This window comes from Galendromus occidentalis, unplaced genomic scaffold, assembly GCF_000255335.2.
Source record: "Galendromus occidentalis unplaced genomic scaffold, Mocc_1.1 scf7180000077483, whole genome shotgun sequence".
NCBI lineage: Eukaryota > Metazoa > Arthropoda > Arachnida > Mesostigmata > Phytoseiidae > Galendromus > Galendromus occidentalis.
The window spans coordinates 265,037-330,837 of record NW_003805471.1 but is presented as its reverse complement, the minus strand read 5'-3'; the positions used below and the strand labels follow the sequence as shown (position 1 = coordinate 330,837).

General features: G+C 51.0%; 9 protein-coding genes across 9 annotated transcripts in view; 8 read left to right on the top strand and 1 right to left on the bottom strand.

Annotated features, from left to right (window-relative positions):
• Positions 1 to 8,059: 8,059 nt before the first annotated feature.
• On the top strand, positions 8,060 to 8,443 carry LOC108864520 (uncharacterized). The gene has a single exon (XM_018640341.1). The coding sequence runs from the start codon at positions 8,060 to 8,062 to the stop codon at positions 8,441 to 8,443; it is 384 nt and encodes a 127-aa protein (XP_018495857.1).
• Positions 8,444 to 9,271: 828 nt separating this feature from the next.
• LOC100908234 (2-acylglycerol O-acyltransferase 2) lies at positions 9,272 to 11,330 on the top strand. The gene is made up of 5 exons (XM_003745381.1): positions 9,272 to 9,408; positions 9,649 to 10,066; positions 10,250 to 10,502; positions 10,629 to 10,828; positions 11,016 to 11,330. Exons 1-5 carry the CDS (start codon positions 9,361 to 9,363, stop codon positions 11,165 to 11,167), a joined length of 1,071 nt encoding a protein of 356 aa, XP_003745429.1. The 5' UTR covers positions 9,272 to 9,360; the 3' UTR covers positions 11,168 to 11,330.
• A 12,104-nt stretch (positions 11,331 to 23,434) lies between these two features.
• Cul2 (cullin 2) lies at positions 23,435 to 27,446 on the top strand. Its single transcript, XM_029112076.1, has 13 exons — positions 23,435 to 23,513; positions 23,622 to 23,785; positions 23,871 to 24,140; positions 24,268 to 24,471; positions 24,574 to 24,702; positions 24,794 to 24,895; positions 24,970 to 25,061; positions 25,141 to 25,265; positions 25,370 to 25,599; positions 25,694 to 25,942; positions 26,143 to 26,373; positions 26,453 to 26,609; positions 26,695 to 27,446. Exons 1-13 carry the CDS (start codon positions 23,435 to 23,437, stop codon positions 26,949 to 26,951), a joined length of 2,289 nt encoding a protein of 762 aa, XP_028967909.1. The 3' UTR covers positions 26,952 to 27,446.
• Positions 27,447 to 29,901: 2,455 nt separating this feature from the next.
• On the top strand, positions 29,902 to 34,290 carry LOC100902504 (methionine synthase reductase). Its single transcript, XM_003745425.3, has 2 exons — positions 29,902 to 30,080; positions 32,935 to 34,290. Exon 2 carries the CDS (start codon positions 32,935 to 32,937, stop codon positions 34,288 to 34,290), a length of 1,356 nt encoding a protein of 451 aa, XP_003745473.2. The 5' UTR covers positions 29,902 to 30,080.
• Positions 30,737 to 32,852, top strand: LOC100907954 (autophagy related protein 14). Its single transcript, XM_029112067.1, has 3 exons — positions 30,737 to 30,775; positions 31,122 to 31,156; positions 31,248 to 32,852. The coding sequence occupies exons 1-3, from the start codon at positions 30,737 to 30,739 to the stop codon at positions 32,482 to 32,484; spliced, it is 1,311 nt and encodes a 436-aa protein (XP_028967900.1). The 3' UTR covers positions 32,485 to 32,852.
• On the bottom strand, positions 34,285 to 35,326 carry Trs33 (trafficking protein particle complex subunit Trs33). Its single transcript, XM_003745379.1, has 4 exons — positions 35,165 to 35,326; positions 34,876 to 35,028; positions 34,630 to 34,740; positions 34,285 to 34,508 (listed from the first exon to the last, which is right to left on the bottom strand). The coding sequence occupies exons 1-4, from the start codon at positions 35,270 to 35,272 to the stop codon at positions 34,383 to 34,385; spliced, it is 498 nt and encodes a 165-aa protein (XP_003745427.1). The 5' UTR covers positions 35,273 to 35,326; the 3' UTR covers positions 34,285 to 34,382.
• A 3,992-nt stretch (positions 35,327 to 39,318) lies between these two features.
• Positions 39,319 to 47,812, top strand: ple (tyrosine hydroxylase ple). Its single transcript, XM_029112066.1, has 13 exons — positions 39,319 to 39,372; positions 43,932 to 44,079; positions 44,188 to 44,276; positions 44,354 to 44,537; positions 45,728 to 45,816; positions 45,909 to 45,976; positions 46,094 to 46,144; positions 46,324 to 46,469; positions 46,555 to 46,640; positions 46,865 to 47,041; positions 47,146 to 47,375; positions 47,498 to 47,588; positions 47,705 to 47,812. Exons 1-13 carry the CDS (start codon positions 39,319 to 39,321, stop codon positions 47,810 to 47,812), a joined length of 1,521 nt encoding a protein of 506 aa, XP_028967899.1.
• Positions 47,813 to 52,959: 5,147 nt separating this feature from the next.
• Positions 52,960 to 56,991, top strand: LOC100902219 (E3 ubiquitin-protein ligase ZNF598). Its single transcript, XM_029112065.1, has 15 exons — positions 52,960 to 53,083; positions 53,250 to 53,379; positions 53,469 to 53,589; positions 53,703 to 53,775; positions 53,858 to 54,056; positions 54,168 to 54,377; positions 54,480 to 54,614; positions 54,811 to 54,939; positions 55,034 to 55,385; positions 55,471 to 55,716; positions 55,896 to 56,066; positions 56,153 to 56,269; positions 56,379 to 56,463; positions 56,552 to 56,700; positions 56,803 to 56,991. The coding sequence occupies exons 1-15, from the start codon at positions 52,960 to 52,962 to the stop codon at positions 56,989 to 56,991; spliced, it is 2,430 nt and encodes an 809-aa protein (XP_028967898.1).
• Positions 56,992 to 65,202: 8,211 nt separating this feature from the next.
• Positions 65,203 to 65,801, top strand: part of LOC100901924 (zinc finger protein 710) — a 1,187-nt gene continuing 588 nt past the window's right edge. The window contains exons 1-2 of the mRNA XM_018640351.1: positions 65,203 to 65,437; positions 65,583 to 65,782. Coding sequence (XP_018495867.1) covers positions 65,249 to 65,437; positions 65,583 to 65,782 — 389 coding nt within the window. The 5' untranslated portion in view covers positions 65,203 to 65,248. The remainder of the gene's footprint in view (positions 65,438 to 65,582; positions 65,783 to 65,801) is intronic.

The following is a 65,801-nucleotide window of genomic DNA, read 5'->3' as shown; positions in this document are numbered from 1 at the left end:
GAACCTGTAACTGAATTACTTAGTCAAGACTCTAGAGTCTTGACTCTTTCTAGTCGAGGAAATTGGCTGCAGTGGTACCACCCTTGTGCCCTTCGACGACCATTGATCCCTTGGTATGTACTGCCACAGAATATCAGCCATTCATTCCGGACGAGTCGAAATTCATTTCGCGGGAGAAATTCTCCTCCAGGCTCCTCCAACGATCGCGAAAGCTCGCATAGAGACATATGGGACGAGAACACTCGTCATCAGTCGATCAGGTCATAGGTATATATTGTCCCCCCATTCTATTGAATACCAAGTTGCATATTTTTGACGCTGCAGTCATCGGATAGTCTCCTCGAACAACTTTCTGAGCAACCCCGATGCGAGTAACGACCATACGAAATGTAACGAAATGTAAATAAACGAAAAGATCGACGAACTTCAAATGTGTACTTCCGAGATGCTTCAAGAGGGGGGTCACAGGAAATATTCTAAAACAGGATTGGATAGCTTGCCGGCGAGAGCTCCATGTTTTTCGGCACGAGGATTGGCCGGAATTCAGCACGAGTCGACGGTCGCATTCGAGTTCGAGCAGAGAGCTCGGTAGCTCTACTACAAATCGTAGAGCGAGAGGTAGAGACTTCTGAGACCAGATAACCTTCGACTTTATGCGCGACGGTCTAGCATTTCTCCGAAGACTTCAGACTGGTCGCGAGTAGTAGAAGAGACTGCGACCCCAACTCGTATTCAACTTTTTGTTCCAGCTAACTCTTGAAATTCTCTCCGAACGAGCTCTTCCGTTCGGGGCCGCCCACTGAGTACTTACGTGAGGATACTTGTATGTCCAGAGCTGAGCTCTAGTCCGTAGCTTGCGTAGGACTGCTGCTGTTGCATGGGGTCTCCGCGGATGCTTCATGAAGTGAAAAGAGCCGTGCCGCTGGACTCGGCGTGACGATCTCCCGGGAGCAGCTACAGTACCCGCTGCGTTCCCCAAGGGTACTGAGTTATCAGTACTCCCTGAAAAAAGTATCAATCAACCTTCCGAGCTCGAACATCGGAAGATCGCCAAGTTCTATATGCTTCAAGTGAACCGTCTGCCGTCAATTCGCCCAGACGGAACCCACCATCGTTCGAAGATGAAGTCAGCGAGGTTGGTCTCTCGGTAATTTGCCCTCGTGCGTCGGTTGTTTTTTCGCCTGATCCGAATGTCTTCCGCGGGGTCTTCGCGGTTGCTCGTCGTTGACGGCCTCTCATTGGAGACCAATCATCCCTGGGCATATTAATCATTTTCTCTCCTTATCTGGTGGTTTCACGCAGAATCAGAAGTCAGATCACCAGCAATCGAAACGGGGTCGTGCATGCTCCTTGAGTGTGGCGGCATCCTGGGAAGGAGGAATTCATTGCTTATAGCCTCGACACCTCGGTGCCCATGTGACGTATGTACACACACATTGCAACTCAGTCCGATAACCCAGGTGGTCCGATTAAGCGTCCAGTGATTTTAAGGTCTCCGCGGTAATCGGTTCGCGGGGGAACGGTCCGGTGAGTCAGGTGGTTTCACTGTATTTAGCATTTCCTGCGTTTCCCCGCTCGATCGCCATCGCACCATAGCCGCAAGACAGCCCCAAGGAGCAGCAGCATTCCACTGACTGAGGCTGCTCGCGTAAGTCTCCATTCGCGAGGCCAATCGTCCCATGACTCATGACGAGAGAGATCATCAGACGTCCCTCCAGAGTTTCTCTGGGGAGCCTCTATAGCGGATCCCAGAAGCACCCTCTCCGGGGAACCGGATGCGGCAGGGATGTCGTGCTCAGCTGTCTGCAAGCCATCGCTGCTGCCGACACTTCCCTCCACACAGAACATGGAGCCATCGAGCCCACCCGATGGTGCGAGCATGCATACATATAAATGTTACGCCCTCACTTGGCGGATTGTTCGAGGACGCCGATAATTATCTCAGTCCTTGCGCTCGTCTTCCTTACGTTAGGGCTTCAATCTTACGGAACATTCTCCTTTGCGAGAACCGGAGACGGGGCCGGCGGACTTTCCGGCGTATCCCGGACAAGGAACCGGACGCAGTGGAAAATTCCTGTTCACTTCGGGGGTTCGCAGATTACAAAAATTCCTCGGACAGCAGATCCGCGTTCAATCGTATGGGTAGGCATCTTTCCACATTGAGCTCCGCAAGTTAATGACGACGATCGCGGTGTTTTCGTAGAAGGAGAACGGGCATTCAACATCAGTGGTCGGACGGAGAGCATCCCTGAGAATCACTCCCCCACGCAGTCAGGTCCGACTAGCGGAAAATCGGGATTTTTTCGAATTTCTGGCATTTTGATCGAGAATCCATCAGTCCAGGCTGATCGGAGTCTGAGAATCCAACTGTCTTCTCAAGGAGAGGCAGAATCCAAAGAACTCATGTCTGATGTTCTCCCGTCGATCTTGGAAACAACTGGCTCAATTTCATCAGGGATCGCTTCTTGTGGTTCCTCGCACCGAAACTTCTGTCACCTCGCGTCCGCCGTATCGAGAGCGATCCAAACCGGAATCCTGAGAACATGACGTATCCTCCGGATGAGCGGTGGTTTATATGACGATGAGAGAGAAAATTCGTGGATTCGATGTTGGACATTTTGTGGATTCGACCGGAAAGCGGACGGAACGGGACGCGCGCGGTGGAGTCGAAGCTCTATCCTTGATCCATTACGTCTAGATGTATCCAAGGTGATTAGTCAAATCTCGATGCCGCTTGACTTCCCTACGCCGAGCTCGACTTCTGCCAACGGATGCACCGCTATCGCAGCCCGCAAAGTTAACGCAGTCCCGAATAGGATGCTTACAGCCTCGCCCGAGCCGTCCATGACTCGCATGAGGCTATACATAGATCCCCCGCGACCGGAGACGCAGTCTCTCGCAGCCTCGTTCTGTTGCGAGACTCAACACAGAGATAACGCACGCAAGAGCGGGGAATGTATACCCCGAAGGATGCTCCAATCAATTCTTTGCTGCTCGATGTGACAGCTTACCCGAATCCACCGTCCGAGCCAACCGGGCGGATCCCTTCATCGTTGGTCTCATTCGACGATTGGGATGCGGATTCTGCGAGCTGATAGGGAAAACGTTAACGAGAAGGTGAAGAAACAGGATGACAGTTTAGACACTGTCATCCGAGCCACCTGGAAAAGACCTCCCAGGAAAGTCGGAACGTTCACTGTAATCTACTCAGTCGACTTGCATCATGCTCTTTTCACTGACCATTCAATCGGGGACTTGAAACCCCAACACAGCGGAGTCGAGATCACTTCCGGCGTCAGTCTTGAGTGTTTTCCGATGGTGATTGACTCCGGCCCGAGACAACCCGTTGGTGAGATCTTACGGATGCACGTTGCGAGCGTCTCAACGAGCCAGTCAGGAGCGTTTCGCGAGGTAAACCAAGGCGCTGATTCGAATCAGGTGAGCGGGATCAATGACACATTCGAGCTCCTTCCAACAAATTCCAACAATTGATTCGCGATCGCAGGCGTCAACGATGGCATGGCGGAGATCCTTGGTAGGCACTATGAGGAGCGCGACAAGCGCCGACAGAATGAGCTTAGACTCGACACCGAGCTCCTCTTCCTCCTCGTCTTCCTCAATCATCAGCCGGGTGGGATCGGCTAGAAGTTCCCGATCAAGAGTTCCGAAGACGATCCGAGATGCATTCCGGAAGATCTTGACTGGGTCCAAAGAAAAAGTCCAAGGTAGCGAAGACGAGGTGCACATGGAAACTTCCCTCAGGACGCACTGTCGTGCCTACTACTGGGAGCGGCAGCAGGGAGGATTCTCTGATGACTCAGTCTTCGCCTCCGGTCACTCGCAGCGAAGCTGTCTCTGCACATTGCGATAATATTCCAGACGAATCTCACGAGCGATGGGAACAGCTTTTGGATCAGCTCCAAAGGGGAACGGAAGACGGCATCGATTTTCTGAGGGACTACCCTCACGTTGTGGACGGCTTTTCCCTCAGTCCTCGGGGGAGTTACTTCTCCGCTCCAGCGTGACTTAGTTTTCTGACGGATTCGACCTGGGGAGAGCCCGGTGAATGCAGCGTCGGTAGAAAACGTGGAGAAGGAACCGGCGGGGGCGTCGGTCGGTGACGGCGGCCTTAAACCTCGCCTATCCTCTTACCGAGGGAAGGAAGCTTTGCTGGGAGAGAGTCCGAGCATCTGCAGATAGCACGACTTAATTTGGGAACAGCACGGTGTAGCAGTCGGGACGTGGTATGTACCCGAATGCAGTCGTTCGCCATGCACTATTTTCCCGCGGAAGGAAGTCCTCCGGATAACAATTCATTCGCTCGTCTCCCTCGGGCAGCTTATACCAGCCATAGAGATTTAGCCATCTCCGAGGACAGACTGGAAGAGAGCTCGAACAAGAGGGAAATCCAATCAGACGATACTCTCTTTTTGCCGAGAGGCCTCAATATATCAATATAGCTTCTCAATCCGCGTAAGATAAAGGAGTCTTTGCGGGCATAAATTCAGGGATTCGAGCAGTTCGGAATCGTCTGTGTATGGTTAAAACTGTCGTAACCGCCGTTCGAGCAGTATAATTATAGTAAGAGTTCATTATGCATAGCGAGAATTATGAGCCAGGTCGAGCTGCCTCTGCTTCCTCTGACCGGTGCTTTGTTTCCGCAGGCGCGATTCGATGGTATAACCGTTTAAAATGTGATGTTCTTTTTGCAACGGCGCTGCCCGACTTGGCCCGGGCCCCGATCGAGCTGTGGTCAGGCATTCCCATTCTCCATTCTGGAGCTGACGACGAGCGAGGAACGCTGTCTAATGGGACCCGACGTCGGACCATACATTATGCCTCGAGCTAAGAGATATTCCAGCTGGTGAGTTAGTGTTGCGATGCTCGACCCGGTTGAGATACCTGCGGGAAAAAAATCGTAGGATCCTCACCATGGCGCGATGCGTCTCCCTCTCGGCCGAATGGATTTCCGGGTATTCAGATATTTGAGACAAGCGATCGTTGTGAATTTGTGCACATTAGACGATTTCTGCACATCTGAAGAGCGACTTCCCCCGTGGAGGTTCCCAGAAGAGGCTTGCATTAATGAATAGCTTGTGAGGAACGGAAAGAGGTGCGTGAGCTGAAACCTTGTTCATCAACCGACTTCAGGGAATTCCGAAGAAATCCCCGCAGGGACGCTCATATAACTCCAAGTCATAGCTGCCTTCACGAACTGGTTCCCCTCCCGAAAAGGCCCTCTTCAGCCGCATCTTCGACTGGGCCAATTTGACGGCTCGTCTAATGTAAAATCTCTGACAGCGGCTCCTATCTCAGAGTGGGTTTCCCCGCATGAATCGTCGATAGGAATCCCGAATCCGCCAGAGTCACGCTGCAGTCGTACACTTGACGAACCCTTTCTCGGAACGTCGAATTTCTCGTGGACAAGCGTCAGAAGGACCGCATCCCCGAAAGAACGTCTCTACCCTAGCAGCGTCGGGTTTTCCCGGCGAAGTCGAATGGGTGGTCGATGTCACATGACCAGCGCGCCGCAGTGGTCGATGCGATAAGGATCCGACCCAAAGCCATTCGACGGAGGACCAATCTCTGGAAGTGAAGTCCCTCAGAGAATCTGAATCCTTCTGTCCCCAGCTCTCGATTATGACGTAATTTATTTCTCATGTCGAACGGTGATGGAAACGTTCAACTGGAAGACATAATGCTCTCACGGGGCTTTAATGGGTCCGCGGGACGCCCATGCACCTATTCCGCGGCGGATCAAGCCGCGCTCATGCTCCGTAATCTGCATCAAGAGTGAGACCCTCGATACGAAGATAAGGAGAGATGCCGATCCCATCGAGGAACAAATCTTCGGCTAATGAAACGCCGCGGAGTCCCGGGGAGAGCCTCACGGAAGTTCAAAAGGCGCATCGCGAAACCCCGGGGGGAGCCTCACGGAACCTCGAAAGGGGCATCGCGCTATCCAGCTTGAGAAGCGCTGACTCGGATTACGCCAATACATCCTTCACTGTATTGGAGTCTGTCCTGATGCGGATGTTTAGATTTATCGAAAACCAAATATGACTTTCGGTAGCGGGCGCCGCTAGGAGACGGGTAGCGGAGTGGTGCGGGCACGGGGCACGGCGGACTGCTCTGCGAGTACTTGCGACTGCAGAACTATTGAGAGAGTCCCCAGCTACAGGTATCTCGGTTTGCACATTGATGAGGAGCTCAAATTCGGATTGCACATTGCAGAAACAGCCGCCAAAGTCCGAAGCGGAATCACAATCTTGGCCAGAACCCGCGCTCTCGGCTCAAAGACGATGCGCAGATCGATATACTTCGCCCGTATAGAGTCGCATCTGAGATACATGCTGCCAATTAACGAATTTTTTGTGAGTTTGTAACATAAATACCACCTCCTTCCTCACGAACTTCTAGAGTAAGAGCTCACCGGAATCCCCCCCGTGATAGAGTCAGTTTTTTTTCTTTTCTCCAATACGCGTTTGTATTCTCGGCGTGACTGTACCACAGACCTCGGTCTCTTTCAGACGCCTCCTGACCAAAAAAGTTGGGAGAATAAATCTTGCTCATATAAAAAAAAAACTTCGTTCAGCTCTTTTCAGTTCCCGGACCGCAATTCTACTTTTTGGGTAAGATTTCCAGCGCTTTGGAGCTTCAAGCATTCCTTGAGACTGAAATCGAGCTTCTTGGTGAGTTTTCGCTCTCTATATTCAAGGTCTTTTGGAGATTCCTGAGTGATATTCGCGCTTCATTTCTTTCGGGGATTGTGAGATATTAGCAGCACCTTCCATGCCCTCTGATTTCTCATCTCCTCATCTGATCCGAGCTGCTTCGTGATACTTCATGTATCCTCCTCATGTATCCCACTTCCGAATCTTTGAATGGTGGAAGCAAATCTCCTCGCAATTCTGTCGACCCACTTTTCACTCGAGAAAATATCCTCGGGTTTCACAGCAGAATCATTCTCCGGAGCGCTGTAAGAGTCAATGGTGCCAAGAGCCATAATGGCAGAGAGTTCTGAGAGCTTCGTCTGACGTTCTAATTCTTACAATACTTTGAGCCACATCAGCTGCGGCATCCTCGGGTAGCATGCTCCCGTGAAGATCAATCTGGAACGTTGTGTTCGAGGGCTCTGAAATCGTTCGATTCGTAACCTACTTCGATAATTCTCAAGCTTCGATCAAGTATCATACGAATCCTTCTCAAAGAAAGCCTCCTGGATTCTACACTCGAAGGAAATGGCTTCGTCCTCCGGTACGGTAGTTCCGCAACGCGGTAGACTGAAGAGGGTCCACGACCCACAACGGCGATTCGTACATCAGAGAGAAGTTGATTAAAGACGGTTCTTTCCGAATCTGGCGCTGCAACCAAGTCGGCGCTTGCAATAGCGCGGCTGCACCCTTCTGTCGATACGGATGAAGTTATCAAAATGATAGGCGTTCACAGCAATGAACCGGATCCAGCATGCGGTGTAGTTTGAAACGTCGTGGAGTGGAGAGTAAAGGCGCGCCACTCCAGTTGATTGAGACTGCGTTCGGGAGATCCTCCACAGCTGCAAAACTCTCCGCTCGACGTCTGGAGTCCATCTGTTCTCGATTGGAGAATCGAGCCCGGAAATCAGCATTGAGACCCCAAGCGACATCATTGAGTCGAAAAGCGATCGTGATACCCCCTGAGTTTACCGTATACGAAAGTGATCCAGGCGTTTTCGAGTCCTTCCTCCTCGGCGACTCAGGTAACTTTCTCACGACAAATTATTTGATCCTCTTCACTTCTCGATTCGAGTCCAGAGATTTATGCGGTCACAACTCAGCTCCAAGGCGCTCATTTTTCTCCGATGGGTCAGGACGACGCGCAACGGATACTCTTGTTTGGACGAGAATCTTTTTCCGAATGGATCCGGCAGGTGCTTAAAATATAAGTGGATGGTACATTCAGCCTATCCTCTGGTCTCTTCCACCAAATTGTTGCGGTCCTCGTCTAGCGGGATGGCTTCGTTCTACCGGTCTGTTATGCTCTGTCACCCAACAAGACCAAGAAAGAAACGTACCGTCGCATGATACGACTCCTCCGAGATGCATGGCCTTTTTTGAGCCCTGAAGCGATATCGACAGACTTCGGAAAGGGACTCATCAACGCGCTTAGTGAAGCCTTCCCTCTCGCCGAAATCCACGCTTGTGTCATCCACCTAGTGAAGAACATGAAGAAGATCAAGGATCAGCACTCGATGAGCCGGTATCAAAACGACGGGAATTTATCGCTGTCCGCTCGCATGATCATCGGACTCGCCTTTGTCCCTCCCGACGACATCGACAATGTTATCGCAGAATTGACGGTTTTCTTGTCTGAAGACTTGATGCCGGTGCTGAAGTACTTCGAGGACACACACGTAGGCTCACTGCAGCATCTCCTCCCTGACGGGAGCGTAATCCGGCGATAACCAATGTTTCCGGTCAGCTTGTAGTCCGTGTGTGAGCGTAATCTTAACCAGGATTCTCGAACAAACAACTGCGCCGAGGCGGCCCACAGACGGTCACAGACGGAGTTTGGAGTTGATCATCCGTCGTTGTGCAGGTTCGTCGATGGCTTGAGAAGAATTCAGCATTATCGCGATGTCCTCCCGGCTTGATACATCAACGGCCACCGGCCGACTGCAAAACGCGCCAAGTATCTCAAGACTGATGCGAGATTGTTCGAGCTCGTGAACACATCCGAGTCTCGGACACCATTCGAGTTTATCCACGGCGTAGCGAGCGATTTCCTTATGGAGGCTTGATAACCCGTGAAAATTACGGATTGCTCTGCATGTCTCCCCTAGACTTTCTCATCCCACGATCATGTCTATCGGCGTGCTCTCTCGAAGCACAGGACGACCAATATGATAATCGAATCCGAACTCTCGCGAACGATGACGGTGACGTGAATGTCATGAAACTCCCTGCATGTTCCTGGTCAAGGTTCGCCGAGATGACTCTCCGTGATAGCGAGGATCTACAAGAGAAAGTCATGGCCGCCAAGCGATCGAAGTTTGGCTCCCGCCGAGAACATTTCGGTTTAGATCTCCGAGCTCGAGCCGTGAGGCAGCTTATCCGAATCAGACAGCTTTTGCGAGGCACGCCCCTGCGAGTCCCCTCGTTCTGGCCACGAATCATGAATCGGCATTCGGCGACGAGTGGATCAATGCAATCTTTGGTGCGTTTCTAGGCCACGCACTCGAGCCACCGCGCTATCAGAGCGTGAGTCGCCTGGCCATAGACGAGCCGGTAAGGAGTACTTGGCGCTGGACTGTCACTCGGCTGAAAACAATACGCTCCCACTGCTCGAGTTGTGCATGGTGGCAAACGAACAGTTTCCGAAATGACGTCCGAGGAAATGACAAAATCGCGGATTCTGCCTCGAAGAAAAGTGAGTAGAACTCAAGAGACACGCAGTTTCCATTCGATGATAAAATCATCGGTGGTGCGATTGTAGTACATATTATGATCGAAAGGTCAGAGGCTAAAGCTGCATCGTCTCCCGAGTGGATGGGGGGCTACTCGGAATCGGCACACGGGAGTCGGGTGGTCGGAAGTCGCGGCAGACATTGAATTCATCCCACACATTTCGAGTTTCGAGAAGACATTCATTGTAGTGCTCTTCTCTCAGCTGACGCGGATTATGGGGGTCGACTTCGCTCCGATGAACACTCCATGGGAACGTCGGCTCCAAACCTTCTCGGCTGCCTCCATGAGTTTCTCGTTCCTGTTCGCCGGTCTCGGGGGAATCATCCTGAGCATGTTTTTATTTTTCTTCACGAATCATTACTGGATACCGCTGATATACATGGTGTGGTACATATACGATTTAGAAACATGTGAACGAGGCGGCAGACGATGGCAGCGACTTCGGGAGCTCCGTGTCTGGAGATATATGAGAGACTACTTCCCGGTTCATCTCGTCAAAACCGCCGATCTCCCGGCGGACAGGAACTATATAATTGGTTACCACCCCCACGGAATCATGAGCTTCGGTGCCATGATCAACTTTGCGACGGAAGGGACCAAGTTCAGCGATTTCTTCCCGGGTGAGCTGAGGCACTGTGACATCGGGAACTCTTCCCTCCGCTTCGAATTTAAGCTTGATGATCACCATCCCGCTAGGCTTCCTCCCCTGTAGAGGGTCTTGCTCGTCGTCGCCAACGATCTACCTCTTGCAGAAGTCCGGCGGAGGACCAATTCAAGAAACTACAATGAATGTATCGTTGCAGGGATCTTCACGCATGTACTGACGCTGCGCCTAAATTTCCTCTTCCCTTTCTATCGAGAACTGCCGCTCCTGTACGGGTGCTGCAGTGCCTCCAAGGAATCGATCGAGTGGATCCTTAATCGGAAAGGCAAGGGTCAAGCGGCGGTGATTGTAATTGGTGGGGCTCAAGAAGCCTTGGACGCTCATCGTGCCGATGATTATCACCTTACGTTGAAGCACCGCAAAGGATTCGCGCGACTGGCGTTGCAGTACGGGTGCGTACCCTTATACAATTACGACTTCACGATAACTGCTGCCATCGTAGCTCTTCCTCAGGAATCAGATCCTGTTCCCGGGGATCACGTCTCTCGTCATACTCATCGGCCGGAAATTCCTTTCAGAGCTGACCTGGTGCCTGTTTTTTCTTTCGGGGAGAACGACATTTTCGACCAGGTGGAAAACCCCCGCGGCTCGAAATTGCGTTCCTTCCAGGAGTTCGTTAAGAAAATTGTCGGCTTCTCACCGGCTTTCTTCCATGGACGAGGCGTATTCCAGTACACCTGGGGTTACGTGCCCTTCAGATCGCCAATCACCACCGTGGGTGAGCTGATACGTTCAATATTGTTCGGGTGTACGACCAGTAGGAGGAAAGAATATTCAATCAGGTGTGAGGGTATACATCAACTGGAACGATTCTGCCGAGTTGGCCCCGGTGCTCGATTCAAACGAATAGGGGGACTTTCCTGTACTCTGAGTTGTGAATTGAGTTGCTCCCATATCTCTTACAGTTGGAGCGCCGATCCGTGTGGAACGTGTGGCGAATCCAACGCGCGAACAAGTAGAAGAGCTCCACGGGAAATACGTTGAACAACTGCGCGGGATCTTCGAAACGCACAAGCATCGATGCGGGGAATCTCACAAGAAGCTAATGATTGATTGAACCCTATTGGACTGTCTAGTTCCGGAATGGCCTCGCGGCCGTGCCGATTTCATCATGAAGCGGCGAGTCGTACCTCTGCCCACAGATCAATGACTGAATAATCAGCGACTGCTTATAAGGAGGCTTCTGGATGTCCTTGCCTGGAGCGGTGTGAATCTGTCCTGTACATATATAAAAATACTGCCCACCGGAACCGGAAAAGCCCATGGCCGCCCTTTAGTAAACGTGTGTAGGCTTGGCGTACACTCTTGAATCCCTCGACTTGGGAAGATAAAAGGTGAAATCTGCCAATCCTGATAAGGGACAAGTGTTCGTCGAGGTCTCGAGCTCCGAAGGAAAGGCGGTCAGCGCTTCTGAACCGCGAACCGTGAAAAGCGAGGAGAAGGAATTGATTGATAAGACCAGGATTTTTTCTTCAGACAATTGTTCTCTCTTCCCCATCCCCTCTGATCTAGAAGACTGCTTATCTCGGAAGCCCGTACCATGTGATTACACGTGAGGAGAGGAACCATACACACGTCGATTGTCGGTGGATCCACATTTGTGAATTAGAGCGAGCCCGAACCATGACTTCTTTATTAACTTCGGCATAGTCAGTATACGAGGCGAGAACTTGGTGACAAACTGAGATAGCATCCACGAAGCGCTTACCCCTCAGGTAATTGAAAGCCAGCTTGTAACCTGAAAAAGTACGGACGCGGACACTATTCTCCATCAACCTCTCTATTTTTAGCACGACGATGATTTCGCCCCGAGTTCTCACCGATCGTAGGTTTATGGGTGAGTTCCGCGCAGATTCGTAGCAGTTAGCCGCGTCTCGATGGCTCTGCTCTTTCTCCATTATGTAGCCCATATATTCGTAGGCTCGGGTGCGACTCTGAAATTTGAGACCAGTCCAGTGGGCGGATTGCGTCACCTTACGTTCGGAGGAACCGAAATCTATGACGGCGGACACTGCTGATATTGCTCGCTCATACCCGATTGTATTGGAGGAGCCTTTTGATAAGGTCGCTCGCGTAGTCGTACTTCCCTGAGTGGATGTACACGTCAGCCAAGAGAAGCCACGCTTCCTCGAGGTACTCCGCATCTCCGAAATTCCACACGGATTTTATGACTCGTTTCAAGTGGCTGCGAGCTTCCGGTACTTGTTTCAGTATCATATGAGCGGTGGAGAGCCCCAGGATGGCTCCGACATGCTCACGCTGCGATGCGGGTTCAAGTTCCTATTGAACGAGAGGCGGTCGACGTCTTTTCGCCTTCGGACAGGACATCGGAGCGAACTGAAACTCACGTCTTTCTCGTCGGATGTTATTTGCAAGAAATCGTTGAGAGCGATTTCCGCATCTTGCTTGATCTTCTGTGCAACACGAAGTTGGACATGATCTGTAGGTCAAGGTCCGACGAGGAAACCTTCGTTAGTAGTTCGGCGAGAAGAGTTTCCGCGGTCTCAATGATGCTTTGGATCTCTGTGGAAATAGATTGTCCCCCTTGAACGACTACGTCTGCTCCTGCGAGGGGCGGGCAAAGAGGAAAAATTCAGCCCTGTGTCCACTGAATCAGGGGACGAAAAGCTGGTCTCCGAGCCCAGCGTGTTATTGTCCGGATTGCGGCGTATGATCGATCATATGATAAGTTGCAATAACTCCCCACTCAGGATCTCCACGAGCTTGGTTGGATTCTTCATCGCCGCTTGTGCGTTTTGTGGAAGAATGGTCGTCTTTAGAGGGCTCGCTCTCGAATTCCAGGCCCCGGTGGAAGGTTTGTGGTGGACCACTCCGTGGAGACACCGTCAGGGGACTAATTTTGATGCGACTCAGCATGCAGCCCTGCGCTTCACCTGACCATAGTGACAATTCGTGATTCCGGAAGCGAAATCACTATATTCAAACTTCTCACCGGTGTACCAGTCGTACAGGCCTCTGCAGTAGCAGAATCCAGCAGCAGGAACTGATGGAGAAATATCGAGGAATGTTCTGCTCTCGAAACCTCCTACGTCGGTCGGTCGATTCCGGAACCCTGAAGTTCACTATCCGATGTCGGCGACAATCGCTATCCGGGAAATTCTGCCATCCAAAGCTCACCTGCACGCCTCGATTAGCCTGGCCAAAGCGGGATAGCACTTCAGCTTCCTCAAAAGCAGCTTCTCGAAGTGGATGAGCGAGTTCTCCAGATTACGCCTGGAACTACTAGGGGAACCCGAAATCTTTCAAACGGGGGACTTGGAGTTCCGAAGCATCGTCTCGAACCAGCAGGATGATGTTTCCTACAATCTCCGATTCTTTCTAAGACTTCCAGACACCGAAAAACGGAGCTTCCATTCGCGCGTCGGCCTGTCTTCGGTAATGCCGTATTTTACCGATTTCCATCCCTGAATCCTAGCATCTGCGCGTCGATTTCATGTGCCGCGGATTGAGATGCCCTCAACCTCGAGCCTTCAGAGCATCCACTGATTTTCAGATCCGAAGTGAAGCTCGCGGCTCACGTCGAGCCGAACGAAGCATCTGCTTCGTGTGCTTCGTGAAGAATTTTCGTGTTTTTTAGACTGCCCATGGGGCTAAAAGCTGAAAATTTCTTCGAATCACCGCTACCGGGGTATCATTGTGACGCATTGGTTAGTGCTGAGCAATGGACTGAGGATACGGTTGTGGGAGTCGCGATTGTCCCGCAGATTCTGGCGCATGGAGCTCCCGGCGTATAAGACGAATTTTCGATTTCCCCGAAGGAAACATCCGATCTTGCATTGATCATTTTCTGAGTAGCCTGCCCGAACTGGACCCGTGGAACCTTAGCTAAATTCATGGCGTTACAGCCGGCTCATTACATGCTCTTCGGAAGAAAAAGCTCGTCTCATGCTACGGTATGGGTGAATTTCATCGTGCGTCAAATTTCGAGCATAGGAATTTCCGAAAAACTTCCGAGGAGAAAGCGGCACCTACGATTTCCGAACGGAGACGGATCTATCCATTAATCTCTTTTTACAACGTCGCCATGAGCAGACAGCAGAATGGGCCGCATTGAGAGTCGGCCATCCCTGAGGAATACGTCGAACCGATCGATTTGTCGGAATAACGTCGACCAACGACAACTCAATTGCCTTGACTGACTGCCGTCAAGCCTTCGGCCCGCGTGTTATTATAGAGGCATATGTTCTCTTGCCCAATATCTATGGATGAGCCGCGGCTGGCTCATCCAGACCCTATGTCCCTCCCGTGAGCCAGAATGACGGGAGCGCTTGATCGGGTCATGCGATTGAAAGCCCCTACGTCCACCAGCATTGGCACAAACATTACGAGTATTCACAATAACTACCGTACGGAAAAGACCGCGATTCTTAAGTCAATCGAGCCTTTGGCTCCAACTTTTTCACGAATTCCAGCGTCGGTGTCGCGGTGGAATCGCATCGATTCAGCGTCAACCAATCGAGAATCCCTACTGTGACCTTCTCATCCCTGTCTCGTCAGGCAGATGGCAATGAAGCGATAACCGTTGTTGGAGTGCGATGAAGTGGCGCTCAGGCCGATTTTCCCTCGGGAGTAACAGTCGGCCAAGGATATCTCCGGCGATTGACGAAAAGCCACCAGATCGAAGATATCCCGTTTTTTTTCCTTTCGTCGACGGGACCGATAATGCTCGGAGGTTTCCTAGGAACGGGAGCCTCAACTGCGATGGGACAGCACCCGCCGGCATCGGGAATGATCGACAATCCCGCTCATGCCTGTTCGTACGGTCGAGGCTCTCGACGATATTGTCATAGATAGGATGCTCCAAACCTGCCAAGGGCTCCAACACCGGCTGACTAGGGCCGAGACAAGGTCCGGATTGTCTCGCAACAATAAGCCTTGGTAACAATGTCCCCGCATGTAGCTTTGAAATCCGGAGTCGAACCGCCGAACGGAGCAGCATTCCGGCTTCAGCATCGGGTCGGTCGCGATGCTCAGTCAGTTCTCGTAGCGGGAAGGGACATAATACGAAAATCAAACGCGGGTCCTTTTGCTCTCTGGATTCCTCCTCGAACGCAATGAATGCCTTCGCGAGCGATCATCTAGGATCGTAACCCTTGGCCGTGCACTTCAGCCCGAACAATATATATGATCTTCGGTGCGCCGAGGAACCCAAGGCTTCCGCGAGACCCAGGTTGAGATCCTCTGTTTCGGGCCGCTCACGATTTGTCCACCGATTCGGGCATGGTTCCAAACCCGGAGGCTGCCGCTATGACTAGACGACACTCCAAAGATGTAACCGTGCGCTCGGTATCCGTATCCCGGTACTTTTATGGATGACGATTATGACCGTTTCATGTATCCGTATGCCAGTCCTCCCATGAATGACGATCATTAGCCTCCGTAGGCGAGCTCATCTCTGGAGAGGCTTCTTGCTATGCTCGGTCCTTGGCCGTTCCGCAAGTTTGACGCTAGGTGCTGTCGAGGGGCCCCTGATATCCATCACCTGCAGACAGCAACCCCCACCTGTTGGGAGGACGGAATTCGGAATTTGATCGAGATCATGATGTATCCTCGAAACGGGGAGCATTGTCGGCCCTCCTTACTGGCGCGCTCCCGCATTCTATGAAAACTTACCGTGCCGTCGTCTGCTCTTGATGAGGAACGATTCTTAATGTCGAACCGAGCATCGCGCCGAGAGCCGAGAGCCGGACGCTGTTGTGGGTTTTGTGTGCGTGTGTGTGATTTCTCTCACTGTTTTTGAAAGTCGTCGTCGTCGTTGCTGCCGCTGCGCCGCTCATTCCACAACAACTACAGCTGCTAGCTGCTACTGCTTTCAAGCTATGGCGGCCCTTCAGGAGCGAGAGACCAGCCACTCAGGACGCACCTCACTTCTCGATAAAACGATGGTAGTCCTGTAGCTGAGCCGAAATTGATTCCTTCAGTTCGAATCAAGTTTGACTTTGAACTCCACGAGAAGCGGAACATTCGAAATCGGCACACATCACCCGATCGTACTTGTCAGATGCTTCTCCGGATAGCTCGGTGAAAAGTTTGAGGCGACTCGGTTTTCGAGCCGTCGTTGGTGGAGAGTTCCTGGAATCATAATCATGAATATACCCATATCGAGCTCGGGGGCATCCGGCTACGGTGAGAAGCGCATGAAGGGAATCCAGGCTTTGGTAGTCTGACGCGCCTCGGAGTTTTCCTGGCAAGCCATTGTTTCCAAAAAAAGCTCTTCGTTTTTCAGTCATCTCCCAACGCACTCTTACCAGCCACAACCACAATGCTGTCCCGTCGGTGTCGAGTAATGCTCTCACCCCTCAGGTGAGTAGTGCTGATGCTCGGATATTCTTTGGGCCAAGCGATTTTAGGGAGCTCCATCCAAACACAGGAGCTGTCACGTCTCTGGAAATTGCCCTGAGAGGAACCAATAACAGTGAATTAGATACGGCAGAATGTAGCTCATACATCATTTCGAACGTTTCCCTACCTGTTGTCCCTATAGATGACTGTATCCGCACATCACACGAACTCCGGTCAACATTCATCACAGACTCCACACAGCCTTCAGTTCACTCAGAGTGTGAGTTCTCTGTCAGGACTCGTACAGCATCAGCCCACAATGCTTCAAACCATGCCGGGAGGCGGCATTCAGGTAGGACATCGAGTACAACCGAGGGGACCAGGAGATTCGATTAAGAGTTAACTTTCCCCGAGCTCCTTATTCCAAGCTCTAAGCATTTTCTCGCCTCCCCGTAGTACGCTCAGCAGCTGCCGATGCTTCCTCAAGGTCAGATTCTGCAACCGATTTACCATCAAGGAGGCCAACAACAAATGCTCATATCCCCCCAAGGGAACTTCGCGCTCCAGCAATCAATCAATCAGAGCATCGCAATGATGCAAGCTTCCGGCCAAAAAGTACAGCAAGGCATCCCCATCCAGCCGGGAAAATCGATGATGGCAAAGACAAGCGGTCTTAATCAGTCCGTGATGGCCTCCCCGTCCCGACTCATGATCGGTGGCCCTGCTCAGCAAATGGTGGCTACTTCGCCCCAGGCGATGACCATGAGTGCCGGGTCGAAAATCCAGGTCGTAAGCCACAAACAGCAGAACCCGATCGCAGGATCGGCTCAGACGTCTGGAGCAGGCTCGTCGCAGGTTTCCACCATTCCAACCGGTCAAGCTCAAATGTCTTCAACGATGCCCGCCACGGGGCCAACTCAATCGGGTCAGATCACAGGTTCTGGCTCGCACCAACATCCTCAATTCGTTGCTCAGCAAAACGCCAATGGCCAGACGTTGCTCATAAACATGCTCCCCCAAGCTGGCATGATATCTCCGCAACCAGATATGTCCCATCCATCGCAGCAGTCGCAACAGCAGCAGCAACAACATCATATCGATGTAAGTGGAGCACGACGGAGGATGAACGGTATTCGAACGAGACGATCGATACGAAATCTAATTCTGATCTTTCCGCGAGCAGGTGTCGGTGACCCACACTCAGCAGCTGCTCAACGCGAATAATTCTCAAAGCGTTAACCACGGCCAAGCGCAGATTGTCAACCCATTGCAAGCCTTCAACGCTTTCGCAAGTGGGCTCTCTTGGGCTCCTAGTCAGCTGCAGGGCAATCAAGTCCTCCAATCGCCTATATTTATCCGGAACCAATCGGATGGGAGCATCTACATTCATAATCCCGCCACGACCAGCACTCAGCAACAGTTGCAACAACAACAGCAACAGCAACAACAACAGCAACAACAACAGCAGCAGCAACAACAACAACAGCAGCAGCAGCAGCAACAACAACAACAACAGCAGCAACAACAACAGCAGCAACAACAGCAACAACAGCAACAACAGCAACAACAACAGCAACAACAACAGCAGCAACAACAACAGCAGCAACAACAGCAACAGCAGCAGCCGCAACAGCAACAACAAACCTCGATAGGTCGACTGATGACTTCACAGACTGCACCCTCAATGGTACGTCGCTCGGGACATTGTCGCAAGAATATTCATATCCTCTGCCTCAGAATAAAGCTAATTCGAGGGAAAATCTTATTCCAGTCGAACGCTTCGGTGGTCTACAGCGGAGTCACGAGCGGCAATTCGACCATGGGTGGGAATGTGTTTTCGCCTGCATCGATACCGAATGCAATCCTGTCGAAGCCTCAAGCAACAGCAAAGAACCAAGCTCAACTGCCAGCCCGATTGTCCATGACTCCGCCTGTCCCATCTTCCCCGAATTGCGCGGTCGCCACATCAGCTTCTAGTGCGGAGTCATCCGTCGTGCACTCGGTTACAAATTCTTCCGAGTCGTTATTCGTGAGTCGCATTTTGCCCGAGCAAGAGATCGTATGAAGGTCCGATGCCTCAGATTCTGGGTGTGATGACACTACATGACGCTTGATATCCGTTCACAGGCCGCACCGAAAGAAAATCCTCGATCATTGTCAGGTCCGTGGAGTCGTCCGCAGCCCATCAGGGTGACGAGGCCAACGCCCCCGATGGTAATTTACTGGATTCAACATCCAATGAGCATTCTCTGTGAGCGACATTGTCGGGTTGGCCCGAGAGGACTCACCGGTAATAATCTTTCCTATCACATCAGCAACACCTTGGGCTGAAGGTGACGGTGGTGCCGCGAGGTGTTCGAGGCATAGTACCAAGACCTCTCCGTCAAAGTTCCGCAAGCCAGTCGGATTCAATGAAGAGCAGGCCGATCGAGTCGAAGTCCCTCGACAGCTCGGCCTCCCGATGCGCAGCCTATGAGTTCAGCGAAGAATCATCCGATTCCAGTCCCGTGAGCTGCTTGATCTTTCTCCGATACCTCATCCTGATCGCTCCTGATCAATACACGATCAATGCTAATGAATGCTCCTCTTTGATGCCTCTCCAGTCTTTGTCGAAATTTCTGATGAAAACGCCGAGGTCAGGAACTCCTGAATCCGCACAAGATGTTGTGCCAGCTGAGAGGCCAGAACAACCACTTGTAGCTGCTATACCTCCACATAAGTCTCTCGCGAAACCTAACTCCGCAGCGGTGCCCGCGGTGAGTTCTAGGATGGGGACTATTAAGGAGATCTTGATCAAGCCGCAGGTAGTTCGGCGAATAGTTCGCCGTCGATTCTCGAAGTTCCTCTCGCTCTCGGGCCAGGGTTGATAAGCGCAATGACTATCGAATTCATTCTCTCAATAGAGTGGTATCCCTGGAGCATCCGAAACTAGCGGTTCGACCTCGCCCGCGATTGCGGCCACCTTCCCTTCGGAGGATAATGATCTTCCCGATTCCCATGAAGAAGCTTCAGAAATTCTCACGCATATAGTGGAAGGTAAATCTATTCGATCCAGATTGTGCGGGATTCATGCCTCGGCGATGCCTTTCCCTTGTTGGGCTTGACTTCACGCGCACTAGGAGCGTCGATGGAATCTCCGACAATTTCCTCTTATAGGCTTCGTCATACGTGAAGGACCAGTGCCGTTTCCGGTCACGCGGACAGCACTGCTCAACGAGATACTAGCCCGGGAACAAATGGTCATGCAGAATATAAAGGAGAGGAAGCGCAAACACGAGACAGCGGTCGCCGCTTCCAACGCGAGGAAACCGGGCATTCACTGTGAGGGCAGCAACCAGAAGAGCACCGAGAATTTTAGAGATGCGGCGCCGAGCTCCGCGGACGGCGAGTCCATCCACAGCGATGACGCGAGCTCGAAGAAAGAGATGATTTCCAATGCCCCGACTATAAAAACAGAGATTCGGAATGATTCACTCGGAGTCGAGCTCGGCAATGAATCGCGAATCCGCGCGACGTCGGACACAGATGATAGGAACGTCGTCGACAGAGCGAGCGTGGCATCGGTTACCGGGGAAGCTGAAAGTACGAAGAACTTGAAGCCTGAGATCTCTCTTCAAGCAAGCTCGAAACCGAACGCAGAAGTCATTGTCTCGGCAGCACAAAGGATCGCTCCGGACAACAGCAGCGGTCGGAAGTCAGCCGTGGATAAGATGGTGAAGCAGCTTTCAAGGAGCTCCGAGACGCGGAAAGATCGATACGCCTATATCGACGGCGATACCGACCTTGACACGCTTTCCGACCGCGTCTCGGGCAAGAAAAAAATGGGGGGAAACAAGAGAGTCAGCGGAGTCATGAAGCTGCCATTGTTGTGCCGGTAAGTTCAGAGAATCATTCGAGTAGAATGGACTGGATATCCTGAATGGAAGATGAGGAAAATCTTTCTCTCGTCTCATTGCAGCCGAATAATACGAAGGAGAGCAGTTTGGCAGAGGCGAGGGCGTCGCTACCGGACTTGGAAGCGGACGCCGATCCTGGGAGCGGATCAATTTCATCTAACAATCCTCTGAGCTGGTCGGTCGAAGAGGTGTCCGACTTCATCAAAACCATCCCTGGTTGCGCAATCTACGCCGAAGAGTTCCGTGCGCAGGAAATCGATGGAGAAGCGATGCTCTTCTTGAAGGTTGAACATCTGATGTCTCGTCTCAACATAAAACTGGGCCCCGCGGCGAAAATTTGTGCTCGACTCAAACAATTACAAGCAGAAGTCCAGGCTTGAGGTAGCGATTGATCTCGAACGATGACAGGCAGCTTCATGTTAAAAACGCGGTCACGTGATCAAGAGGTAGGCATGGGAGTTCTCAGAAGAGCTACGGGCTGCCATTTTCGATTTCCTGGACCAAGTACGAGATCAGAAATCGCCAGAGGTGAATCGCTCGTCCCATCGGCCACTCTTCATGTCTGGTATGCCAAACTCGTGGCCCATACAAGCCTACGTTGGTACGTCGGCTTCCTGACGCGTCTGCAGAGAGAGGTGTTCCGGGAGAGAAAGTTCTTGTGCGGTCGGTGGCACTGGCCGAGTTCTGTTCTGTATAAGCCTTGGCTGGATCTGCGGCCGCCTGCAAGAATACGTCTCTTCACCATAGATATTCGACTCGGGAGTAGAATTTACGGACTCTCAATGCTTCGCCGCGGGAGAGTCATCTCGAGACGCAGAGAGGGCCGTTGCGAGGCCGCTGTACTCATGATTCATGGTCATGGTATCGACTAGCGTAAATGTCATGCTGTCAAGCGCACAATTTTCTCATCGACCCTCGCGAGTTCTTCCTCCCTTCGAACGCTTTCATCAGATGACTCGCCGTATATCGTCATTTTGATGAAAACGTCCATGTGGACAGCATTGCTCGTTCAGTCACTTTCAAAAAGAAACTGATTCCGCCGCTGAGAATCCCTTCTCAAATAATGTCGAAGTCGGGGGGAGCCATCATAAGATCATGAATCATGATAGATCTTGAGTGTTGACTTCGTGGATCGATGTTGGAGTCGAGCTGCAGATCGGCGGTTCCGATGGAAAGGAATGGAATTGGAAAGGAGAGCGGAAGACAACTTCTTCCGGACTGGACTGCCTGGGGAGCTTCGGAAGATTCTTTCGACAGAATCGACGAGTCCCTCATTAAGAAAGAATCCTATACGAACACTGCCAGAAGACCCAGAAGTCCCGCGTACGGCAAGAGCGACGCGCGAGCGGTCTCATTGATAGACGGGATTCTATCTGTAAACTAGAAGTCCCTTCATCTAATTTGGACGGAAACTCCGTAAGACCCGAGGGTTAATTTAGTTCCTCAAGCTCAATATATGTCCTACAATTAGGTAAGCGGATGACCTCTCTTCTCTGCAGGAGAAGGTTATGAGGCCGAAACTCTGCGATGGGAAATGAGGATTTTCTTTTCTCAACACCTTATTGAGCCCAGAAGGTGCAGAAGCTGCGTATTACCGTATTTTATCATTATCGCTCGTCAGTTTGCTGTCGACCCAAAAATAAATATCTCACTTATAGACATGGGTTGGGAGAGGCGTCGTTCACCCCAGCCAGATCCGCAATGCGAGCTCCCTAAACCGAATTCGATTCCTCAAATCCGGTCTTGGAGCATCAGGGGCAACGGTTGGGGCCCTCATCGACTCTTTTGGCGATGGGAATTATTGTAATAAACGAGCTCGATTCCGGGACTGATTCTTGAACTCTGATATCTAGATATACCTCGGCTCTCACATGAGTGAAACGAATGATTCATAATTCTGCCAAGAAAACGTGCTGATGATCCCTCCAGCACCGAGTGATTGCGCCTCAGGTAGCGGCGATGCCGATGAATGTGAGGCAAGCACAACTCACCAGAGGAACCGCACCGCGACGGTACGCGACACGGGTGGACGAGATATCGACATCCACGAGTGCATAGTGGCTCCAAGATTACTAAGGAGAATCTTGCGTGTCCGGCGGTCCTCGCAGCACCCTCTGGCTGGGGACCGCTCAATCCACGCATCCGAATCTATTGTAAGTCGACATTGCTGCAACATATCTCCTCGTTCTAGAAACGTATCGCTAGCCTTTTCGGAGTCTCTGAACGCTTGGAGGGACGACTCGCTAATCAGTCTCTCAATTCATTCGTTGACACGGAGAATAATTACGCCGAGTTTACGGGCAACGAATTGTCGAAAGGGGCTGTTGTATTCCGTTCGCGGAGCTTCTCGTCAACTTCAAACTTCATTTCGTCGGTCCGCCAGCAGTCTGATCCCATCTTCAGCAGGGATCACAGTCATCATTCGCCGTTCTCGGTGTGCCGTGTGTTTGTTACTGCTCTCATCACTTCCGTGGTTCCGTTCCTTAGGAACGGCATTCTCAAATCGCTCCTGTTGCGTTCCCCAGGGACCGCTAGTTTCAAGCAGAGATCGTAGAATCCTGACCGTCTGACTTGAATTGTGATCGACTTGAAAAAAACCTAGGTCGAGAGAACACCAGCGGCTCACCTCACAGGGGACACTGTCTCAAAATTCTCCCTCTCGGTAAGATCGAAATTGCATGCGAATAATGGGACAAAGGGCCCCCAATAACGGTCCCTTCCCCGTGGTGAGCACGAGCGAGCCCCGCGAGACGACCAACTAGTGTCGTCTCGTTGCTCCGAACTACGTCACGGTACCTTGAGGCAAATTTGTGTGAGGTTTTCGCACTTGTTACCGATGACTCTCATTCGCTCAAGATCTCTTCCTTAGACGGCTGAGACTTGCTCCTAACATGGTCAATCAGGCCCAGGAAGCTGTAGCCGTCTCCTCCGATCTGAAGTGCACTCTGCATCGGTCAGTGATACTCCCAGGATCGGAGGGTTTTCGTGATAGTCGTCCCGATTCCTCGGAGTTATCGATCCCGCCGAGCTCGTTCTGGAGGCTCAGTGGATCAAATACGCACGCCAGACTGGACCCTTGAGCAAATGGGATAATTCGCAGGTGGTAATCCTACTCCGGAGGAACGATGAGCATGAAGCCTAGGAAACTCGTATTCGAGGAAGTGTGGACCAACCTCAGGAAAACCGTTAATTCACTCATGACTGGCAAGTCAACCAATACGATTCATTGCTGGAGAATTATCGATGCATGGCTCAGCGTCAGAATATGCCTTTCTCGCGTGGATTATTTCATGAAAACCTGAACATCAACAGGCAAAGTGGATCGAGAAGCCTGGCACAACAGTTATGGGGACGTCTATCACCTTTGCGTGGCGACCCCTGAATCTCAGGCTGAGAAGCTCTACGAGGCTACGAAGCAATATTTGAATGAGCACGTTCATAATCTGCACGCGGAGGTGGTCCGACGAGCTGAACAGGTGGGTAGAGTATTCGAGAGCACCCGCATCGAGTTGACTGGACGGGAAGAGACGATTCTTGCTATCGAGAAGTTCCTCTCGACAGGTCGGGTTCTTGGCCGCTTATCATGAGCAGTGGATAGAATACTCACAAGGATTGAGGAATTTGAACACCCTTTACATCTACCTCAACATCGAACACGTGAGGAAGAAGCAAGCGGAGGAGGCGGGTGCCTACTTCGATACACTGCAGGAAACCGAGAAGCGTCTCGAGATCGGCGCCCTCGGACTGGAAATCTGGATGAACACTATGATAATACCCCAGAAGGACATACTACTGCCCTTGATCTTGAAGGTCGTCCATGACGACCGGAGCGTAAGTTCTCTCTTCGGAGTTTCACGGCTCGACGTCGACTTCGGGCTCCCAGTATTTATGGAAATCGTCTTCTATAATCGCCCCGTATGAAGGAATCGAGACTACTGAGCCTTCCATGAAATTCCAGGGCAGTCAAGATGACAGTGACGCGCGATATGTCAAGGATATCGTGGGATCTTTCGTGTCGATGGAATGCCACGAAACGGGATCTAAGGAATTGCGCTTTTACAAGAAATTCGAAGCTCGATATCTTGAAGAAACTAGTAAATACTACTCGAATATATCTTCAACTCTGATCGAAAACACCTCTTGCTCTGAATTCATGGTGCAGGTCAGTCTCCGTTTAGCCCAAAGCTGCATGGCGCAACAAATGATGGTTTCGAGCAGTTCTCGGAGAGCGGAGCAGCGATTGAACGGATGCCATTGTTCCCAGGTCTTGAGATATGTCGACCAGGAAGACCAGCGCTCGAGAAAGTTTTTGGACCAATCGTCTTTCAAAGCTGTCATCAAAGAGTGCGAGAAAGTCATGGTCGGCGATCACCTCAAAATCATATACCAAGAGGTGAGTCCCCAACCGCTACACCAGAGTCGACATCGAGTATGCATACAGCATGATTAGACCGAGTTTCTCATCCCGACTCCTCCCGCACCAGGCGAGGACCATGGTCGCTGAACTCAGAAGCGAAGATCTCCGCAACATGTACAAACTATTGAAACCCTTGGATCAATCCGCGATGCTCCCTGTCATAAAAGATGTAAGGCGTTGAAGCAATGAGTCTAATGAGATCAAGGGTTTTCTCGAAGGCTCACCTCTTTTGTTCTCACTCAGCTCCAGACGCGCATCGAACAGATCGGCTCCGACCTGCTACAGCACATCGACAATGACAATGTTGCTCAAAGCTTCGTAGAAGCAGTTCTCAGGTAGGTTACTCTAGGGCTGTCCCCTTCTCGATGGTGTCGGGTTTTTCGCGATATCTGATAGTGTTTTTCGAACTTCTAGAGTCTACGACGATTTTCATCGTCTCGTATCGGATGTTTTCAAAAATGACCAGCAGTTCGTTACGGCGTTGGATCGCGCATGCATCTCAGTCATCAATTCGAAGCACTCAAAGCTTTCCTACAAAGGTGAGTCTTTAGCTGCCTCAGACCTTGGTTGTTCTCCGTGGCCAGAACGCGTCGGACCCGCCTAAGGGATTGAATGAATCGCCTTTCACGATACGTTCTTCCAGCTCCCGAACTACTGGCTAGGTATTGCGACCAGATTCTGAAGAAGGGCCCACGATATCCCCAGGAGCCAGAGTTCGAAAGCAAGTTGCTGAGAACGATCATAGTTTTCAAGTACCTTGATGATAAAGATCTTTTCCAAAGAAGCTATTCGAAGCTACTCGCGAAGAGATTGATCCACGGCCTATATGCTTCACTCGCAAATGAAGAGTCCATGCTCCTAATGCTCAAACAGGTTCGTGGTAGAGGAGCTGACCTGATGCATCGGTGAATTCAGCAGTAAGCAATCCATCTGCGGGAAAAATCTGAAAGAGTCTATTCCCCTCAAGGCATGTGGGCATGAGTACACTTCGAAAATGCATCGAATGTACACCGATATGTCTGTGAGCGATGAGCACAATGTCAAGTTCGCCGAGTACCTCCGGGAAGCTCCGCACATGAACCTGGATCTGGGGCTCAATTTTTACGCATTGGTTCTACAAGCTGGAGCTTGGCCAATGCAGAATGTAGCGGTTTCTCCTTTCATAGCTCCGCCTCAATTGGCGAGATGCATGCTTGCCTTCGAGTCATTTTACAAGGTGAGTTCGGAGATCTTTGTGTTCCATCGATCTTTCAATAACTCAATGAATCGGAGCATCATTCAATTATTCAATCGGTCCATCAATCGATCATTCTACCAATGAATTATTCGATCAATCGATTCGCCGCCAACTGCGCCATAGCCCAGATAATGTCTCGAAAGAACACCGAAACTCACATCCGGCGTCAAATCTTTCAGGAAAAATTCAACGGCCGAAAACTCACGTGGTTGCATCACTTGTCGAACGCTGATATTCGACTCAACTATCCCAAGGGGCGATCGTATGTGATGTCTACATCGACGTTCACCTTGGGTGTTGTCCTCTTGTTCCAAACCGAAGACCGTTTGACCTACGATATGTTGAGGAGAGGGACGAATCTACAAGACGACTATCTCGTCAAATCTTTGCAAGCTCTAGTCGAGACGAAGGTGAGTAGACGCCTGAGGAAACTCAAAATTTGAACGAGCCTCTGCGTTAGTCGAAGATCTACGATTCCTCTCTCCTTAGGTTCTGCTGGAGGTTTGTGATACGGAACAGGGCGACTCTTCGAATAGAGCCTCTAAGACGCCGTATGGACCAGATACAGTTTTCGTTTTGAACTTCGATTTCGCGCATAAACGTACCAAGTTCAGGGTGATATCCGCACCCGTGAAGGAACAGGTAATTCTCACGATCCGCTTGGAGCTCATTGGGTAGAAAGACTCTAAACCATACAGGGCGGATCTTCAGGTTTCTTTCTCTTTGGTAGGCGGCTCAAGAACAAGAGCAAACAGTGGCGTCCCTCGAAGAGGACCGAAAGGCCTATCTGCAAGCCCTCATCGTCCGACTTATGAAAACGCGGAAAGTCCTAAAACACAACGAGCTAGTCGAGCTCGTCATATTCCAAGCTTCAGAAAGATTCCGGCCAAACGTGACGATGATAAAAAAGTGTGTGGAAAGTCTCATCGAGAAGCAGTACCTCGAAAGAATGCCAAATTCTGCCGACGAGTACAGTTATGTTGCGTAAGGACTTCTCTAAATGTTGTAATGCCATGACAGACGAGTGATTTTTGTGGAATTCTGGTCCCTTGTAGAGGCCTGTTTGGACCATGATGGCGTTGATAGCAGAAATCCCAAGAGACGCAGTCCGCTTCCCTAATGAATGGATGTGTTCAGCCGATAGCAATTGAATATTTGAACACCTTCCCCCGGTGCCATGAGCCCAGACTTGGAAGAATTCTTGACACCCTGCGTGATGCCACCAGCTTTCGCATGAGGACGCAATTTGGTTGCTCCGGGGAAGGACCAGTCTCGTGGTTCCGCGCTTCAAGCTTTTATTTTCGGATTCCGGAGTTCATTTTAAGTGTAAACATAGATCAGGGAATGCCGGTCTCGAATAATGGCCCCACATCTCAAGCACCTTGAAGGTGAGGAGACGCGCGGTCCCAGTCGCAAAAATACAAAGTGCGGCACAACGAATGCCCTTCATAGAACGCCTGTGAAATTCGTTCCAAATGAGACATCGATGTTCTGTTCACGCCAGAAGTTGCGTCTTTCCTTCCCATTTAGTCTGAAATCCGTTTGGTCTCATTGGCTGGAACCTGTCATATGAGCCCGTGGAGGTGACCCGACCTCGGAGATGCTCAAACGGATACTCATATTGGGGAACATCGCGAGGCCCACCCAGCTCAATGGTTTCCGAGCCGAAGCTTATTGAAAGAACATTCGTTCGGAAATTTCGCGACGATCGAGCAGGGGAACTTACTCGCAGATGACACTCAAAATTCGAGCTTAGAGCGATGCGAATGCGGCCCACTCCCCACATTGCAGTCATCGAGCCGATCCTGAACGCGAACGAAAACAACCGTCACTTATTGCTGAAGCGACACTATGCTTTTGCGTTCGGTCTCCATTGATATCGCTCGCTTCAGAGCTATCAAGTTGTGCTCTGGGGAGCTCTGGACGCAGCTGAGCGGCTTCCGGATCCCAACATTACTTTCTTGTCCGCGGCCCGGAGCGAAACTGCCGATTTCCGGTGGATGACGTTCCCCAGCAATTGGCGGAGTCAATTCGTATTCGCCGTTCCGGTGCAATCGCCTCTCTCGAGAAACAGTACGTCATAGAAGAAGCTACCGAGTGCATCCGCCGACAGGTCATGAGACCGGACACTGTCACGGCTGTCCCGGTGAAGCTCTTGGACGTCGCAGAATCGATGAGAGCTGCACCGTGAGGGATTTGTCCCGGGAGATCAGAGGCATGTTCAATGCCTTCGCGACTTCTCCCGCCAACCTTTGCGGCGATGCTCCGACAACCTGACTGAACGCTGTGATCCCATCTGACGTCCTCACCGTCCTACCGTGTATGGTGACTTGCTGTAGCCCGACGACAAGCGATGTCCAATGCCGACACTGCACCGCCCCCCGAACGGCTCGTCGAAATCTCTTGAGCGCCTGGTATCTCGCAAGTCCGGTCACTACAAACCCTGTCGCACCGCGGTCGACAGAATTCTTGCGATTTCCACTAGTGGAGTCTGTCTGAGACAGCGGTGCTGACTGCTGCTCATTCGAAGTCGACGAGGTCGATGTCGTCAAGTTTCGCACGTTTTCTCTGAGTGAGAGAGAGACGTATCTTCGAGGGACATGGCACCATGCCCGATTCCCTCTGAAACCTCTGATGAGCATCGCTCCGAACTCCTTCAATTATCCAGCTGCCTAACAGAGATCGGCGATGCGTTCCAGAATCTAGACTGTGTCCGAAGATATATTCGTATCTTCGCAGTTTTCCCGTCGCTGGATGTCACATGTTCAAGTCATCGCGGTCGAATTGCAAATAGAAAAGGGGGGAAAGATACCTCTTCTGAGACAAACAGGAAATCGATACCTCACCTGGATAGGATTCGACGGACGCTCGTAATCGGAAAATTGATGTTACCGGCCGCGGGCCGCGGCAGCGCTAATAATACAATAAGTCCTAGCGCTCCGAGAACGTCAATGTAATTTGCGAAATGAATGGGAAAAATTGTGATGCCTCTGGAAGGCTTGTCAGCAGTCAGCAATCGACGCGGATATCGTGCCACGCACAGTTTGTATATTCTATGTATATGATAGAAGGTAAAGAGTGTGATATCCAAATCAGACCACACCTTTAGACAACGATGGAAGCCGTACAAGACGAAACCAGAATAAAACATGTCTTTTGCTGTGTGATGGTTCACGGATATTGACTCCACTCTCGAGTTCCCGAGGATCAGATTACCGTATTTATTCTAATAGAATGGCATGCTCCAACTACCGGCATGCTGCAATAGAACGGCACCCGTATGAGATTTCGGAAAATAGAGCGGCATGCTCCAATAGGACGGCATGCTCTGATGGTACGGCAGGGGAATATAACTTGAGGGGAGGTGGTATAAACTGTGAGATTCCCTGAAAATATCAAGGGTATACAAAACGATTCATCGAAATAAAAAGGCAGAGATCGTTTGAATACTCATTTTTGGAAAAAACACGGGTAGGCTCCATCAGCTCTAATAGGGACCGCCCATCCGATGGGGGATCGAAAAATAGAACGGCATGCCACTCTATTAGAATCAATACGGTATTCCTCGCTCTACGGGGCAACCCGCTCGGAGCCGAAGTCGATTCGTGCGGGCAACTCAGTCTTCCCGGGGGAAACAGCACGCGACATTGAGATGTGCGTTCCATGACTCGAGAGCGCAATAAACGGAAGATCCTTCGAGGAGCATCATGCGAAGTTCCAATTAGCCCATTCGTGATAGCCCAACACGGAGCACTCTGTTCGACAAAGGAGGATACCTATCCCCTCGAGAGCCCGTCATCCTTATTCAAGTCGAGAAAAATGACTCACAAGACAGCTTTTCGAGGGGTATCGCTGCGTCGATCGCGCGCTCTCCACGCGAGTCGAAAATGTCAAACCCGCCAGCGCTCCCTCTCCACTTCGCCGCCCGACAACAGAGCACCGCGTGGCTCAACAGCTGATGACGAGGCGGAATTCGAGAGAGTCCGAAAGCTCTGAAACGTTTTCGAAGGGCCTAAAGTTCCAGACCCAGGCTACCAAATGAGCATATCTAGCTGAATGGATTCCTAGATCCATCGGCGAAGCATACGGTCCGGCGAATCTCACGAGGCCGACAACGGTGAGCTCGGGGGAGGATATTTGTTGATAAGAACTCGGTACACGAGTGCGCGTTCCTGTGATCAAATGTTGAAAGGGTGTGTCTTCAATCCGCTCTTCGACCGCGGATGGTTACTCGACTTTCATGGATGGGGAAAAATACTTGCGCCGCGATCTCCTCGCCTCAGGAGGTTCTCGACCGGCTCCGGGCGTGGAGCCGTTCTCAGCTCCTCAAGGGAACGTTCGCTCCGTCCCTATGCCTGGCTCGAGCCATGGAATTTTGAAACCCGTTCCGTACGCGGAGAGCTGAATCTGGTACTACCGATGGCAATCGGTGGGCTCGTGGAGAATATTCCGATGGCCTCCTTCGGCAGGCCATCCTCACCCCGACTTGAGAGCTTGGCGGAGCTCTATGTATTGTAGGGAGCGTACTCGGTCAGCAATTTAACCCCCGACGCGAGTCCACGCGAGATATCCTAATCCGGGGTGTGTACATATAGCCGCTGCCTGAGATCGGGACGAGATAATTCGCCGCCCGTAATTCCCTACCGTCGTCTCTCGAAGGGCAGCGAGCGTCTGCTTTTCCAGTCCCGTAGTAGCAGCCACGCGACGACAACAAAAACAAGTCCGCAGTTGTTGCGCTCGCTGCTCTAGTGGTGGTTGGTGGAGTTGGCGGTGATGGTGTTCGTTATCGTGCCTACGGCGATCAAGCGTCAAGTGCACCCCCGTACGCATCGGAGAAATGTTTCATATGTTTTAGCTGACACTCGTTGATGCTGCTGCATCAGATCGGATCCGCGTTGGACAAAATCGCTGAAGTTTTAGCTCTCCATCTCCGAAGATATTCACTCTGCGCTCCTACAGATTCGTGATTCACGAGAGACGTTCCATAGAGTTTCCGAGACGATCCTTTCATTACTTGTTCGAATCTCAATTCTGCGAAACACCAAACGTCCCAGAAACGCAGAATGTTGAGTCATCGGCCGTCATCGGTCATGTCCAGCTCTTCGGAGAGCTCGACAGCTCCAATGGACTTCAACGTATGTCATTCATTGGAAAATAGTCTCCGCTCACCTCCCGTCAGGCAATGTCTCACGTGTCGTCAGATGAGACGCACTTTTACTTGTGCAGACTGCGTCAGAGTTGGCGACATATCTCACTCAAGAGCCTTGTTCAAAGAAAGTTTCAGCACCAAGAAGATGAAGCTGTCGGACCGAGAACGCGAGAGACACAAGTACGCTGCCATCGTGGAGGAGCGCTCGCAACCCCACAGACAGCGAGATGAATATCGGCAACACATAGAGTTGGCCAGACAACGTGTCGAAACCAGAAGGCTTCTCTTGGGGAGATGCCAGCGAGACATAGGTTCTGCGAAGGCCGACATAATGGACATTAGGAGAAAATGCAAAGAGATCAGGGAAAAACGCGGCACTCTGCCTGAACGGAAGAAGTCGTGCATCCAAGAAACCACCAAACTTCGTGCCCACATCGAAGATGTTCGTTCGAGGCTCGGAAAAATTTCCGCAGATATCATCGAGAAGGTCAAAGAGCGAGTCCAAGAGCTGAGGAGCAGCATATTCCCGATCTCTGAAATAAGATCCTCGATGAGCCAAGCGGAGGAACAAGGAGAAGAGGCAGCCGAACTTGAGGACGCCTTCTGCACAAACTACATTCGCGGCAAATGGGTTTATTCGAATCGTTCGGTCGATGAGTCCTATTCGATTGGTGCTCCTCGTTTACCTGCGAACGGCGAGTACACCACACTCATCGATTGGGTTCACCAGAGGCAGGATCAGAGCGTCATGTCGCGAGACGAAATGCAGGAGCGAGCATTCGAAATGGCCGCGGGTCTCATGCATCTCACCCAACTGGTCAAAGAGCTGGCATTTTTCCTCGACCTCAAGTTGCCGTATGTGTTTTGTTTCAGTGAGTTCTCCGCGGAAACTCTCACCGGGGAAGATCTGATGAATAAAATCGCACGGCTCAATGGCAATGTAGTTTTTATGTGCGCGTCTCAGAACGTGGACGTCACGCTTATCCAGAGCCAAAAAACTGTGCAGAACGTTCTGAATATCCTGGATCATTCGGACTTCCCGAGAATTCAAGATTTCGAGCTCAACGCTACCCTGGCGACCTCGATGGAAGAACGCATTTCAAAAGATCTCCGACTGTACGACGTACATGCCGAATTGGAGCTCGTGGGCGACCCGCGTGCGGAGTCCCGCGATTCCATTGATGATGACGATTACGAGTGGGAAACTGTCGCGTCGAACAGCGAAGCATCATCCCCATCAATCGATCAGTCTTACGCATACAGCACCACGAGCCTCACGGGTCGACCGCGCACCGCCAGTGAAAGCATTCTGACATCAGCGGCGGCCTTCGTTAGTTGGTTCTCGACGTCTGCGAGCCAAAGACAAGATTGATCCCACGCAATTCGTCCAACTGTTAGAACCGATTCTTTTGATTTCCCGGATTTTCTAGTTTCGCACTAATCTTCCAATATTTCTAAAACCATCGTTGGAGACCGAGTGATCTATAACGTGATGTTTAGACGTTTAAGCGTCCGATTTTGACTTCTCGAACAGCCCCGCACAAATCATAATGAGAAGTTCCTCGCGCGTTGATCGTTTCTCGGCAGGGATCTCGATTTTTTTCGTGTACAGCAAGGGGAGAGGAATGAAACGAATTGAACATGTGAGCTTCGTAACCACCCGCGGATGTAAACCCTGCATGTAAGGACAGGGACAGTCGGCAGCGTCACCAAATAAAACAGAGTCAACTTTGGGAGAATGGATGTCTCTTTTTTCCGAATCGACCCCAGCTCCCCGATGGAACTTCCAACAGAACTCTACAAGAATTTTTATCATTTTCAGATGAATGGAGCCCTGCCAAGGTGCTTGCCCCCTTGTGTGAGGGTCGATGTCGAGAATCAGGACGCTGATAGGGAGACTGCTGGACTCGAATCGACCCACCCTCAGAACGGTGCCCCGATGCCCTTTCAAGACGGGGAGTTGTTCGATTTGACTTTCAAATCCCGAAAACGACTCCATACAGGTGATTCCAGTGTGCCAGCGTACGAAATAGTTTTCCAGCGTGAAGGAGGCGCCGAGGGTGAATTCATTGCGCCAGGGCGAGCGATCGGTTTTATCTGTCCTAATGATGAAGATGAGGTCGAGAGAACCATCTCCCTGCTTGGACTAGAGGGCAATGCAGTCCTGCGTGTCAGCGCCGAGGACAACGAAGCGGCGGAGAAACGTTTCAATCGTCAATTCCGATACATTCCCGCCACGTGTACGGTCAAACATCTTCTAACTTCTGTGCTAGACCTGAGGACGGTGTTGAAGAAGATCTTCCTCAAGATACTGGGGGATTGTTGTCCCGAAAAGTCGGAGGATAGAAGGAAACTCTATGAGATGAGTGTTCGTACCGAACTTTACACGAAAAATGTTCTCGAAGACAGGATGATGATTTTCGATATCCTGGAAGCTTTCCCATCGTGCAAACCAAGTTTGAGCGTACTTATCGAGAATTTGTCGCGACTAGGACCCCGCTTCTTCTCAGTGGCAAACTTCGACTCCCGTAGGATTCGAATCATCTATCGACCGATGACCTTCCGATCATGTGGGAAAGTGCTTACGGGACAATGCTCGACCTATTTCGAGAAAATCGACAGGATAGAGGATATTATGCAGAGAGCTTCTGTCAGCGACAACGCTGACTCGATCACATCTCCTTCGGAGTCGGTGAAATGCTACCTCCGGAGCAACGTCCGGAATTTCTCATTCCCTGGTGAGGAGCCTCGACCTCTCATCTACATTTGTCATGGAACGGGTGTGGCACCTCTAGAGGCCTATTTGGATTGGTTGGAGAAATCCGGTTCGGCCGTACAAGACTGCGAAAAGTGGCTATTCTACGGCTGTCGCGACATAAGCAAGGATAGTTTACTCAGCATCGAGAAAGCGCGAGAATTAGGATTCCGAGTTATCGTTCGCGAGTCCAGAGTACTTCCAAAGCAAGGTTATATACAGACGGCGATCCCGGCCTACTCAGCGGATCTCCGACGATTGGTGAATTCTTGCGACGGATCCATTCTGATTTGCGGAGACTACAACACCATGGCAGCTCAGACCTTGCGGGTACTGGAAACTGTTTTCGGTGCGGGGGACGCTCCCAAAACAGTCGCCGAACTGCTTGAAGAGAATAAAATAAAACTCGATGTGTGGACCTGAAGCCTTCAGAAACTATACATGATTTTTTATAAACCCCCCTGATTGGATATCTACAGAATATTGTCGAGTCAGTCGAGCAGTTACAGGGAATGCTAGGCTGCTTGTGCTTGAATCTGGAATTTGCAGCTCGGAAGATCTGTGACTTCGGCCGTGACAACTGATGTGATACCTAGATTTGACAGCGCGCCTCGGATCAGTCCGCAGGGGAAAGCCAGATACTGAAAATTAGTTCCATTCATTAGGCTCTCGACTCCGCAGAGGAACACCTCGAGTTCGGTTGAATATTCCTCACGGTTATCCAAACTGGCTCCGCTCTGATTCGGCCGGGTTTCTACTCACGCAAGGTGTTGAAGCCATGTACTGCGACGAGGCAGACATGCTCGAGAGGAATCTGAACTTGGAATCCTGAAGGACGTAGACACCCTGGTGATTGGTTCGTAGATTATCGACCTTGGGGGGAAGAATCGTTTCGGTCAGAATTTCCTCCATCACTTTGCTCTGTTTACGATTCCCCGCTCGATACGGTTCGGGAATAGGCGAAGATATCATCCCGGAGAACAATCAATAGAGATAGACATTCCTCACCTGCTTTTTGAATAACACTGACCAAAACTCCTTACAGATGAATTTCACGACATCAAGATCACTCTTGAATCGAGGAGTGTCCCTGGTTAGACGCTCGACTAGTCGGTAACCGGTTTCGAACCCGATCTGCTCCAATTTCGAGACTTTGGCATTCTGAAAGGGAGGATCATTAGAGCGACCAGAACCCCCAGCTCCCCGTCGGAATAGGATTTTCCGATCGGAGTACAAGCTGAATGCTGAGTTCTGTCAAAGTCATATGATGATGGGCCGCTGAGATTTTGCGACTAACCAAGTCTAGCTGCATCGATTCGGAAAAGTATCGGGGCAGCTGTGAATAGAGGAGGTCGAAAACGATTGTTTCGGGGGAGTTCTGAGAAGTTGAATTCACCGAGTTCATAGCCGAGTTACTGATTCGGGTCCGTCTCCTCGAATTGCCAGCTGACCGATGTTGAACGGGAGATTGTGATGTGTTCGGTAGCAGACAACAAGGAGAAGCTGATGCTGCTCGTGATCTTTGCCTGCACCCCTCTTCGTAGGGGAGCATGTTCCTCTATTCCAGGGATGTCAAACTCAAACCCCCGGCGGGCCGATATGGGTCGCTGTCCGGGTCCGTGGGCCATGCCGGACTTTCCGTCTCAATTCCAGAACATCGACACAGGCCCTATGTGAAGTCCATCCGAAGACTTCTAGACGCGGGAGTACCCAATACTCCTCATTTCTCACGATGACAAGCTCCGGATCCTCTCTGCTCTCACGAGATCAAGATATCAAGAATCGGAGCGTATGTTAGACGTCGATATAAGGACCGGGGCGCTTCGCGGGCCAAGAAAGAGAACTCGGCGGGCCAGTTCGGCCCGTTGGCCCGCGATTTGACATCCCTGCTCTATTCTATAGACTATAGAAGCTCCACCTGAAGGCGTCATTCCTCGGAGATCCACGTGAAACCCCATCGCGGGAGAGATCCTCACCTCGACTGGAGTGCGTGCCCGGCTCAGGCCAGGATCTGCGCTTCGATCGATGGAAATGACGCACTTCAATCAGAACTTCCGATCGGAGCACCTCAGTCTATCCGAGGCGACCCGCTTCTGGAGCGTCTCCGATCGTGCGTGGAATTCTACGTAGCTGGGCAGAGCCGCCATAAGCCTTCGCCTCCTAGTCTTCGCCAAAGTAATCACAAGTACATCCAGATTATAATAGTGATTCAATGAAATATATGTATTCATGGAGAGGCGAATGCGTACGGGAATTCTATATTGATTCCCGGATCCATGGCTCCCGCTCGCTACCTCTACAGCCCGTAATTTGTATTAGCGGAGCAGTAAATCAGAGTTGCGAGTCACTGTCAGCGCCGCGCCATTTAGCGATAACCGTCGGATCGAGGGAATTGATGAGCCAGGAAGTACCTGAGTTCCTCAATGGCTGATCGGATCGCTAGCACTGTGGAAATTCAAAACAATGGCCCGCGGACTCCTGGGAACGTCTCCGGCTCCTCGATGTCGACTCGCGGTAGTGTCTTGATATATCTCGATGACCCTTGTGATGGCCGGCAGCGGGGGTGCATTTCAGATTTATCGCATATACCTACATACCGGATGAAGAGAAGGGACGGGAAAACGAGAGAACGGGTTGATAGAGATTTGCGGTGAGCAGTTGCTCCAAAGATGAGAAATCACTATTTGGATATTTCATCAAGGGGCATGGACTTTCTCGCGTTGGCCCGGGGGCTCGTCCCGCGTATCTATTCCATTGTGGAAGACGGTTGAATCGGGAGGACTCATGGGGATCGTCCTGGGGAGATCCCTTGAGCGGTTGTCCTTTGAGACTCGGTCGGTTCCAGCGGATCCACGGGGACGAGACGCATGCACTACCGGTAGCGGGTCTAGCGAGGGAAGTCCCCGCCGAGCACGATTTAATTCGCAGACAAGGGGCTTTGGAGAACACCATGGCACCCTACAACCTGAACAGTAAGACCGTGAGAGGGGGCGTAGGGAGGAGTCTTCCAGCTCAAACGGACTGCTTGAGTGGGTAGTCGGAAACAGCTACAAGATCGGAGGGTACTGAGTCGATGCGCTCGTAGAAGGCCCTTCTCTCCAAGAGGAGAGAGTCAGGCAGAGTGTGCACGAGAGTATGGTCCAATCATACAAAGGTATTTGAAGGTACTGTCTCACTTGCCCGACCCGCGGATGCCCGACCACTTAGGCTTCCGGTTAGGTGAAAACCAACAAATTGTGGCATCGGGAGGCGACCTGGTGTGGCTTGAAGCCGGAAAGCCTTCCGAGACCAGGCATCTGATACATAACCGTTTCGGCGTCAGGTTTCACTGTTTCGCTTTTTTCATGGACGATTCCTTCATCGAAGGAAGGAATGATCGGATGAGTATTATCACAAGTCTGACGGAAAGTCTTCTCGGTATGATTCCCATACGAGCTCGGAGGCATAAGGAGGAGCGATGGTGAAACCATTTCCAAGTTCATGGGGCGATCTCGCTGCAAAGGATCTCGATGGACTGGCAAGCAAACGGCGTTGCCGAGCAGGTTTCAGCCGGGCCGCCTTCGAGACCCACAATTGATTGAGCATGAATTGAGGAGACAAGCGGAATATATGCAGGTATTCCGCTGTTCATGGAGTCCAATCGCTGCGTTCGGATAAATTGGGTGTGATTGCGTCCATTTGATACTAGCCAGGAGCCGGAGGGGCGCTTCGCGCCGTGGAGACGTCTCAGTGGGTACGTATTGGCTGGAAAATCACGATAAGTGGAGGAACGAGTAAATCTTGCGGAGAGCATGCGTCTGAGCAGCTGGAGAACTACATCTTGACCTCACGGGGGTGATTTGGCATCGATTGAACGAAGTTTGGAGTCTGTTCGGAGGAGAGAAGCGTAAAAAATTGGTCCCTTTACGCGCAGACATTGCGATTTGACCTCATAGGGGGATCCTCTCGATTAAAGAATTGATCAGAGTGAAGACCGAATCGAGAGCTGTCGATACGGAAGTGCTCGATGACGAGGCGCGAGGAAGCTCAGCCTCCCGCAGCATCGTTTGTCATCATTCGACTTCTCGGGGAATCCTCCGCTCTATGTTGATGGGCTCCAATTCTTGATTCGACCTCGTCCGTGACCCTCTGGTGTCGAATCGCTCGTAACTCGTAAGCTCTCCTTGACTAGAGAGCCTACCATAAGCGATACCTGAGGCCAGGACAATGGCACGGCACTTCTCCAAAAGGTTCATAGAGTTTTTCGGCCCCCACAGACTCTCTCTGGACCATCGCCAGGAAGCGCTGTGAATGTTGATGGCCCGAGCCAGATTACCGATGAAATAGATGATGATTTTTGGTTCCGCAAAGCGACCGCTCTCGATTCTGGCTCTCTCGCAGGATGCCGAATTCTCTCAGCGTACAGGGTCGCTCATGTCTCCGAAACTTTCCCCGATTCCTCAAGTTCGACATACCCGCGACGGATGGATCGGAAGCGCACTTCCACGCACAATCTGAGCACCTATAGGGTTTGTTCAGTCTTCGGATGCTCGTAACTTCGGGGAGTTTGTTCAATCATTCATTTCTTGACATGTTTCGGGGCGGATAGATGCAAGAGGAAAGTACGAAGACATATAACCACTCATCAGGATTAAGACGCTCACAGAGACTCCAACGAGGGCTATGCTCAACGGCATCTTGTACGGCAAATCCGAGCCTTCGAGGATGGTGAGCGCCAAACTGAGCTCTGCCTCTGGGCTATCATGTCAGCCATGAGTATATTGTCAGTGCGATGGCGATTATTTAGATACATAATGGATGTCTCACCGACTCGCCGCTTCCCTTGAGCCAAGTCGATAATGGTCGTAGGTCGTGGCTTGTCGATGACCCTTGAATGGACTCGATGAGCCGGGTGTCGAGCATCGGGCCACCAGAGTGTTTCCCGAGAGTCGAGGAACCGCATCCAACTGTGCTTCAGCAACTCCCCGTCGGATATTCGGGAAGAGTTTTCCAATGACATTTTCCGACCTAACAGCTACCTACAGGTCGCATTGCGGACAACCTGTGGAGCCCACTTAGTGGATGAGGGATATAGGAAGGAAGTGAGGAAGTGAGGGAAGTGTCGGGATATTGGCAGGAGCTAGCTAGCCAACGAACCATCCGGCCTGCCGGCCGCCAACCTGAATGGCACTAGCTCCATTTATACCCGATGCTCAGTAGTGCGTAGCTTCCTCCGAGGGGCGGGGAAGGCGGAGGCGGGGCTTAGCCGGCTGCGCGAGTGGACCTAAGACTCGAGCGAAAACTTTACCCGCTCGCCACTAACCCCTCAGTTGCGACCTCGGTATACCCTCTTGCTTTCTGCCTTCTTGCGAGCACTCGGACAAGAAAACTGAGCGACTTGCTTGGCCTGCAGTCAGCCGAAGTTCTCAAAAATCATCTTCTTTCTTCGGGAACTCACTCGAAGGAGCCGCGATGAACAGCGCTTTGAGCAGAGCCCGTTTCGCAATCAAGAGTTACTCGGTGGACGTAAGTGTGATTTTCCGTTTTACTTACCGCTTGTGTCTATTTTCGCGTATCTGACTCACTCTAGTCTTCTATGAATGGAGTCTCTGAACAGAAGCGATTTTGGGCGATGGCAACTTCAAGACACCCGCAATCTGCCGCTTCGGATGGAGGTTTTGGGGTAGAAAGAACTTAGTAGTTCGCGCCCTCTCCCCAACGAAGTTCGTAGAAATCGTCACGACTCCTAAATTACCATAGTGCACAGGATATATAGGTTGAGTAGTCCTGTAAGGTGGTCGATATCGCGACAATGATTCGTCGAACGGAAATTATATGGAATGCAGTCAGTTTCCCTCCGAGGACGGATGACCGGGATCGTGGAACTATTGGCACTTTTCGACACCTGGGATGAGACCGAGGTTCGGAAGAATCTGGGAACAACACTCCTGAGGGGAATCGTTCTCGTTCCTCTGTGCAAGATGAGGTATAATCGAGGAAAACAATTACGTTGAGAGATTAGTTAGGAATCTTAGCGTCTCACCGAAAACACCAGAATTCCCTGGTGACTTATGAAGGTCAGAGGTCGAAATAAATAGAGAAATCAGAACGGATTAGATGAGAACAGGACCTGATCGAGGGATAAGCTTGATCCTTGGGCGGCTCTCGCGAGCCCCGAGATCGGGTATCAGAGTTCATTAGTCTCTGGCGTGCGAGAGACCTCAAGGACCATAGATCTGAGATCGGCGAAAGAAGCCCGATCACCCAATGGGGTTGCACAAGAGTCTAACAATGACTATGTTTGGGGAAGCTTGACTCCTCGATTGAAGTTTGAGCTCCGGAGGCCGAGACTGTACTCCAGAATGTCGTTGCTCTGTCCAATAAGGAGGCCTGTTTTGTACCTGTCAGAAGCACTCTCTTCGTGAGTATCGAACTGCAGGCCGGCAGGACCTGTTCTTGGCGCCGTTCCCACATCAATTAGAGCTCTCTGAGCCTCATTCCCTTGGGCAGATAGATAGACGTCTGCTTCACCCGCGTTTTATTCGGATCATTTACCAATCACCCCCAAACGTTTGTCCGAGAACTTAGTTGACTTATCTGGAGCAACTCACGAGTCGCAATTACTAGGGTGAAGAGGAAACATGCGTGGTGAGGACTCGCATTAAGTAGCTAAACACCGTCCCATCTACACACGTACATACGTCGGGAGCGCGATTGTTCCTGTCGATGGGCTGAGTGTTTCCAGATATCCTGCTGACTGATGCGCTTCCGAATTTCGGGAAACCCATCGCCCCTCTGAGCTGTTCCCAGATCTCATGCACGCCGCGCATTGGACACGGGTCATGAGAGGACTAGCAAGCCCGGGATACGAATCGTCGGCTTCCTTCCGCTTGATTTCGGATCTTCCGTTGCGTTTGGTACACAGCTCGATTGCTTCAGATCAAATCTCAGAATCAAAACTCGCGCGCAGCATTGATGAGTCGTCTCGGTGAGAAAGACGAGGCTCACGTTTCATTCTTTCTCCGCCTGACCATCAGACTCCGGGCTCTCCTCCGTTCAATCTTATCGAGGTGCTGCGTATAATAGAATTCCCTCAAACAGGTCCCTCGCAAACAGTACAGATGGCAACAGAAAAGCAATCGGATTAGCGTTGCAGAGACTAGGGCAAACAAGGCCTCGCAGAACACCTCGCATGCACTCCGGGGGATCTTCTCCCTCGAGTCAAAAGGAGGGCGCTGAATAAGAGTTTGGTACCTTACCGCCGTCCTTTCGGGCTCTCTCGTCAGAGTTGTTTCCATCAAGGGTAGCTCGGACGACCAAGAAAGATGCTAGTGCATGGCCAGAAACCATTGCCCTCGGAGCCTGTAAATGTCAGTTCGGAAACAGACGTCTCGAGAATTCCGCCTCTTTGTAATGATCTACTCTAGCCGACTCCGGGACTCGATGTGGGAACGCATAAGGAATAATGCTATGGCTGCCGGTCATTCAGAAAGGGGTTTACGCAACTCTGGTGAGCCCCGTAGATCCGCAGTCTCCCTTTCGCACCCCCGTGTGATTCAAGTTCATCTTCTGATTACATCGCAGCACCATCCATCACACAATCACCCCTACCATTGAAGCTTGAGTCATCAACTGAATTCACGAGGGAACCCTCAACCCGCGAAGTCTCGGGAGATCACTTGTAGATTGAGAATCGAACCAGGGCGGAAAATAATAATCGGGCAATGCTTGGTGAGCTACCAGCGTTCTCAGGCCCAAACATATAACGCGCAGGGGTCGAGAGTTTTCCTCATCGGACTTGGGAAATCAGGTGCCGGAGCGATCAAATGTCGTTTGTGGGAATCGAGGGTATGCTCCGCTAGCTTGAGTGGAAAGGCTTTTTCGTGGATGAATTTGCATTCTCTGGACCTCTGTGGCAATTTTCGGATAGAATTTGCACTCCGAGGGTATTCGCTCCAGCGAAGGTCTTGGAGCCGATCTGCCGCGGAGAAACGACGACAGACTGATCCACGGAACCGAAGTACCTGATGGCGAAACCCCACCGCAGATGTGACCTCCCAGACTTGATCTCGAGGTGGAATCAGGCTTGACGCGGCGAATCGCAGTCGGACTCGTTCTCCCGTATTCGGTTCTCTCGAACTGCCGGTTTTCTTAGGTAGGACCCGAATACAGAGGGAACGGTGTCTGAAACGAGGTCAAGTAAGTATCTGATTCGAGCTTCCCCTCGATATGAAGTACACGATAATCTTATCAGCGGGTCCGACTGTAGAATCCTCCGCGAGTTCACGTTTAAACGAGCTGATGGAACTCAGCTGAATGATGACAGAGTCCGGAAAATAGCTCCCATCACGCATCTTTCCTGACAAGGGCAAGGTGAAGAAATGATCTGAATACCGCGGTAATGAGTCCTAGTCAGCCATCCATGGTATATCTGAAGTTCATGTTCACTCCCGCGGGATTCGCGATGAAATCTCCAATGTCTGTGGCTCCTCGAGGCGGTGTGCTGTGAGACAATCCATCATTAGTTTTGGCCGATGCGAACTCTCCCCTGGGCTGGAGACCGACTGGGAAGACATCGCAGAACTTACCAATAATTATGAGGGGCTCGGCGTGCTTGCAGTCGACATCCGTTTCCGACCGGACGCGGGAGCTTGACGGAACTTTCCATCCCTTAAGAGTATTAGCGGCGCATTTCCTCGCAGCGTTCAAGGCCGACCCGGGACATCGTGAGTCAACAAGCTATGCATGAGAAATATTTTTGGTCGATGAGAGATTTCATGCTCCAGCGCATCCATGGAGCATTGCGGATTTGGAATCTCGAACGAGTATAGGGAAGGGTCTTTGGGTTCCCGCGGATAAGGCTATTCCAAATTATAGCAATCGTCCCCTATGACTCGGCACATCTAGATGGGCATCTTCATGTGACCGCTGAACTCGATATTGACAGTCTCCCGAGGAGTTTGCTGATCGCGCGAAGAAATCGCCGCCCGTCTGACCCTGTTTAGGGGTTTTCCGCTGAGCGTATGCGTGATGTGCTCAACCTCAGTGCGGCTCCGACAGATTCAGACGATTCTCAAGTTCGCGGACTGCCCAGCTCACCGTTAACTCCTCCGGACAATGATCCATTTGTTGGCCGCAGCTCCGAACGACTAGGATTCGACGAGGATAACTCGTTCATGGGCCTTAGGAGAAGGCGGATATGCTCTTTTTCTCACCCATAAATTCGTTCACCCAACCCGTGTCGCATGAGAGCTTAAATAATGTGATATATTCATCGTCGTCTGCGTCGGATTGTGTGACTTCCCCTCCTCCGACCGTGGGCATCCCGATCCTCGGAGCTTTTGCGCGACTTCGTTAAGAAGGGTCGATGGCGGACTTTTCGCCTAACAATAACGTTATTAAGGTAGAGTCATTGTTCGGCCAACGCCGGGGATTATGAGGCAGCGCCTCGTAGAATTACCTCCTCTTCTCAGCTCGCGCTTTTCGTCCCACCACCGCGTGATAATGCTAGCACGAGCATGAGAAGGATTTTCCTCGGAGAGACCAACTAGAATCAGAGTAGGAGCAAGGGATAAGGACCGGGAAATCTCGCTCGGCCTTCCCGCTCCCCTCCCCCCTACCTACCACGGGCTACGCCAATACCTGCTGGGGAAGCTGTTTGTTATCTGCACCCCGACGTAACTCGTCTCAATCCTGGAGAGCGAAGAAATACCAACCAATATTGTTCGCGCTCATGAGAATAGAAAGCCATATGTTTGATTGCCCTTCTCATGGCAAGACAGCGACGTGTTTTCGAACAAAATGGCCTCAACGGGAGGGTGGGTCAGATATCCAAGCGGGCCCGGATGCCCGCTGAAATCTCCGTCAAACAGGAAGTATGCTAATCTAGTCCACGTTCTCAGCGGCCTTCCATGGCGGAGCCTTCTTTCCGAATATCCGTTGAGAGGGCGATCACTTTTCGTTGTGGTGCTTCATCCACAAGCAGAGGAGAAGTCCGAGTATATGCCCTATGAGAAAATGGATCATGAGAACCCCCTCGGAGCCACTCCCTTCTCAGAGACCTGGTTGACATCACTCAATTCCAGCAAGGATATCCTTCTCGTCGTCGCTCACTCGTGGACGATGCGAAGTTCGAGACGCAGAAGAAGCGAGAGCTCTCCATGGTGCTCAACGAATCGATCGAAGTCCCCGCTGGTCTGGAACTGATCAACGAAGTTTTCAGCGGCGACTTGCGTAAGTACTTCTTACTAATTATTATTCTATGCGAGACACGAAACTTGAGCCAATACTTTAGGATAGATTCCAGAGGAGTTCTCTGGAGCATCGTTGTTGAAATTTCAGCGAAGACCGACGCTCGCCCGTCGACCCACGTGGTTGTCACCCTGAAGAAAGGCGTTGAAGGTTTGGGACAGGTTCTCAATCTGGTTGAGGTGAGAAGCCCGGAGTCACATGCGCCACTTAATATCAGACATCGCGAATTTTCTTCACCGTGACACTCCTCTTTCAGACCCATCGTGGCCATGTGGCTCATTTGGAGACAAGGCAGCCGCAAGCCGGCTGCGTCCATTATGAGGCCTTTCTCACTCTCGAAATGCAGCGGCTGGATTTGCTGGAGTTCACGAAAAGTTTGACGCTCGAGGGTCTTGGCGACCTACGGATTGTCAAAGAGATCTCAGCGGCTGGTGCAGGTGGTATGTAGGCTTCGAAGACAGTTAAGCCGCCGCGTCCTTGATTACAAGTCGTGTGCTCTGAGCCAGCTCGATGCCATGACGTTATGTTTCCCTGAGCAACATCACAAAGCATCAGAAGAGAAGCAAGACTGTTAACAGGGGGATTCACAAGTACTTTGAAGCGATCGCGTCAGCATCGTCCTGAGGGAACATATTGCAGCCAATTGAGCTGGGCTCTCGTTCCCTCAATCCATGAGCGACAGCCAAGACGGGGACGAACATTTGCCGACCTGAGTCCTCCCGATCGGCTCGATGTCGCGAGTGAGCTCAGCCTGCCATACATTTCCCCTCGATATGATATCTCCGTTTTTTTTCTTTCATTCTTTGATTCAGGGATGATATCCGGTTGACCTAAACGATGCATTAGGAGGTACGAAATTCGCTCCCGGGTTCTCTTCACGTCATTGCATGGTCTGACTCCTCCGACCGGCCTATCAACGATTGATGAAGCGAACAATGTGCTCGGGTGGCGTATGCGACTCGGGGGATTTCAATTCCCAGCCGAACAGGCCGAGTTCTCCGACGGAGGACACCGGATCTTGCTATACCCGGTCGTAGAACGATGATACTAATCGTGAAATGAGCATTATAATATAATAATTATAATAATAACGATCACCATATAGTAATGAGCGACGTGTGCTGAGGCCACGGGTCGGAATTCATGCGAGTGGAGGCGTCTTGCTAGGCTCCCCGGGCGTACATAATAGGAGCTGCGCAAGTCTCGCAATGTTTCGGTATTGTAGGTATGGCGCGGAGAGAGACAATAGACAGCTAGACGCACAGGCGCGTGGACCGACATATATCTCATTATCACTCCTTGGATATGCAAGATATGAGCATTATCAAGGATTTTTCAGAGGGAATCTCTGCTGAGATTCCAAAGAGGCGACCCGCACCTATACTTCGGCATTAGGAACAGAAGTCCTGTGGAACTAGAGCCCCTCCAGACCCGAGTTCGATACGCTACTGGATATAGAACTGCTCCACAGCTTCCCGCGCTACACTGCATTCGTTCTGATGGGCGCGGCGGCCCTCTTCATGCTCCCCAGCGTAGCACCGGGAAAACATCGATTCGGCGCGGATCTAGCTCGCTAGTGTGGCGCATGTCTCTTCTCCACGAAAGTTTACTCTGAGAATCCGCTTTACAGATATTTGGTTCCCATCCCATATCACGGATCTCGACTTTTGCACGCATGTGCTCACCAAATTCGAGCCGGATCTAGACTCCGATCACCCGGTATCTGCTCGAAACACAGCAATTATATGGATGATCTTGAGAATGCTCGGAATATCCTGCTATTGGGTCCTTATCCGAGAAACTCTTTGCAGGGTTTCAATGACATCGCATACAGAGCCCGGAGGAAAAAAATTGCGGAAGTTGCTTTTGACTACAAAGAGTAAGTCGGCTGTGTTGAAGCACGGAGTGATATGCTCTTGCCCCCCTATATCCAGAAGTTTCCGGATGGGAATTGATTGTGACTAAGCCAAATCGAGTGCTGGATTTCTTTCTTCAGAGGCCAGCTCATACCAGACGCAGACTATACCCCCGACGAGGTGAAAACATGGTAAGTTCGCTGATGAGATGCATCCTCAATATTATCGATCGCTCGCTGATTCAAATGAGCGATTTCTCTATGACCAGACAACATATGTGAGCCTCGAGCGAATCAAATGAGGCGCTTTGCAGTGCTTGCCTCTGAGTGAGTCTCAGGTGGACAATCACAGGGAGGAAAATATTTCGTAGGGGAATCGTATACACCGAAGTCAAGCGGCTCGCTCCGACACATTCATGCGCCGAGTTCAATCGAGGACTAGAGATTCTCGAGCAAGAAGTCGGCTATGGTCCTCATGCTATCCCGCAACTTCAGGCCGTGTCGGACTTTCTGAAGAGTGAGCATCAATGTCTCCATAAGCAAATCCATCCCAATCTCTTATTCCCGGGTATTGAGGTCGTCTTATCCTCCTCGTTCTCAAGGGAAAAGCGGGTTCCGTCTCCGACCGGCTTCGGGACTCCTGACTGCGAGGGATTTCTTGGCCTCCTTGGCGTTCCGCGTATTCCAAGTATGTATGTATGTATGTATGTATGTATGTATGTATGTATGTATGTATGTATGTATGTATGTATGTATGTATGTATGTATGTATGTATGTATGTATGTATGTATGTATGTATGTATGTATGTATGTATGTATGTATGTATGTATGTATGTATGTATGTATGTATGTATGTATGTATGTATGTAAACCTGGCGATGCTCTCTGCAGAATTATAATTCTTTCGCAGTGTACTCAGTATGTGCGCCATCCGTCGAACCCGGATCATTCTCCTGAACCAGACTGCATACACGAGCTGATAGGTCACATCCCTATGTTCGCGAATCCACAATTCGCCGAGTTCTCGCAGGACATAGGACTTGCCTCGCTAGGTGTCAGCGACGAGGACATCGAGAAATTAGCGACGGTGAGCGATGCTCAACCGGTATCCTGTATTTCGTTCTCTTCATAAGTCGTAGCCTCGGACTTAGCCAGCAGATGATTTCGAACCATTTCTCCCCTCTTTTCCAGCTTTATTGGTTCACTGTGGAATTCGGCCTCTGCAAAGAGGGCAGCAATATCCGAGCGTATGGCGCTGGCTTACTCTCATCGATCGGAGAAATTCAACATGCTCTATCATCGAAACCTTCGGTCCTCCCATTCGACCCTGAAACCACCGCTGTTCAGAAATATCAAGATCAGGATTATCAACCAACGTATTTTCTGGCCGAAAGCTTTCTTGATGTACAAGCGAAGTTCAGGTGGGTCTTGAAGACGAACGGGTCCGATGTCGATGCTAAATACTTCGTGGAAGCTCAACGATAAGTACATCCAGGCGATCGTCCTCCTGGTGGAGCTTCTAATTCGATTTCAAATCTCACAGAGATTACGTCCAGAAGAATATAAGGCGGCCTTTCAGCATCCTGTACGACCCTTACATAAACTCGGTCATTATTTTGACGTCACCCCAAGAGGTGGGTTCGCATGTCTCTTCCATAGATCTCCGGAGGGAGATACATTAAGTGAGGGCTGTCCATCGGTCATATTTCAACGACACCGCTATCCTTCTCAAGTCGAATGACCTTCACAGGTGTGCAAGGCCATCGATAAGCTTCAGAGCCAGATTTCCGCACTCTATTTAGCGATGCAGGATTTCATTTTCACCAAAGGATTCATGAAAACTATCCAAATCGATTGAAAAGTCAGCTGCTCGAGTCAAGCGCGTTCCACTCGACGGGGCAGCGAGGACGCTTTTACCTCGTTTATTCTATGGTCATGATCGCTGTTGTTATTTCAAGACTCGAGTAGTACATCTTTCGGGTCGGCTGCTTCAGTGTTCCGGATCCTGATGCTTTATCATGCGCAGCTCTCGTGTCAATTATTCGCAAACGGACGCATACCCCGTCCGCGGGTACTCCCCTACAGCCTCAGTCTCAGTATTATTCAAGCGAGCCTTGATGAAAGGAGAGAAGCTAGCCTTCGCACCAGATTCCTGTGTCGCAGAGGGCAGGGGTGCGAGAGTCCTACGTCCTACGACTCAAGTTACAAGTCGATCATGTCGGCGCTCGTTGCGCCATTCTCAAGCTTCCTATGTTTGAGCCGTCTACGTATATATTTCGCCATGCTCCACTCAGAAGATTTATCGCATCGAGCAGAGCAAAGTCGCCAAGTCGAGGAATCGTTGCTTGATCCATGTGTCACGAGGAGCCGTAGGGTATTTCGATAGAACAGCTCCGTCGAATCGTTCTCCGCAATGTCGTCTCGAATAAACGAATGCTGTACGCAATTCCGCGAATTAGTCAATAGCTTTATTCGATCCATCGAAACCTTCCAAGCCCGCGAAGATATCCGCTTGGGAGCTTCGCTCAACGGATAGGAAATGAGAATTACAGGGAAGAAGCTGGACCCCGTTGAGGCGCACCTAACATGGATCCGAGTAGTATTTTTTCTTGCCGTTGGATCGTGTAGTGAGTTGCGAGTGTCTCTCATGCTCGTGCTTCATGCAAGGTGCGAAGCCCGGTGATCACCCCGAATTGGCATGAAAAAGGAACTTTATTACACTGATGAGAATGCCTCTGGAGATATCGCAGCTCACAGCGAGCTGGCAGAAGATTCCAAGCAGAATGTACGTAACGATCGCATGTCTTGCGCTGCGTCTCATCTGTGAGCCGATCTCGCGGGCAGCGGAGAGAATTCCACAATTTGCCTCCGAAGAACGGATCCATAGACACTGGATGTCCCTACGCGCTCTAAACGCTGAGAGCCTACGACGATCAACGATCACCACTGATCAAAGTGGCTGTAGGGAACTCTTTATGACCTGCGGACATCCTCCCCCTTGTCACCGTGGTGCTCACCGCAGATGAAACATCCGCGGTGTCTTGTCTCAGCAAGCTCGATGACTCGGAGGTGGAGCCTCTCGGTACTCATGTACAGGAGCCAAAAAAAACCTCGATGAGAGTTCTCGACGCATTCCATCCAGACCTCAGCATCAGAGAACGGGGCCAGGAAACGCAGAAATGCACAGCTCACTTGTGATGTTTTCCGAGAGTTGGTATATCGACAAGGTGCATGGGAGGCAGCGCGGCATGGCGGCTTCCTCCCCACGTCCCCGCTCCCCTTCCCCTCCCTGCAATGCTTGGGCTCGAGGATATCATTAGGAGCAGATCTCGAATTCGAAGGGCTCTCATAACGGCTCGATCGCGCTATCCTTGTACATAGTGAAGTCTGAAGGATAGGCCATCCACAAACGGAAAAGGAACGACGGATCTGTGAGAACGCATAGTTCTCGCAGGAATTGAGTCAAGTCCCCCGAACGTCCCTTTATGAACGCCAATGTTCCGAGCTAGACCACGCGGGGGAGCCGCGTCTGTAAAGTAGCTTGTCTCAGAAGCGCTCCTCGCGGGGAATCCTGTCGATTGTTCGAACGTATGCGAAAACTTGAGGAGGGTCAAAGCTCAAGGGAGTGCCTCCGAAGGGCCCGATTCGGGCTGAATCAACCGTCTCACACCTCCGGGTCCCTTCGATGATCGGCTCGCTCGGGAATGGTTGAGTATAGGTATGCTTGGAGGGGCTACACAGACAACACTCTTGGAGAGGATGAGAAGCTGAAGCCCGACTGATGAAGACTCGCGGAGCAAGCGCGGCGAAAGAATACGGCTAGGATTGAGCTTCACTTTTCCGACTATGAGCAGTGGTAGACTCATCTTAAGGATTATGACTTGGCTGCAACAGACGAATCGACGTGTAAATCACGAATCGTAGATCATGGTCATCGTTTGGAGTCATCAGCCGGATCCCGGTCTTCCTACAATCACTCCTGGAAGATATTGCCAGAACTCCTAAGGGAGCCCAAACTCCGACCTCGCACCGCCGCACCCCTCTCACTCGGGAAACGGGAAAATGAAAGAGAAACGTAAAACAGAGAGCCTGAGAACCAAGCAGAGACCTCAAAACAAGGGGAAAACGGGAATGCTCGCAGCAACGCGCGACGCACATGGCCTGTTCTCGATCGAAGGATGAATTTATTATAGTAATTGCTCGCTGCTCTAGGATCGAGCAGAGAAGCCTACCGGTAGGCTCGAAACCGACCAGGCATCCGATATAGATCCCCATCAGTGAGGCACGGAAATCCTTCACATGAACATCCCGAAACAACAGCCCGTCCTCGGGAGCGCCTACTGAGGTGCCGCCTCCTCCGTCACGTCATTCGCGGAAGACTCCCGTCACTAGTGTTACATTGGAGATCTCCCTCTCTCATTCTGATAATTGAGTGGTCGAACTCCACCCTGGCCGAGGAAAGAATGTGCACCTACAAAAAAAAAGTCACAGTGGTAGTGCCATGGACATTACCGTAATGGAGGCGTGAAAACGTCTTCCTAACCTCTTTTAAAGGGTGTATGGAGGTATTCAAGAGAGTATGATCGAACATAAAGAGAAAATTATTCAGACAGTGCTCTGCAATCTACATCATAGTATGTTGCCGTAAATTAATCGATTCGGACTCAAATGCATCGCTAGGATCCAGGTGTTCATACCGTCATCAGCTATGGAATCAGCTCCGATGAGGGAATCCTTGAAGACACCACAATCCACCTTGATATTGTGAAGCTTGTAGAGGGGTCGCTCGACCAAATATTGTGGCCATCTCCACACTGATGATTTTTTCAGAAATCCGCTGATGTATGATGATCTATGAATAATTTTTTTCTTCAAGTTGACATTGAATGCGGATTCGCCATCTAAACCACGCGGCAGGGATCGCACCATAGTGTCAACATCCGCGGGCATATTTATCACGTGGTCAATGATACCATAAGAACCCTCTCGACGTAGGCGACGGATCTGCATTGAAGGTATTCGCGGGGAGATCAGTCTTCCGGTTATGGGATCTAAGTCCGGGAAGTTCGATGGCTTAGGGGGGAACACATATCCATTCGTCCTTCTCATTGCCGGGATTTTGTTTGTTCGGCGAACTCTGAAACAATTGCCGCAGAGTCTGAACATGATCGTATCCTCGCCTGGGCAATGGTTGGATAGCATACTAGCCATTCGAGCTGTCACTGCCTTCAAATCCCGCTCAAACCGTAGCCGATCGCACACATTGCACGGTTGTTCCAACTCATTCTCTTCGAAGCTACGGAAGATGTATACGGATGCTCGTTGCCGGACATGGAACAGCTCGGGAGATCTCGCCAAATCCGGGTCAATACGTTCAAAAATCGCTCCCGCAACTACTGGCTGATCCTCGTGCGAGAAACTGTTCGTGACGGAAGCCCCACATGGCGTTTCAATGATGGGCCGAATCGTTCCCCTAGTCCGTGCTCAATGCTCAGCAACGCGCTCCGCGCTCGTCTTCGCTTTTTTTGCCGGTCCGGTTCGCGTTTCTTCTCGCCTCGCGTTTCCGACTTGCTAGTTTAGGTCTCATCCTGAGAATGAGACCATGTGGAAAAGAAAATAATGCTTCCTCTGGAATGAGCTGCCCACCGCAGTTGTGGGAAGTGCCGTTCCTTCGAACTGATATTTGGTACATCGTCGTTAGAAACCATATTAGAATAGAATCTGCCGAAGCGGATAAATTTAGGTACGCTATCCGCGAACGGGTCGAGTTGTATTCGTCAAGCTTGCCCCCTCCTAGATGTTCTGGTTTCGAATGTACACTCTATCGGGTGCGCTACAAATTGGCCTATCTGCTCAGCTGTCGCAAGTCCTGGAGTATTCATTCACCGCCGGGCAAATGTGTTATTTATCAATATTTCACGATATTCGGAGGGGCCTTTTCGAGACTGTTGAAGATGACCAGAACGACGATACAATTCCGCAAAAATTGGACGGAAGAAGCCACCATAAATTTGCTTCAAGTCTTGACGAACTAGAACACGATGCGAACCGCACAAGCGGAGTTTGATGGCCCCGAAGTTGGACAAACGTTACACGAAAGACGAAGTACATTCGACCGACCACCTAAGCCATACTAAAGACGTTTTCACGTCAACATGACATCTCTCAAGTAGGATCCACGAATGCCGATCCCCTGATCGCTCCAACACAACGAATTTTCGGCCACGATGGGTTAAGACACCACACTGTATATTCGATCCCAAGGTAGGATTCGGACCCGATGAGGAAGTTCCCGAATCCGTCAGCTCGACACGTACATACGATGTATCGTCATGCTATTTTACATTTTATGCATCTAGCATTATACAGAGCTTGCTTTGATGGACGGAATCGGCCGAGGAAACCGCCCGGTCGCTTGAGACAATCAGTAAAGATCATCATCGACCTTTCCAGTCCTCTCACAGATTAGGAGTATTATTCGCTGACAAAATCCCGGTTCTTCTCGTCCGAGCTCCAACAGGGCGTGGAATGACAGTAACACCATGGTGTGTCAATGAGTCTGACTAGCGAACCGAGAGACAGCCCACAAGAGCCCAAGCCTAAGCAGGTCTTGTGCCGCGTTCTGGTCGTGTACCGAAATTGTTGTGCTCCACGCATGTCGACAGCGATTCCACGAGAATCACCAAGGTGCAGCTGAACGGCCGGGACTCATCGACAAGGCAAAGGAAAGGTCTCATAAGGAAGCGGTATATCGGAGCATAGGCCTGACCCGACGGTATTCTCCGCCGGCGATCAATAGGTGAGACCAGTCAGATTGTTCAAGTGAATTCTCGTCGGGCGCGTTCGAACTGTCGAAGCAGACGGGCGTGCTCGACAGAAGCTCTCGTCCTCAGGACCTCCTTCGATCCGGGGGCTCTGCATGAAAGGAAAGCGGTTTCATTCGTTCGGGTATCTTTCGAGCGCCAGCTCTTCATTCCGTTCGTACAATGTCGATTCGATAGTGGCATGACTATCGATACCGGGTATTCGGTGTCACACCTGGAGTCTTTGCAGGATAAGGAACGAACATGTCAGCGTTCCGTGGACGAGGGTACGCGCGCTCCCGGAGACCTCCAGGACCTCACCGCAAGTGAGTCGGAAACGTGACTTCTGGAACCGTTGGGCGCTGACATCGAACGAGCTTATATACGTATTGTAGTAATCATGCTGACGAGCTGCTTTTCATCGTCGTTCCCGTAGCGTGCGTGAAGACAGGCTTGCAGACAATTATGGAGCATCGACTGGACTCTCGGGAGATCAAGTGGATTGCAAGGACTCTTCTTCGCTTGAATCGTCAGCGAACGAGTGCTTCGTTTGCTGCCGCGAAATCAAAGTCTTCGCGGTCGGTTTGTGTGATCACCCCGTGTGTCACATTTGCTCGACAAGGTGAGTCCGCGGACCCCTGAATTTGCCTTGTAAGGAGGTCACTCTAGCTTCGGTTCGGAAACCCTTCCTGAAGCACGTTTTCCCGTCAGACTCCGTGTACTATGCGAGACCAACGAATGCCCGGTTTGCCGCGCCGACATAGATGAAGTGTTCTTCGTGGCTGGAATTTCCACCTTCGAAGATTTGAGAAATAAGGAAATGCACTCGAAGGTTTGTCAGATCTTGCCTGCCGTAATCCCGCAGCCAAGACCCTGATCATCCACTTCTCCGGAGACGTAGCCCTGAGAAACTTCTTCATTGGAAACTTTACATTACCCTTCCAGGCGGAGGAATTCGGCATATCGTTCGAGACAGAAGAAATTTCTTCAGAATACAGCGAACTCCTGACCAACAAGTGTGAGTGCTCTCATGTCTCATGTCGACCCCAACTCATCTCTCAACACGAGATGGATTCTTTTTACTACTCTTCACGCTGCAGGCTATGAATGTGTACGACGAGCAAACATATCTGAACGCAGTGGAGAACGTAGTCATCCCCCGGCGTGTTATGGAAATTTCGACGCTCTTCGGGATCACGTACAGCGCGACCATAAGAGATATTTTTGTGACCTCTGTGTAGAACACCTCAAGCTCTTCACATTCGAACGACAAGCATACTCCAAGAGCGACTTGCGACGGTAAGAAGTCTGATATAGGGAGTCTATCGATAATCGAGGTGCAGGCATCCGATTTTAAACCACCTGTTTACGATATAGTGTCTTAATACGTACGCTCTTTTGCTGCTGCAGACATCTGCGAGAAGGAGACCTCAACGACAAGTCTCATAAGGGCCATCCTCGTTGTGACTTCTGTGATATCCATTATCTCGATAAAGATGAGCTGTACAAACATCTGAAAGTCGATCATTTTTCGTGCTTCATCTGCCAGCGGGATAATGCCGCGTGTCGCTTGCAACAATACTATGCGGCATACGAAGACCTGCATCAGCATTTCTTGAGGTAGCTCCAACGAGCAAGACATCCGAGCGTCACCCTGTGACTATGGAGCCGTTTCTCCGGTTGGAGCGAGCCAAGCACTTATTCCTCAATTCCCCTCCGCAGAGATCATTTCGTATGCGATCAAGGAGAATGCGCAACGGAGCGTTTTGTGGCTTTCGAGACGAAGCTCGAATATAAGGCGCACGTGGCCACCAAACATTCGGACTCGCTTAGCCGAGATGAACAGCGAGCCGCGCGGTCAGTGAAGAAATATCTATTCAGGAGAAATATTTTTTTCTTAACAGAATCGTGATGCGCGTTAATTCTGTATTCGATAGGCCAGGCCAATTTTTCGCTCTTTCGTGTCACCAATGAATTGGTGTCGAGCAGCTCTGGACGCTCGAACTCGAGCGGGTTCTCCGTTAAGATCCTCTCACTAATAACTTGAATGCAGGAGTTTGGTCGAAGACTTCGCGATGTCTCCACCTGCAAGAGACACGTTCAGAGGGGATAATTCCGGCGTTGGAGCTCGACGAGGGAACAGAGATAATCACAGAGACCGTTTGACATCTGGCAGAGGGAGGTAATCTACCAGCTGACTGACGGAATCGTTCAATCGTTGAATGCATCCAAACCTTACTCCTGACGTCTTCATTGATGGAGATTTTTCCTTCTAGAGGACGGCGACCCTCACTTGAGCGGATCGCCGATCAAGAGGACGGAGCCCGGTCAGTTCAGCCTGTGGACACGACGTCCACCGCCGACTTTCCGAGTTTATCTGGAAACCCTTCGATCAGCCGCCCCTTGATACCCACACCGAGGTACTCTGCGAAAATGAATTCGCCGATGAATTCCGCAGACGAGTTTCCTTCATTAGGTGAATCTGTGGACTCCACCCCATCGACATCACATACGTGGTTCAAGCCGATCGTCAGGGAGAAATCGAAAGCTGGACGCCCCATTCAGAAGACGGCCCTCACAGCCTTGTCTGGTACTCAATATAAGGCTCCGCATGCCCCGGTCCAATGTGTCAGTACTCTTGAATGATGATGCTATATCGTCGTCGTGTTGCGGTCATTGGTCGTCCATAGTCAGAGCAAATCGTCCCTTTCAGTCTAAAATAACGTCGGAGACATTCCCGAGCCTCCCGCAGCCGGTCGGTGATTCGGATTTCGGTAAAGTTTTGAAACCTCTTCCGGTCGGCAAGAAACACGCTAAGGAGCGCCAAGCTAAGGCTATTCGGACGAAGACACCGATGGGCGTTTCCACGAGCGTTGGTATGAACTCTTCGTCCTCGAAGAAGCAACAGAGTTTCGCCCCGACCAATCATTCGAATTCGAAAACTCCAGCAGCTTTCAGAGTGAGTTCCTCTCTTCCGTGTTATTCTTCCGAGTCAGATCACGGGGAAGTAGGAAGGTATTGTGAATTTTTTTCCATCCGATGGAGTGAGTGAAACTTCTCGTCATGTCGATGAAGGAGATGATATATCGCTCCGGATTTCCGCGAAAAACATCTGCTCATGGAAAATTGTCCCCTCAGCTGACCGATGTCTCGAGGAGTCGTCTCGAAAGTGGTGTGAATCGCTTGAACATCGCGAATACACATACGTCTCCATCGGATCTCGATCTCAAGTCCCCAAGTGCTTCGTGGGCGGCAAACACGGACCCAGGACCCGAGCAACAGGTGCAACAGCTCCGGAGTGAGAAAAAGGTATGAATAGGTCTCGTATTTCCCGCGAAGTTCCTCGTTCTCCCTACGAAACCATAGTCATTCACACATCATTCTGATCCACACAGGCCAGACAAAAACTTCCAAGAGAAGAGGATTTCCCGTCACTCGGTCCCGCCGAGCCGGAGCCTGCGGAGCCCGGCAATTTCTTCCGGCCACCGAGGTCCAAGTATAGAGGAATCAGGGTACGCTCACTCCTTCACAGATCACCAAGGTCGCCAAATCGCATTAGCCTTTTATAAAGTTTATATGATATATATGATAATGAATTCCAATCCCCCTTTCCCCCGCTAGCCTGGAGAGCAAGGCCAAGAAAATCGCTCAAACGATGACTTCATCCAGCCACCAAACTTCACAAAGAGGACGACTGAATTCCTGGGCAAGTACAGCCTAGCTGCCTGAAGTCAAATCGGGATGCCGTCTAATAAATGAGAGACTTCTGATTTGAATGTTCGCATTTCCATCAGGATTGCTCAAGCTTCTGCTGAATGGTAACGCCGAACACGTGACCGAATATCGACTCTTGATGACGAATTTCCGTAAGGGCCTAATCTCCGGCGAGGAATTCGTACACGGCTGCCTGCAGTTATTCGGCGACAGCTGCGAGTTTACGAAAGTGAGGTTCTGCGGATAATTGGGAGATGTATAATTTGATCATCTCGATCCTTCGCTCGATGGAGAGTCTCGGGAGCCGCTTATTTTCGGAAACTCTTCACAGGTGTTCGTCGAGTTGGTATGCCTCATTCCCGATATTGAGAAGCAAAACGAGCTGATAGAGCTATACGATAATCTGAAAACGGAATACGGCATGCAAAAGAAAACGAACGGCCGAGATTGGACGCGCTGTTCTGAATGTGGTCAGATCACGATCCCCGAGGACGCACAAGCTCACCAGAAGGCACATTGAGTACAAACCATTGACAATATGTTCTATGATTGGCTGAGATTGCTGTGTTTAAAACGATGGGCGCCGCCTTCCAAACGGTTTCAACGACTCTTCAATTGATCCGCTCTCTCAAGCGAGTGAGCGCGATTAAATGTTTTCCCTCAGGATCCTTGAAGATTGTTGTCGAATTGTCCATTCTGTGGGTTCGTATGCCACGGAATGTATCTGCGGTTCCCTCCATCTGGAATGAGGATGCTCCGCATAGAGGAGGGCTCCACCCCCATTAGTAGTCTCACAAGACATGATGGCGGTAGCGATTACCCATGAGAACTGTCCTCCATGTCGTGATTATGCTTGGAATGGGATGAAATCCTACTGCTGTTTCAAGGAGGAGTCCGGGGCACGGGGCCGAATTCGAAATAGAGTAATCCCTGAGCTCCTCCGTGATCTAGAGCCTAGGGTCTAGAGAATCCCCAGTGCCGTCGACGATGGACGATATGAAAGCTCCGTCAGCCGGGAACGGTTTCCGTGCCATCCCTCGACACATTGCCGCCTACCCCCTCGGAGCTTCGGGAAGAAGGGAAACGTTTTTTCTCTGATCCCCATCGTGGGAACATATAAATGTGAATCTTCCGCGACCTCACAAAGTATAGATGAGTAGGGGTCCAAATGATTTCTCGTCGACTGATGAGAGAACATTTTCAAGAGGTATCGGGGCATGACGCGGATGTGGAATATAGCTTCGGAACCTGGGTTTGATTTTATTGCGTGTGGAGGGATCACAGGTGTCGATAAACTGTTCAACCGCAATATATATGCTTGTAATAAATAAGCTGACTTACAACGGATGTTCTCGGACTTGTAACAAATACAGATAGGAAAGCCTGTCCCTTACTCCGGTACCCTCGCAGAATCCTGTTTCGCGGAATGCTTCGTTGCTCGGAGAAGAGAGTCATTGAAAGAGCGTTCAGCTTCAGCGGACCCCACATACGCCTCGGGACCGTGCGCGAGCAGTACACTCGAGGCAGCTCTTGACCAAGAGAGATTACTCGAAGATCCTCATCTCACAACGGCGCGGAGAGACTCGAACCTTTGAGGTTGAATTATGTTGCAAGCTTAGACTGGATCATGAAACACGAAAACTGCGAGAGATATCCGATTCGCTTGCAGCAACCATGGAGCTCCCGAATTTCCTTTGGATGACTATCGCACCGGAGCCCTGCTGGCTTGAAATCAACATTTCTCCCGGCTACTTCGAAAATATAGAGCCATGATACGAATCGAAGAGAACAGACCGAGGAATCACACCGGGTTGGGTATATCGCTGTTCGTTCTAGATTTCCCAAGTTTGAATCACCGCCAGAACACCCTTCCACGAACACCCAGTCAGAAATCACCGCAGTATTTCGGGCAGGCGACCCAATAACGATGTCCCCGAACTCGCCTCGAGGACGAGGAAATTTGAGATCCATCTGAAATTCGTTTTTCGCCTCAATTGCTCTCGGCAGAAATTATGAGGAATGCTTCCTCGATACTAATGACAAGATTTTCGCTTTTGTTCTCCTCTACGGCGGGCAGGGCTGTAAGTGTACAGTCGTCTCGATCTTGACTCTCCCCGACGCTTTCAACAACATCGATGGCCTCTGACTCGGAACTAATGACGCCTCCGCTGTAATTCGTCTGTGCCAAGTCGATACCATCCCCGGAAGATTCTGATCTTTGTGTTCTGAACTCTTCTAGGGCATCCTCTTCGACAGGCTGCCGCATGCTTATATCGGAGTCTTCCGTGCGTGCGACGAGGTCATTCACCAAATTCTCGATTATAGGCGACACAGCCTCCGAGTCCAGCTCTCCGATGCGGTGAGGACACGCTTGCTTGCGCGAATCTTCTTGCGAAACATCAACTATAGCAAAAGACGCAGGTGCGTTCGTTCCAAGTGAAGATTCACAAACCAGCCGCTCCTGCACTCGCGGGAACTTACTCGGAACGACGAGATCACAGACTTTTCGACTTATCACTCCTTGGTCTACCACCGTACAGACTAAGGAAGGGCTTGAGCTCTCGATCCGCTCCGGAGTCGAGACCGAGGAACTCCCTCTTGATCTCCGCCCTGGGGGAGATGGCTTTTGTTCGAACGCATCTCGATAGATCAACAGAGTTGGGCTGAGTGGGAGGAGCGAAGAGTGAAGGGATTCGGCTTCTGATCGATGCGATGTCGGACTCCCGTATCTTTCGTAAACGAGTCCCCTTATCCGGTCAATAATTTCAGCGTTGGTACCGGTTCGATCGGCTTCATCTGCTTCGGCATATTCGTCCCTCTCGACATCGGCCGAGCCGCCATGGAGAGCGTCTTGGTGAGCTGGTGCTGCTTTCACATTCGGGCTGGGCTGTGGTCGAATTTTCCTCTCGGATTTCTGCGACGAGAATGGGAAAGCCTGAATACCTCGTGACATCGATGGCCGAATAGATTATTATAGCGTGTCTGGCTTCTGAATCGGGTAAGAGTAGAGTTCTGACCTTTTCTCTTTGGTCAGTCCCTGGAGTTTCATTGAATATGCGCTCGACGAGACTCATCAGCCCCGGGCTGAGATGATTTGCGTGACTCGTACAGAAAGAGTGGCTTCCCCGAAACACTGTCGATTCTCGTCGTGAACGTCCGCTGAAGAACGGGAGCTTCCTACTCTGTATCATCGGGGCGTCATATCGTTCAGGTATGCCATCTTCATACGGACTTCTTGTCGAATCAGAACTCCCGACAAAACAACCACTCTCGTTCTCGTCTTCCTCGTCGAAAAGTTCCAGGAGCTCGGCTTCGGCATCGCTCTCCAACGACGGGTGACTTTCCGTGTCGCTCTCATCGGCGCCCCATGTCACTGAAAATTCGAGTATTATCGCAAGCTCAGCCGCGCCTCTAGTCCCAGCCCCGTGATACAACATTACCGGTACGCTCTCGTTCCCAGACTGTCATACGCTTGGCTTGACCCAGAGACATAGAATGCATTGGTGATGCGAGCGTACCCTCTTCGAAGTGAGGCGACCTTAATGGAGATGCGGCCGCTCGCTAGCTAGCGTGCCACTGACTCCGCACCCGTAGGAAACAGCAATGCCGTGTCACTGGTACGACACAAACGGCTTCGTATCAGGAGGGACGGCTTCGCGATCGGGAGAATTCCTTCTGACCTACCGGTTTGAGGGCGAGTCGAGCCGTATTCCGCGGACGACGCAAGCGCAAGCGCTACGAGATCGAAGAATCTCCGTCTCTGATCTTCGTTCTCTGGTGAATAGCAGAAAGCATCCGAATCATCTCTGTCAAAACATTGGAGATTAGATGGCTGCCGTATGTCTATTCTAGGGAAACAATCGGCCTAGTTCTGATGCTCTTCATCCCCATCTATCCAAAGACGCGGGAGAAACCCGCTCACGGTTTTCAGATTTCATGTAAACTCTACGGGGTAGTTGATGGATGCATAGACGAGGGCGCATAGCAACGGGAAAACTCTTTTCCCTGTCCAGAGGTGACTGACATTTTATTAGAGTCGATGGAAATACTCGAATATCATCGACTCGGTATTGCGGCGTCAAGAGGCCCATAAGAAACTCGTAGTGTCTGGACAGTAAGATGAAATTTGCATATCACACGTACTAGCGCGACTGTGAATCTCATCCGCTACGTCATGCGGCAGCGAGCGATCGATGACCTTGAGCGTGAGATGCATTCGTCGCCGAGACGAACTGAAGCGGACTGACGCATGGTCGCACACTTGTCCGTAGAGTATAAGATGAAAGTATAATTGACCATATCGAAGCGACGCTCCGTAAACGGCCGGGGCCGTCAGAGACAATAAACTTAGGTCCTATCGTACTCACTCGTCCGATGACTCGTAGCGTGAACCACGGGAGCTTCGATTATTCTCCGGTAGGTGAGCTCGTTTCATTTCTGCAAAAATATATGTCCCTTAATGTATTCTCTCAAGGAGGGGTCATCGAAGAGGTTCGCATCGCTATAAACATCATATCATTCCTCCGCCTGTCTCCCTTCGATGAGCAAGCCCCTAGATTCTATGGAAAACATAAAATCCGTCTCTACGAAAATCACCGCTTGCCAAATTATCCCTGTGGATGACGTATTTAGTATTGAGCACGGGAAATCCAGAGCGATGATCAATTATGACTCTCTGAGCTTCCTCGGATATCAGACTGCTTTCCGGAAGTTATCACGTGCAGGAGAGTTGACGACAAAAGAACGACCGCGGTCGTTCCTTGCAGAACGTTCTAATTCAGATTGCTCCGAATTTGTTCGGAATCGAAATCATCGGGCTTCTGGCATCTTTGATCGGGAGTCATCCCGCTCCCGAAAACTTCTCAGGCAGACCGCCAGGCCAGAGGAATAGAATGATGTTGTCACAATTCTCCTCCTGATCCGCTCACCTCACACGACGATTTCGCTCCGTCAGTCATATATGTGATTTCGGAGACCGAACGTCTCGCACCGGCTGCTCAATTTAGGAGTTCAGTTTTTCTCCTCGAAGCCTCGTTACCGGAATAGTCATCGGCGTGAAGACGATCGACGAAATTGCACAGACGTCTCCAGTCGGCATCACCGCGCCGAAGACCACAGTAGCGTACACTAATCAAAGTGTTCGCTTATTAGTTTCATCGAATGGCGTCGCACATACTCGGCATGGGAGAAATAGAATTGAATCGTCGCTCCGAAAACTGCGGTTGTTTCATAAAAAGTGCGGACAATGAAGTCAACTTCTTCTTGATAATCACTCGGCCACTCAGTCAGTCGGAGATCGGCGGAGCTACAGGCTGCGGCAGCGTGGTGGACCCGCCATCTTGAGGGGAGAGAACAGCAGTGGAAGAGGGTGAGAATCATACAGATGTGATTCGACCGTGCGGCTGTCGCCGGAGCGCGCGGAAGGAATGTGGTATGCACCTTAGGATTGAAATTGGCGCCCCAAGCCAAAAATGATTCCATATTTTTGAGGTTCCAGCTCGAAGTTCAGCTCCGCCAAGTTCCCCAGGAAGCTCTCGAGTCCGAGGGTGGGCCGAGGATCCGGCGCGGCGCTCGAAATCACTCTCATCGACGCGACGCTCATTCGCCATAGAGCCTTGGAGCTTAGAGCATAGAAAATGGAAGTATGGAACGAATCGTCATGTCTCGACACGCTTATTCGACATGATTTTTCGCTTTTTGCGGGCACCGAGGAGGAAGTGCGTGTCAGAAATACTCCTCACGATAGAATTGTCAACATGTCTGGCTGCCTGCTTCTCGGGTTCGGAAATTCGAATTCTTCGCTATGCGTTCCTCGGACCAGAATCCAGACGCTTGAGCAGGCTTTCATTGAGGTTGACGGCGGAGAGGCATGAAGACGAGATGAGGAGGCGATAGCGAGAACGCCCGCTTCACTGAGCGTTAGAGCTTCCTCGGGTTGGTCACCCCTATTCCATTTCAATGTTCGACATACGCTCGACGCTTGACGATTCGCCTGAGGAGGTCACAAAATACGCGCGGCGCAGAGTCGCTCCCGAGGATGGAAGCCGTATCAGAATCAGCGTGACTCGTTGCGGTTGATTCCGTCACTCGCTGAATGGGTCGGAGTAGCGTGTTCTTTGGAGCTTCCCATGTGAATCTTCCCATTATCTCAATGAACCAATAAGTTCTCGCCAAGCTACCCACGACGGAGCTCTATTAGCAGCTGGCTCCGCATAGGTACACAAATCAATCCTAACCCACCATGGTTCATGATCCGTATTCCGTAGCTTCCAAGCACAACGGCAATCGATGGTACAGCTAAGGATCAACTTCGTGTAAAGCTGCATCATAGGCAGGCCCGTTGCCAGGCTGAAAATATGTGGCTATAAGCTCAGTTTCTCTTTGGGGAGAGGGGGGGGGGTGGAAATAAAGCTCATGGATAGCCTCAGAAATTTCCGGAATTCGGTTCCGTCGTCAACCGCATGTGGAGCGATCACAGCTCTCTGCTAGATCTACGGTATTTATCTGCATCATTCTCGCTCGCTTCCACGCTCTCGGTCCCTCGCCAACGTGCGCGTGAATTGCAGTCGGATACAATTGGGACTAATTTGTCAACAACAGAGTCTGCACACTCTTTAGAAATAGCAGGAGACTGACCTTTTTCCTGTAAATATTTCATACGTTGTGATGTGATACCCCTAATATAAGACATGAGGCTCGAGAATGAACTGTAGCATCAACACGACAACAAATGCCGTTTTCACTCGAAAATTTAGCCTAGCCTCATTTTTCCGAATGAGGCTTGGCCTCATGTCGTGATACGGGCCTGATCATAGGCTCTGGAATCGGGTGGCCCCTTCTCCGGTGCGCGCCTTTGAAAAGGAGCTCACGCTTGTTTCGGAATACTCGGACCGATTCGAAGACTTTGTCCTACGGCTCGGAGCGGCTTCCATCGTAAGCTTGTCGATCGCTTTCGATATCCCCATACCGATCCCTTTTGTAGAAGTTGTATAGGGCAGGGGTGATCAGACCGCGGCCTGCAGGCCGCATGCGGCCCGCGAGCCGCTTCCCGACTTACAATAGGGTGCGGCCCTCGAGCAGCCTTCCGGATATTTATGTGAAATACAATACAGTATCCGCCCGATTCTCGGATGTTCATCATTCCGACCAGGAGGGAGAATCATCGTCCAAGTCTCAACATCGTGTCCGGCTCACTTAAAATAATCTACGGGCGACGCTCAGGATAGCCTCGAACCGCTCTTTCCCGCCAGATTTGAAGAAACTTGCGGAGGCTTCGCGCCCATCTTTCTCGAAGAAAACGTAGGAATTTGAAATAAATCATTGCCGTTTTACAGTCATTCGGGTGACGGGTTGCCCGGAATAGGGTGATCATACCCTATTTACTACGTTAGAAAGATCAAGAATAAATAATTCGGTGTCTTGATATCGACTGACAAAAAAATCATATGTACTTTCGAACATGAGTAGGTAATTTATTTCGAGTTGCGGCCCGCGGCTCTTCGCCGACGAGCCCGTGCGGCCCGTCCAAAATTTTTGGTGAAGACCTCTGGTATAGGGTCAGTTTAGCGCCATCGGAAGTCGACATTCTAATCTTTGATTCAATTCATTCCTGACCGGCTCCCTTGAAGTTACCGGACTCGTGTTCGAACTCATCCTGAACATCCCTCTTGTCGAATGAAGGAGTCTGGAGTAGCTTCTCGGGGGATGGTATGACACGCATCCTGGCCAGCGAATGAACCCTATCGTAGACCCGAAAACACAGGAGCTGCTCACAAATTCCCCTGTAGAACCGCTAAGAACAGGTTGGAGGACCTCGATGACGGGGAGGTGAAACTCGCTCTTTTGACCATCGCCCCGTCGGGCCGGATTATCCGGATTCGGAATAAAAGGCCCGCTCGCGCCTAAGCTCTCACGACAGATCATCAGCATCCCTTTCATCATTTCGCCTGGTCACTGGTGGTGTTCCTAGCGAGTGAGACTAGATAGTCGCCCAGCACTAGTCCGCCTCGGAAAGGTTCCCCACAGATTCGGCATATTTCCGCCCGTGCGTTTTTGGACGGCGTTTATTCGAGTGGGCCCGGTTCTACGTTTGATGCGTCGACACGGATGCTCCGTATGGTGAAAATCATCGTCATCATTCCCTCCGCGAGAACCCTTCAACGCAGATGGCATGAGCTTCCTCTTCATGGTGAATTCCACTGGGAGTGTCCACAGACATAGCCTAATGATATCCCCGCTCTCCCTCATCAGGAATCGTCTGCCGCCAAGATGAGTCGCTGACAGTCGATCCCGATCACGGATTCCTTCCGGCCTAGTCCCCAGGCCATAAGCTTCCTCTATGAATCACCGCCGAGGAACAATAGCTCCTAGTCTACGAGAAGCTCGTCCTCGGAGGCCCCTCTCATTGAAGTTCTATATGACTTTCTCGAGCAAGGAAGTATGTCCCACGTATTCCGTTGGGAGGCTAGAATTCACGACCGCGACGTCGATTGGAATGACTCCACGGGCGCGCATTCTCGAGGAACTGTGAGTCACAGTTGGGAACGGCTACGACTCGTCCAGATAGATGAGGCTCAGGATCACGAAAGAATGCCAATGGCTCTGGGATGCTCGGTCTCGGACCTCAGTCGACCCCCCAGACCGAGGGTCCGCCCGAGCTGCTTGACGTGTATGCTGGATTCAAAAAGGAGCGGTCGAAGATTGCTCAGGGAGTAAATTTTCAGGAGAAATTCCGTGGCGGCTCGCCGAATGTGCTTTGAGTAACTTCCGCTGCTCCGATGCTCTTCGTCCATCGAAGCCGTCTAACGATGCAGGCTTCCGGAGAAGATGAGCGAGATTCACCGGACAGCGGCGGTCAGAATATCTGCGCAGGAGCTTTGACTCCGACATTCGACTTCTTCTGCTCTCAGAGGAGCTGCGAATTCCGCTCAGCAAAAAGATCAGCGGTCATGCTCCATATAAGAGCGGTGAGCGCCTTTTGCCACTTCCGCCCTTGTTCACTCGAACCTGCTCTTCCCGACGATCTTTCTCTTGTCCGCTCCAGGTCTCTATGAATATTTCCGTCCAGTATAGAGTAACTTGACGGATCATTCACGGGCCATCTTATTTCAGAAGCACGGTCTGTGTTCTGCGAGCGCCCTCCGCAGGTGTCCACACTGCGATCACGTAACGGCGCATGTGTCCAATCTTCGCACTCACATTTTAGCTCGTCACTCTTTGCAACGTCCCTGGCTCTGCGACAAGTGTGGGAGAAAATTCGCCGATAAAAGTTATTACAACGCTCATATGAAGCGACATCGTAAGGAGTTCCGGTGTGTACATGCTCAGGAC

Excerpts from the sequence above, each read along its gene's own strand:
- LOC108864520 (XM_018640341.1), top strand. The coding sequence starts at position 8,060 with ATGATACGACTCCTCCGAGATGCATGGCCTTTTTTGAGCCCTGAAGCG.
- LOC100908234 (XM_003745381.1), top strand. The coding sequence starts at position 9,361 with ATGACGTCCGAGGAAATGACAAAATCGCGGATTCTGCCTCGAAGAAAA. Across the intron at positions 10,067-10,249 it reads GTTCAGCGATTTCTTCCCGG|GGATCTTCACGCATGTACTG; the intron begins GTGAGCTGAGGC and ends GTATCGTTGCAG. Across the intron at positions 10,503-10,628 it reads CGACTGGCGTTGCAGTACGG|AGCTGACCTGGTGCCTGTTT; the intron begins GTGCGTACCCTT and ends AATTCCTTTCAG.
- Cul2 (XM_029112076.1), top strand. The coding sequence starts at position 23,435 with ATGAGCATGAAGCCTAGGAAACTCGTATTCGAGGAAGTGTGGACCAAC. Across the intron at positions 25,266-25,369 it reads CTCAAAGCTTTCCTACAAAG|CTCCCGAACTACTGGCTAGG; the intron begins GTGAGTCTTTAG and ends ACGTTCTTCCAG. Across the intron at positions 26,374-26,452 it reads AAGCTCTAGTCGAGACGAAG|GTTCTGCTGGAGGTTTGTGA; the intron begins GTGAGTAGACGC and ends CTCTCTCCTTAG.
- LOC100907954 (XM_029112067.1), top strand. The coding sequence starts at position 30,737 with ATGGTGTTCGTTATCGTGCCTACGGCGATCAAGCGTCAA. Across the intron at positions 30,776-31,121 it reads CTACGGCGATCAAGCGTCAA|TCTCCGCTCACCTCCCGTCA; the intron begins GTGCACCCCCGT and ends ATTGGAAAATAG. Across the intron at positions 31,157-31,247 it reads CGTCAGGCAATGTCTCACGT|CACCAAGAAGATGAAGCTGT; the intron begins GTCGTCAGATGA and ends AGAAAGTTTCAG.
- LOC100902504 (XM_003745425.3), top strand. The coding sequence starts at position 32,935 with ATGAATGGAGCCCTGCCAAGGTGCTTGCCCCCTTGTGTGAGGGTCGAT.
- Trs33 (XM_003745379.1), bottom strand. The coding sequence starts at position 35,272 with ATGAACTCGGTGAATTCAACTTCTCAGAACTCCCCCGAAACAATCGTT. Across the intron at positions 35,029-35,164 it reads AATCGATGCAGCTAGACTTG|AATGCCAAAGTCTCGAAATT; the intron begins GTTAGTCGCAAA and ends CCTCCCTTTCAG. Across the intron at positions 34,509-34,629 it reads ACATGGCTTCAACACCTTGC|TATCTGGCTTTCCCCTGCGG; the intron begins GTGAGTAGAAAC and ends ACTAATTTTCAG.
- ple (XM_029112066.1), top strand. The coding sequence starts at position 39,319 with ATGAACAGCGCTTTGAGCAGAGCCCGTTTCGCAATCAAGAGTTACTCG. Across the intron at positions 39,373-43,931 it reads TCAAGAGTTACTCGGTGGAC|CAAGGATATCCTTCTCGTCG; the intron begins GTAAGTGTGATT and ends ACTCAATTCCAG. Across the intron at positions 45,977-46,093 it reads GTTGCTTTTGACTACAAAGA|AGGCCAGCTCATACCAGACG; the intron begins GTAAGTCGGCTG and ends TTCTTTCTTCAG.
- LOC100902219 (XM_029112065.1), top strand. The coding sequence starts at position 52,960 with ATGACTATCGATACCGGGTATTCGGTGTCACACCTGGAGTCTTTGCAG. Across the intron at positions 53,084-53,249 it reads CCTCCAGGACCTCACCGCAA|ATCAAGTGGATTGCAAGGAC; the intron begins GTGAGTCGGAAA and ends GACTCTCGGGAG. Across the intron at positions 56,464-56,551 it reads GAGGACGACTGAATTCCTGG|GATTGCTCAAGCTTCTGCTG; the intron begins GCAAGTACAGCC and ends CATTTCCATCAG.